The sequence below is a fragment of the Hyperoodon ampullatus genome, assembly GCF_949752795.1.
Source record: "Hyperoodon ampullatus genome assembly, chromosome: 5".
In the NCBI taxonomy this organism is placed as follows: domain Eukaryota; kingdom Metazoa; phylum Chordata; class Mammalia; order Artiodactyla; family Ziphiidae; genus Hyperoodon; species Hyperoodon ampullatus.
The window spans coordinates 1,135,381-1,196,328 of NC_136918.1; the positions used below are offsets into that span (position 1 = coordinate 1,135,381).

General features: G+C 43.5%; 1 protein-coding gene across 4 annotated transcripts; it reads left to right on the forward strand.

Annotated features, from left to right (window-relative positions):
• Positions 1–45,017: 45,017 nt before the first annotated feature.
• On the forward strand, positions 45,018–60,025 carry CDV3 (CDV3 homolog; the record flags this gene model as incomplete). Of its 4 annotated transcripts, none has more annotated exons than XM_079704620.1 (5): positions 45,018–45,605; positions 46,333–46,409; positions 56,666–56,811; positions 58,099–58,252; positions 59,416–59,784. In XM_079704620.1, the coding sequence occupies exons 1-5, from the start codon at positions 45,366–45,368 to the stop codon at positions 59,564–59,566; spliced, it is 768 nt and encodes a 255-aa protein (XP_079560746.1). In that variant the 5' UTR covers positions 45,018–45,365. The 4 variants fall into 4 exon arrangements, with proteins under 4 accessions (XP_079560746.1, XP_079560748.1, XP_079560745.1 ...); XM_079704619.1 differs by having other exon boundaries at positions 45,024–45,605; positions 58,093–58,252; XM_079704621.1 differs by lacking the exon at positions 59,416–59,784 and adding an exon at positions 59,874–60,025 and having other exon boundaries at positions 45,026–45,605; positions 58,093–58,252.
• Between the last annotated feature and the right edge of the window lie 923 nt (positions 60,026–60,948).

The window sequence follows — 60,948 nt, forward strand, 5'->3', positions numbered from 1 at the left end:
CTGGCTTTCCCTTGAAAAGTGGCTCAGCTAATCAGCCACTTCCCTGATTCAAACGTCCAAAGACTCCTGACCGCTCTCAGGATCAAGCCCAATCTCCCTAGCCCAGCATTCAAGGCCTCCATGATCTGGGATCACCCGTTTCTCCTGCCTCTCAGCACCCACTCCTACCTCCTGAAGACTCCCTTCCAGCACTTTCCTCAGGGTCCCTGACCACCCTGTGCTCCTGCTGCTTCCGCACCCTTCCCCACGCTGTTTCCTTTCCTCTGCCCCACTTCTTTGCCTGAAGAAATCTTCCTCAAGCCCCAAGACCCCACTCATATGCCTGTCACATCCCTGAAGCATCCCCCCCTCCATCTTTGTTTGCACCATTAGTGCCACGGCTTCCACTCCATCACCTGTTAACATTTTGTCTGGCTTCCCAGGTGGGCTGTGAGTGCCTCAAGGCAGACACTGTCAGAAGCCTACCCAACAGCCATGCCCCTCTTCCTCCTTGCAAACAGAAGACCAATCATATTTGGAGAAATCACCATTAGGCTAAACCAGTCATGGCAATCCCATAGTCCTCTGCCAGTGAGTGACATAAGCTTGGGCAAGTGGCTCATTTCTGGTCATTAGGGTGTAGAGATGCCAGAGCGTGTGCCTTCTCTCTCTCTCTCTCTCTCTCTCTCCCTCTCTTTCTCTCTCTCTCTCTCTCTCTCTCTCTCTCTCTCCCCCCCGTGTAGGACACAGCAGGAAGGCAGCCATCTGCCTGCCAGGAAGAGAACTCTCACCAGAAACTGAACCCTGCCAAACCTTGACCTTGGACATTCAGTCTTCAGAACTATGAGAAAATGAATTTCTGTTGGTTAAGCCAACAAGTCTATGACATTTTGTTATAGCAACCCCAGCTGCTAGTTGATAATGCTTAAATAGTTGAGATTTGCTAAGTGCTTGCCATATGCTAGACACCAGTCTAAGTATTTTTAAAGCACCAATTCATGTAATATTCACAACTTTCCAGTGAAGTAGGTACAGTTACGGTCTTATCCACCTTACAGATAAGAATCTGAGGCACAGAAAGGCTGAGTACTTGGCCCTAAATCATGAAGCTGACAAGTAGCAGACCTGGGATTTGAACAGAGGTCTTCTGGCTCCGCATTCACACTCTCAACCTCCATAGTGTTCTATCGCTTCTCAAGGGCTGGCCTTATCTGATTCCTCTTACAATTCTCCAAGACCAGCACAGCGCCTGACCCTTGGTAAGGCATTCATTGAGCACTGATGTTCTAGGCAATCTGCCAAGCTTTGTCAACAACCATCAATTTCAGCCTCACAACAAGCCTATCCGCATGGAGGCTGAGAGTCCTGTTTGCCCAGGGCTGAGGGGGTTCATGGGATGCAGGACTTTCTATTTAAAACTGGGACGGATTGGTCACCTTACCTATTAGGTCAGTTCAGGGCTGTGTTATGACTTTCTTTGGCCCAGGAACTTTTGCTTTCGAGGGACCCTCCCACCGTAGTAGATTTTAGTGGGCCCTAAAAACTTCATTTTTTTATGATATGAGAAAAAAATGTAAAATGTTTTCTTCAACCCTGAAGGGTCATTTTCTTCCTTCTGATTTTAAAAGAAACCAAACATTTTAGTAGGCTCCTAAAAATACCATGTGTCCCAGTCATCGTGCCCACATCCTCCCAGGACTAACAATGTGTCGGCCCTGAGTCATATTCTGCCCTAATTCCCATTTCACAGAGAGTTTAAGTAATTGCCCAATAATCGTACATCTAGAAAAGTGATGGAGCCAGGATTGGGATCATTCTGTCTAACTCCAGAGCCTGTGCTTTTCACTGCTCTATCAGTGTTTTCAAACATTTTCATTGGTGACTCCCAATAAGAAATGTTTTACAGCACAGTGCAGTACTCACACTCACACACACACACACACACATACACAAACACAGAGGAATCAAAAGGTGCATGTAACAATATTTACCCTTACTGCACATAATTCGTGCTGATGTATTCTATTCTATTTTATTTGGTTCTATTTCATTTTTTTAAAGGCCAATTGCGGCCCACCAGAGTTCATGACTCATCCATATGTTGTGACCCACAGCTTGAAAAACCCTGCACTCCACTCTAATACCATTAATAAATATTTTTAGAAAGAATGTCTTGGATGTAGAGACAGAATAGGGACATCACCCAACATAAATATTTTCAGCCAAATAACCATCAGTTTCATCTGTCTCTTTAACAACTGAAATAACATGAAAAGGAAACATGTGCTATTTTAGAAACACAATGCCAGTGGCTGAACATTTTAAAGTATCTGCTTCCTAGAAAGAATGTGGTGAGAGCTTTGATTTTACATGGCTTTGTCTTGAATAAGTCTTAACTCTCAGCATTCCATTCTTAAGACAGGGCATGAAAATGTGCTTCCCCAAACTCATGAATCCAGGGGCTAAAATGAGACAGCTCACTCTCTTGTGTCTGTGTATGCCTGTTTCCTCCTTGATTCATCAAACATGAGCCTTTCACCAGTTTCCTTAACTGTGTGCTAGGGGAAAATGTGAATTTCAAGCTGGCTAGCTGGATAAATAATGGTTACTAAACTAGATCAAAAATAAAGATGAGGCCATGTAAATAAGCTATTGGGCTAGTTTTCAATCATTCTGAAGCCTGTAGGACTTCTGAACCCCTAAACAAAGATGTTAATACTACTGGTATTAATTAGAAATCCTCAAGTGACACTGAGGGGCTGGTGCTCCTGTCCTTCTATATTTGGGGACTCTTCTCGATAATGAAGAACCTTCATTCACTCGGACCCTCTGATATCTAGCTGTACACTCAATGTCCAGACTGGCCCTGGGTACCAAATAGCGGCTGGTTGCTGATGGATGGACAAAGGCCTACATGAAGGAGTGCATGAGTGTTAGCACAACCTCAGATTAAGGAAGTTCAGAGCAAGGACCTATAAAACCCAATCTCTCAGAGTGGGGGTGGTGAGGCAAGAAGGATCCTCGTGGAAGGCAGGTAGGGGGCGTAGGTTCTGTCAGTCTTGGTGTCGAGCCTGCAGTATGATAGTAGCAATAGCCTTCGCTTTTCTGACCCTTAGTTTCCTCAACAGTAAATTGAGGTGTCTCCACGCAATGACATTAAATGTTCCTTTCAGCTTTCAAATTTCAGACTTTCCGGATCTGAACACTGAAGGTCCTAGCTTGGAAAATTTGACATTAGAAAGAGGTCCTCATGCCCAAAGAGATGGGGACCTATACTCACATCTTCATTGGATGGCACTGCTTTCCTGGGGCTGGGCTTCAGTGATTTGCCAGCTAACCAAGGAGAAGTTCCAGCATGCCCTGTACCCTTTAATGTTCCTAATTGTAGGTGCAATTGGGCCAGGCATTGGGCTACATTCTTCTTGTGCATGATCTTGTCCTCCCAGCAGCCTGTGAAGTAAGGACCTCTCTGCTATGGACTCCCACCTGGGGAGATTTCATTTTCTCTTTCTGCTGCTCTTTTCCTACTCCCAGCTTTCAAGATCCTGACCCCCTGAATTCACGTACACTTCCTCCCTCTTGGTTACAGTGACTATGGAAATCTCACGAGATTCTATTACTTAATCCTCTGGTATTTGTTATGCAAGCTTTACCATGTAGTTCTTTGTGTTCAGTTATTCTTGTTGGTTTGGGAATTTGACCTGTGGTATTTGCTCCTCTTCATAGCATATGCTGCCAGTTTTCTTGAAGGATTTTAAAATTAGAAGCCTGAATGGATTCCTCACCTTTGCACCTTGTCGGAGAGGCTTTCTGCAGCGTCAGTGTGGCTCAACTCACCCCTCCCTGAGAACCACCTGACCCATCTTCAGGAAGGGGACTTGGCAGCCATTTTGTCACCAGTGACCTGCCCATCCCTGACCATAGCTGACTGGGTCAAGGATGGACACCTGACTGAAGATCAGTCAGTCTTCTCCCAAAAATGTAAATTGGGCCTAAAACAAGTGAGTCCATTTCTGTTGGTTGCTTGACTGAAAGATGGGCCAGCTCAGGAGCTGTGAGTGGGCAGAGAAATCTAGAAGGCTGGTCTACTGAGGGGAAGACAGGAAGCAGACGTGCAGAGAGGAGGAGAGGCAGAGAACTCCCAGCTTTGGAGACTAAGATCTCTGCCTTGGCTCTCAGAGTGTACAGGGCTCCTGTTCAGGGCCTGGGCAGACTCTGTTTCCTGTGGGTCTCAGGAAAGACCTGTATGCTCTAGAAAACTTACACTTTTTGTTTTAAACTAGTTTCCATTTGAACAAGACAGACATTACTGTCCTGCCCACCAGTTATCCTTTAACACTAGTCACAAACATCCCCTGCTCTGAAATGCCTTCCCTGACCCTTCCTCAGAGTGACCATTCCTACTTAGGATTCCTGTACTATCATAGTCCCCCTAAACACTGCCACAGTCACCCTATATACCACCACAGTCCCTCTGTACACTACCACAGTCCCCCTGTGTACAACCACAGTCCCACTGTATACTACCACAGTCCCCTGAATATTACCCCAGTCCCCCTGTATACTACCACAGTCCCCCTGTACAGTACTGTGGTCCCCCTGTATACAACCACAGTCCCCCTGTACACTACCACAGACCCCTTGTATACAACAACAGTCCCACTGTATACTACCATCGTCCCCCGGTATACTACCACAGTCTCACTGTATACAACCACAGTCTCCCTGTGTACAACCACAGTCTCCCTGTACACTACCACAGGCTCCCTATATACTATCACAGTCCCCCATATCACAGTCCCCCCATATACTACCACAGTCCCCCTGTATACTACCACAGTCCCCCTGTGTGCAACCACAGTCTCCCTGTACACTATCACAGTCCCCCTGTATACTACCACAGTCCACCATATACTACCACAGTCCCCCTGTATACTACCACAGTCCCCCTGTATACTACCACAGGCCCCCTGTACACTACCACAGGCCCCCTGTACACTATCACAGTCCCCCTGTATACTACCACAGTCCCCCTGTATACTATCACAGGCCCCCTGTATACTATCACAGTCCCCCTGTATACTACCACAGTCCCCCTGTATACTACCACAGGTCCCCTGTGTACAACCACAGTCTCCACGTACACTATCACAGTCCCCCTGTATACTATCACAGTCCCCCTCTATACTATCACAGTCCCCCTGTATACTATTACAGTCCCCCTGTATACTACTACAGTCTCCATGTACACTATCACAGTCCCCCTGTATACTATCACAGTCCCCCTCTATACTATCACAGTCCCCCTGTATACTACCACAGTCCCCCTGTATACTACCACAGACCCCTTGTACACTACCACAGACCCCATGTATACAACCACAGTCCCCCTGTATATTACCACAGTCCCCCTGTGTACAATCACAGTCCCCCTGTATACTGTGACTTGCTCTGGCCAATGGGATGTTAGCAGATGTGAAATTAGTAGAGATTTGAAGTGTGCCAGTGGGGTGAGTCCCCTGTGTTTCTCTCATCATCCTGAGAACATGCTGGAACTAGCCTGCTGATCCCAGGGGCAGGATGGAGACATACGGACCAGAGTCACCCCAACTGACCTGAAAACACTTAAGTGAGAACTAATGTTAACTGTGTGTGTACTGAGAATTTGAGATTACTTGTTACCCAGCAGTAACTGACTAACAGGGGGTTGACTGAGATTATTACATGACATGAGGAAATGTTCCCAATAAATTACATAATGGCAAAAGAAGATTACTAAATAATTCATACAGTAAGATCTATTTTGTATTTTAAATAAATTTGTGTATGTGTTTGTGTCCCTGAAAAAATATAAACCAAAATGTTAGTCAGTGGTTATCACTGATAGGTGGTAATTTTAATTTTTTTTAAATTAAAAAAAATTTTTTTTTTTGCAGTACACGGGCCTCTCACTGTTGTGGCCTCTCCCGTTGCGGAGCACAGGCTCCGGACATGCAGGCTTAGCAGCCATGGCTCACGGGCCCAGCCGCTCCGCGGCATGTGGGATCTTCCCAGACCGGGGCACAAACCCGTGTCCCCTGCATCGACAGGCAGACTCTCAACCACTGCGCCATCAGGGAAGCCCGGTAATTTTTATTGTGTATGTGTTTTTTTCTATGCTTTAAGTAAACTAAATGACCACTTTTAGATTTTGTATTTAGAGTGTGAAACATTACTTGAGAAGATATCTAAGCGGATGGAGAGGTGAATGGTAGCTGGGTAGATGGAAGCAGTCCCTCCCTGGTGCCTGTTCTCTCATCCCAGACTTTGGTCTGGATTCTTCTGTGGTAACAAAACACACACTGCAGTGGGGCCACACAGAATGTCTGTGATTGTAGGAGTCTGAAAAATGATTTGTAAGATAGCCTTTCAAGACAACTTGTCAAGATTCTTCGAGGCCCTCTGAAAGAATCCTGCAGGGCTTGGAACATCGTGTTTAAATGCATTTGGACACATGCCAGGTCAGGGTGAAATTAGAGTTTAGCTTTTAGTTTAAGAATAAAACAAGAGAAGGCCTGAGGAACAAGTTGAAATATCTGCTCTGCTTGCAAAAATTACTTCATTTTAGGGCACGCTGTCCCACACCACTGCATTGGCCTTCCCAGGGTGATCAGCCCTGGTAGGTGGCACCGGGGTGTACAGGGCACGGACTCTCCAGCCAGAGCAGGACAAACTGTGCAGCCTTGGCTCCATCTCACTCTGGATTCAGAATCCACACTGGCTTCCAGGCCTTGGTAGGAAGCCACCACAGTGGCTTCCCGGCCTTGGTAGGAGAGACTGCTGGTATTTTCTTTTCTGATCTTTTTTTTAAATCAGCTTTGTTGAAATATAATTTAGAGCCAATAAAATCCATCCATTTAAAATGAACAGTTCAATGAGTTTTGACAAATGTACACACTCTTGCAACCAAGATATAGAACTTGTAATATATATATATATATATATCTTATAATCAAGATATAGAACTTCACCATCACCTTTTCAGGTTCCTGCAGGTCCCTTTGTAGTCAATCCCAACCCCCATTCCCAGCCTCAGGCAACCACTGATGCGCTTCCTGACTGTACATTAGGTTTGCCTCTTCTAAAATGTGACAGAAATGAGATCATACAGCATGCATCCTTTTGTGTCTGGCTTCTTTTGCTCAGTATAATGTTTATGAGATTCATCCAAGTTGTGTTTGCCAATAGTTCTTTTCTTTTTGTTGCTTAAGAGTATTCCATTGTAAAAAGGAATGAAATTGAGTCATTTGTAGAGACGTGGATGGATCTAGAGACTGTCATACAGGGTGAAGTAAGTCAGAAAGAGAAAAACAAATATCGTATATTAACACATATATGTGGAACCTAGAAAATGGTACAGATGAACTGGTTTGCAGGGCATTAATTGAGACACAGATGTAGAGAACAAACGTATGGATACCAAAAGGGGAAAGCAGTGGGGGGCGTGGGTGGTGGTGTGATGAATTGGGAGACTGGGATTGACATATATACACTAATATGTATAAAATGGCTGACTAATAAGAACCTGCTCTATAAAAAAATAAATAAAATAAAATTCAAGATAAAAGAGTATTCCAATGTATGGATGAACCACAATTTCTTTATTCATTCACCTTTTGATGGACATTTGGGTGGTTTCTAGTTTGGGGCTATCATAAGTAAAAGTTTTCTTTCCTTTTTTGAATTTTAACTGTACTTATTCAATAGCTGCTATGGGACTCACTAGCTACGGAATGAATAATTTTCCCTGAAGCTTGCTTTTGCACTAAGAAAAAATATCTGTGATCAAACAAGTTGATAGTTCATTATATCATTCAACCAAGCTCTCATTCAGTAAGCCATTTATCCAGTAAACATTCACCTGTCACCTACTATTACTACCAGTAATAATTTAGTAATATTCTTTATTGAGTGCTTAATGAATATTAAGGTCACCATGCCTTGAATGTTACTGGATTATCACATTCGTTTCTCACAACAGTTCTATAGGGTAGCTGTGACTGGTCTCGGATTGAGGTGCTTCTTAAACCATAAAGTGCCATGCAAATAAAGTTGCATTTTTTAAACAAAAGAATTTTCTATATAACTTAGGTTTTTCACTTATTTATTGGCCTGCCCTCCTCTCTCTCTCTCACTCCACTTGCTATGAACTGATGTGGTTTTATGACATCTCTTCTTTAATCAGGACCAAATGGTCTGTGACATTGCTCAGGCCTTTATGTTTATTGGTTGACACCGAGAGGACGACATTACGCTCCCTACATCCCTGGTGTCAGAGCTGGATTGGTATTCACTCTGGACGCACACGGAACACTTCATCTTCCAGACACACGATTGAGCCAAGGTGCCATATAAGTCAAATAAATAAGTAAAGAGCTGGAAAGCCAAGGGCAGTTCTGTCCTTATGTGGCACACGGAAATACAGTGAACTTTCTGAGTTCCTACTGAATGCTAACACGCACCAGCAACTTTGGAAAAAGAAAGAAAAATGAAGAGGAGACAGAGAAAGACTCTCTTAACTCTTGAAGAGTTTACTTAATGTGAGAGCCAAGAATAAGCTGAAAGAATAGTTATCAAGAAAGTATAAATGAGGGGAGAGAGCTAGCTTATCTTGAGCTTCTACCATCTGACAAAGAATGTGTTAATCCGGTGGTTCTGAACATGGCAGGTCCTCAGGATCCCCTAGGAGACTTGTGAAACCGTAGATTGCTGGGTCCCACCCCAGAATTTCTGATTCAGTAGGTCTGGAGTTGAGTTCAAGAATTCACATTTCTAACAAGTTTCCAAGTGCTATTGATGCTGCTGGTCCAGGGACCACACTTTGAGATCCACTCAGAGTTGATAATATGTGTTAGACCCATATATTATCTCATTTAAACACCCCAAGAGCACTATGAAGTAGGTCTCATTGTCCCCATTTTGTCCATGAGGAAAGTGGAGCTCAGAGAAATTCCACAATTTGCCCTGGGTCCATAGCTAGTGAGTGGCAAAGGAAAACTTTGAATTTAGGTCTGTCTTACTCTAAAACCCATGGTTTTCTCACTATTTCAAACTTCTCCCAGACTCTTCCTGGAAAAGCAGACCTAGAATATTATCTGAGCTGGTCAATGTTGTCAGAATCTCCAGTGTTTGAGAATAAACAGGCACAGTGACATCATTTAGGATCACATGCTACCAAAATAATAGGGTAGTAAACTGAATGGTTTGGAAAGGATCCAGAATGTAGGAGTCAATGACCTTGAACAAAACTACCTACATCTAAAAACAAAACAAAACAAACTACCTGCTTCTTTGAAGCAACTCAGAATGCAAAAAACCAAAGTGACCCATCACCCCTGCTTCCTCCTTTCATAAAGACAGAGTCTGGTTACAAATCAGATTTTCATCTGTCTCCCTTCTGCTTCCCATAAGCCTCCTGCTGCATTAATTCAGCATAAGGAATAAATCTATAAAACGTGTAAAAGCAAAAACCTGTAACATAAGTAGATTCTCTCATGTGAACAAAGAAATTCTGTCTTCCTGTTGAATTTTTGTCTTCTAAAAGACTTTAATTCAGGGACTTCCCTCGCAGTCCAGTGGTTAAGACTCCACGCTTCCAATGCAGGGGGCACGGGTTCGACCCCGGGTCGGGGAACTAAGGTTCCGCATGCTGCATGGTGCAGCCAAAAAAAAAAAAAAAAAAAGACTTTAATTCAGACACAAATTACCAATTTAGGAAATGAGAGAGAAGACATCACTATAGACTCTACAAAGATTAAAAGGGTAAGAGACATTTGGGACTTCCCTGGTGGTGCAGTGGTTAAGAATCCGCCTGCCAATGCAGGGAACACGAGTTTGAACCCTGGTCCTGGAAGACCCCACATGCCACAAAGCAACTAAGTCCATGTGTCACAACTACTGAGCCTGCGCTCTATACTGAAGCCTACATGCCTAGAGCCCATGCTCTGCAAGAGAAGCCACCGCAATGAGAAGCACCCGCACTGCAACGAGGAGTAGCCCCCGCTCACCACAACTAGAGAAAGCCTGCGTGCAGCAACGAAGGCCCAATGCAGCCATAAATAAATAAATAAATAAATAAATAAATAAATTTATTTTTAAAAAAAGGATTAGAGACATTTATGACCAACTTAACTTTATGTCAATAAATTTTACAACTTAGATGAAATGGACGAATCCCTTGAAAGACACAAACTACCAAAGCTCACTGAAGAACAGACAGATAACCTGCATATCATACCTATTAAAGAAATTGAATTTATAGTTTAAAACTTTTCCACAAAGAAAACTCCAGGTCCAGATGGCTTTACAGGTAAATTCTACCAGATAATGTAAGGAAGAAATAATATGAATTCTATACAAATTAGTTTCGAAAATTGAAGAGGAGGGATTATTTCCCAAATAACTATGAAGTTAAAATTACACTGAAATTCAAAGACTTTACTTCAAGACCAAATACGGCACTTAATATTAAGGGGAGAAAAAAATATCACAATTTTGGTAATAGCAGGCAAATGGAATCCTCAGTCTCATAAAAGCTCCAGGAAGTAAGCAGTTTCATTTGTGTCCCTGCTTTGCAGATAAAGAAATAGGTTGGGGAAACTTTGACCTACACATCTCCCCTCTGGTGGTAGGCAGAGATAGGAGAACACCCAAAATAAGGTGTTTCACAATTTCCTTGTGGATGAGGTCAGAAAAAGTTTGAAGTCACTAGAGAACAGAAAAGATGGTCCTTAGAGAAGGACTCCAGAGATGGCAGTTCACTTCATGGGAAGTTTTTTTGTTTTTTTTTTTCTGGCTGCGCCACGCAGCTTACAGGACCTTAGTTCCCTGATCAGGGATCAAACCCGGGCCCCCTGCTGTGGAAGAGCGCAGAGTCCTAACCACTGGGCCGCCAGGGAATTTCCTAAACTTTTTATTATAGAGAATTTCAAATTTCCTAAAGTTTTTATTATAGAGAATTTCAAACTTATCTAAAGGAGTTAGGATATAATGAAGTACCATACCACTTACCCAGCCCCAACCGACAACCATCAACCAGTCTGTGCGTCCAGACCTCCATCCATTTCCTCCGTCACATACAGTAGTCCCCCTTGTCTGGGGGGGAATACAAGACCCCCCGTGGATGCCTGAAACTGTGGACAGTACTGAACCCTATATATATGATGCTCTTTCCTATACATATATACCTAAGACACAGTTTACTTTATAAATTAGGCACTGCAAGAGATTAACAACAATAACCAACAATAAAATAAAACAATTATAACAGTATACTGGAATAAAAGTTATGTAAATGTGGTCCTTATAAAATGAGGGTTACTTGAATATGAGAACTGCACTACCATGGCAGTCGACCTGATAACCTAGAGGGTTACTAAGTGGCTAATGGGCAGATATGCTGGACAAAGGGATAATTTACATCCCAGGCAGGATGGAGTGAGATGGTGTGAGATTTCATCACGCTACTCAGAATGCTGTGCAATTTAAAATTTATGAATTATTTCTAGAATTTTCCATTTAATATTTTTGAACCAGAGCTGACCACAGGTAACGGAAACGGGGCAGAAAGCAAAACCGCGATGGGGGCGGGGGGGCAGCTACTGTATTATTTTGAAGCAAATCTCACCCATAGGATCCTTTTACCCATAAATATTTCAGTATGTATCTCTAAAACAGAGCCTCTTAACCTCAGCACTATTAACATTGTAAGCCAAATAATTCTTTGTTGCGAGGAGCTGTCCAGTGCATCGTAGGATGTTTAGCAGTATCCCAGGGTTCTACCCACTAGAGGCTATAACACCTTCACCCCAGTTTTAACAACCAAAAATGTCTTGAGATTGCCAAATGTCCTGAGCAGCAAAATCTCAAAACTGAGAACCACTGCTGTAAAAGATGAGGGCTCTTTTTAAAAACATAGATATGATAATACTATCATATATTTTTTAATTAATAATTATTTTTTAATGTAATCAAATATCCAGTGTTGGGGCTTCCCTGGTGGCGCAGTGGTTGAGAGTCCGCCTGCCGATGCAGGGGACACGGGTTCGTGCCCCGGTCCGGGAAGATCCCACATGCCGCAGAGCGGCTGGGCCTGTGAGCCATGGCCGCCGAGCCTGCGTGTCCGGAGCCTGTGCTCCACAACGGCAGAGGCCACAACAGTGAGAGGCCCACGTACCGCACCCCCCAAAAAAATACAGTGTTAAAATTTTTAATTGTCTCATAAAAGGTATCAGTGGACTGTTTCCGAAGGTTTTTTTTAAAAATAAGGATTCAGATAAGGTCCATACGTTCATTGTGATTGATGGATAAGTGTTTCAGGTATCTTTTACTCTATATGATTCCCCTCCATTCTTTTTTTTTTTTTTTTTTAAAGAAAAGAGGTCGTTTGAACTATAGAGTTTCCCACAGTCTGGATTTCACTGATTACATGTTCATAGTGTAGTTTAACATTTTCTCTGCACCTGAAGTAAACAGCCACTGATGATCAATGCCATTGTAATTCTACCATTCTTGCTCCATTTATTAACTGAATGAGCAAGTTCTTTACATTAGTAATGGCCACCAGCAAGGCTGGGATGAATAAGATTCTGAAGCCCTGTTGAAATTCAGTAGAAAGAACGGCAGGGTTGATTACTGATGTCTGACGTGGGCATGTGACGAGACAGTGGTAGTGATTTCTACTCCTAATCTAATTTACTCCCCTCTTTAAGAAGTGAAGTCTCAGTAGAAAGAAGTAAGATCATTAATGTTTAAGGACAGAATGCTGAATGTGATTATGGAGCCAGGGTAGGCTCAGAATCAAAATGGTTATTTTTCTTTTCGTTTTTAATGATCATTTCCAATGTTGACAATATGCAAGGAAATGGCACTTTCAGATACTATTTGTGAGATTGTAAATTGGTACAATTTTTCCAGAGGACAATTTGACAATATGTAAAAAAGCCTTAAAATTTGCATATCCTTTAACCTAGAAATTCTACTGCCAGAAATTTATCCTAGGGATGTGGAGAAAGACTCAATGAAGGTTGTTCATGACAAGTCTGTAGTAATAAAACATTGGACACAGGGACTTCCCTGGTGGCGCAGTGGAAAAAGCTCCGCACTCCCAATGCAGGGGGCCTGGGTTCGATCCCTGGTCAGGGAACTAGATCCCACATGCATGATGCAACTAAGAGTTCACATTCCACAACTAAGGAGCCCACGTGCTGAAACTAAGGAGCCCGCAAGCCGAAACTAAGACCTGGTGCAACCAAATAAATAAATAAATATTGAAAAAAGAAGTCTAGCCTTTAAAAAAACAATAAGTAACATTGGACGCAACTTAAATGTTCACGCCTATAGGGGATTCGCTGAAGGCTGTGTGCTATCCCATCAATGGCCTTGCAGTCATTTGAATGTTACAGAGTACATAAAGGCACAGAAAGATGTTCATGACATATTACTGAGTGAAAAAAGACAGGTCTAAAATAATGTATTCAGTAATTCTCATTTTCTATTTTAATAAAAGGAATTTTTGCATATAAACGTATGCATGGAAAAAGAGGTCTCAGTAAATATACAAAAGTATTAACAGTTAATATTAAAAGATTAATATTACCTGATGGTAAAATTAGGAGTAATTTATATTTTTTCCTTTTGCTTATCATTTTCCAAAAATTTCTACAAGTAATTCATATTATCTTTTAAAAGAAAAAAATTTAATGACAAGTACTTTAAATTACAGTTGCCAAATATCATGGGACATACTTATACCAAAAAATTATTCATTGTTTAATCTGAAATTTAAATTTAATGAGGTGTTTTGTATTTTTATTTACTAAATCTGGCAAGCCTACTTTTATTTATTTATTTATTTATTTATTTATTTATTTATTTATTTTCGGTACGCGGGCCTGTCACTGTTGTGGCCTCTCCCGTTGCGGAGCACAGGCTCCGGATGTGCAGGCTCAGCGGCCATGGCTCACAGGCCCAGCCGCTCCGCGGCATGTGGGATCTTCCCGGACCGGGGTACGAACCCGTGTCCCCTGCATCGGCAAGTGGACTCTCAACCACTGCGCCACCAGGGAAGCCCATGGCAAGCCTACTTTTAATGCAAAGCAATCAAAGGAGAGATCAGGGTGCTGCACCCTGATGTGCTGGCCCCTTTGAGGACAGGAGAGTCATTGATTATTTCAAGTCTTTTAAACCAGGAAATAGGATTTGATGGAATAAGAAAGGAAGATCAATTTGGAAGCCACGTCGTCCTTATCTGAAATTCACCCCACAATCTGGACGTCCCTGGGCAAGTCACTTGGCTCCCTGAGCCTCAGTAATAACTCCTGTCATGCCAGGATCAAATGAAAACATGTGTGTGAAGGCACTTAGTAAACTGCAAGTGCCAAGCAGAACATCATTACCATGTTAGTAAATTATACACACAAGGACATGTTGAACAGGAGCAAAACATCTGCCACAAGACAACTGCAGAATTGTTCCTTGCAGCAGACTTTTGATGGCCTCTGAGGTCAAAACAACTCAAGGTTTAGTCACTCCAGGACTGGACCCATACATTAACATCCATCCAGATTGTTCTTACGACCCTATTTATAGATGCACTGATCATTAAATAGTGTTGGAACACTTTGCCACAAGCCGGTTGTTAAACTGCTCGGCGAGTGGCTCAGAGGAAGCCCACGTGGTTTACGAGTTTGGCAGCTCATAACTACAGGTCCTCACCTTATCCTCACACACCAGGCTCAGTCACCTTGGAGACTGCACTATTCTAGATGCAGAGCACAGAACGCCCGGCTGACGTGGAATTAATCAGCAGCCGCCTTCTCTTCTGGTCTCTGTTACTGACAAACCGTCAGTGCTTCTCAAGCCACTTTAGGGACGAGCTCGCAGGGCAGTTTCAAGAATCTTCCAGGGGAAAATTAATACAGGAGGTTGAGGATTATCACAATGTGGAAAAACGAATTGAGGGAGAAAGAAATTAAGGGAGAAGGAAAGAGGAAAGGAGGGAAGTTAGAGGAAAAAGAGGAAACGTTCAAAAGGAAGAAAATGAGAGTATTATCCTATTTTACAGATGAGGAAACTGAGGCCCAGAGGCCCAAGGTCACATGACCAGTAACAGCCCCTCATGGGAACCAGACACTCTGGAAAGAGTGACACGAAAATGCACCTTGCTAGTGAAGTGGCACAGCACAGGGGAGCCATAGAGAGAGGCAGCCACCCACCAGCCCTCACCAAACACTGACCCTGTTCTGGGACTCTTCAGCCTCCAGAACTGTGAGAACTAAATGCCTGCTGTTTAAGCCACCTGGTCCATGGTATTTTGTTAGAGGAGCCCAAAAGCAGACTAAGACATTTGGCCATTCTCTTTAACTGATGGAGGAACGGCGGAACTATTTTCCACGTGGCTGCACTGTTTTCTATTCCCATAATTGATGTCTGAAGAGGGAGTACCAGTGTGGAGTCCCAGAGTCCCCAGCCTGAATCTTAGCTCTGCCACAGACTCAACTGGGTGACCTTCTTATGTAACCGCTTAGAGTCTCCATTTCTTCATTGTAAAATGGGGACAACAGACTTGAGGGAAGATTACATAGATGACATACAAAAAGCTCCTAGCATATGGTGCTCAGCAAATGTCAGTGGTTACCTGGTCAGTGTGGAGAGAATCACAACATCTCAGTGTGGGAGGGAGCCTGATAGGTACAACACACAATGCTACTTCCTGGGTTATCATAGCAGGGCCCCCTGTCCTGTGTCCTACCCAAATATCCCCATTGTTGCTCACCTTAGGGCATCAGGGGAACCAGCTCCACAGGACATAGGGAGGCATTCCCCAGCATTTCTTGGAAACCTGCCTTTCACAGGGCATAAAGAAGTGCTATAAGGTGGGGGTAGCGGGGAGGAATTCTGAGGTCAAATAACTGGGAAACGCTGGGTTAAATAACATCAAAGCAGGTTTCTCTTCTGCAGGACTCCTCAGAGCATTGAGCAGAGTCATGCACTTTGAAATCCACAATGAGGCATGGAGTCAACAGCGTTTCCTAAACCTCTCTGTCCTGGGAAAGGAAAATCTGCATCCAAACATAAGGCATCGTCCACACAGCAGGGAAACCACATACAACCACCAAGGTCAGCCTCAGCTGCGAGTTCTAAATATTCACTCCCAAACCTCTGCATTGTAGCAATTCTCGCCTTTCCTGCTTTATCCCAAATGGCGACTTAGAAACTGCAGCCACTGCTACTCTGCCACCTTCCATAATGGCACCATTCATCCCTGCTGCATGAAGCCAATATCCAGGTCCAAGTTCAAGGTGTTCGATGATCTTCCGCGGCTGAATGACGAGAGTCACCTTCTCAGGACCGAGGGAGTTCGCCCTCCCCAGTCCCACACCGAAGCAGGTCTTGAACACAAGTGGGCAGAATTAGGTATCCCTTCTCAACTCCGGTTCTCATCCGAGTTCAGTACATTTCCAGAGAGCCAGCTTTCTTGGGTCCTGCAATTGCCCTTTTGTATGTTTATGCAGTTTTTTTAAAAATCCATGATCTGTTTGGAGGTTGTAACTAAGAGATGTAAGAAAAGGCCAGGATCTGGGACAGAGCAAAAGCCTTAGCGGTTTTTTGAGACCCCGGGGAAGGGGCTGAAGGGATTGTTCCGGAAGACCTGACCTCTAAAGTGCACAGTAAAGCCAATGCAAATAAGTCATACCCTTCGGTTGCTGCCACCTCCCAGAATGGCAAATAATTCCATCTCAGATGGTGATCAGATACATGACTCTCACTTCACGTACAAGCTTACCCTGAGTCCTTTATTCTCAAGGGCACTGAGGAAACTGAGGCTTTTTCCTGAACTCTTTTAACTAGAATGAAGAAAACAGTCCCAGGATGACCACAAGACAGGAACAACTGGTGCCAATGAATCTTTATTAAGCACCTACTATGGGATAGATGCATATAGTCCAACAGCTGGAGAGAAGAGCCAACCGCACAAATGCATATGGCTGGGATAAATCCAACCCAGCCCTGGGTCCACCACCAGCTCCTCCAGACTGTCTGCTCAGCTGGAGTTTGGGAAACTCAGCAATGTCTGTGTAAGGAATCTGATGCACCCAGCCCTATCAAGCCTGTCTGAAGACTGCAGCTGCAGCGAGGCCCTTAGGACTACTTACTTAGGTATGAAGTTAGAAGTGGGTTCGTCTTTCATCAACACACTTGAAGGCAGTAGGCACTGGAGTCAGCAGAAGAAAGGCTGACCCAAATCTATGGGTGGGTAAGTTGGACTGCTGCCTGGGAAGCAGGGGGCCTGGCTGCAAAAACTATGGCGTGGCATGTAGCTCAGGACTTTGCATGTCCCTGGATCTTAGCTTTTTTGGTAGGGCCTGGATGTAGGGGACCAAGGATGTTGAGGAAGAGAGGCAGCCTGCTATGGCAGGCTGGGGGTCACCAGCCTTGGCTTTACCCCTGACAGGCTGGGTGACCTCACCAAGTCATTTCCTCTTTCTGACCTCAGCTTCCTTATCAGTAAAAAAAAATGAGATGGTTGTTCTAGATCTGTTGATTGGGATTTTTTTTTAATTGTTGTATTTTGTAAAATTCATATAACATAAGACTTGTCATTACTGACATTTAGTACATTCACAATGTTGCGTGACCGTCACCACTATCTAGTTCCAGGACATTTTCATCACCTCAAAAAGAAGTCCTGCACCCATTAAGCAGTCACTCCCCATTACCCCCTCCCCCTAACCCCTGGCAACCACTAATCTGCTATCTCTCTCTGTCTCTATGGATTTGCCTATTCTGAATATTTCATATAAATGGAATCATACAATTATATGGTCTTTTGTGACTGGCTTCTTTCACTTACCGTAATGTTTTCAAGGTTCATCCATGTATCAATACTTCATTCTTTTTTCTGGCTAGATAATTTCATTGTAGAGATACACCACTTTTATCCATTCATCAGTCATCAATTATGGACATTTGGGTTGTTTCCACCTTTGGGCTGTTGTAAAGAGCCAAACATTCAATGAACATATGTGTACAAGAATCTATTTCAGTATCTGTTTCCAATTCTTTGGGGGTATATAAACCAGGAGTAGAATTGCTGGGATATAGGGTGTTATGGACTGAATGTCTGCATCCTCCCAAATTCATGCGTTGAAGTCCTAACCTCCAATGTGATGATATGTGGACATGGGGCCTGTGAGAGGTAATTTAAGTTTAGATGAGGTCATGAGGGTGGGGCCCCCATGGTGGGATTAGTGTCCTTATAAGAAGAGAAAGAGACCAGCGGTCTCCCTCCCAACCCCCCACCCCTGCCCACCCGTGTGAGGACCCAGTGATCTGTAAGTCAGGAAGGGTGTCTTCACCAAGAACCTAACCCTGATCTTATACTCCCAGCCTCCAGAACTGTGAGAAATAAATGTCTGTTGTTTAAGCCACCTAATCTATGGTATTTTGTTACAGCAGCCTAAGCAGACTAAGACATATGGTAATCTATGCTTAACTTATTATAGAACCACCACACTATTTTCCACAGTGGCTGCATCATTTTTCATTCTCACCACCAAGGTTTGAGGATTCTATTTGCTCCTCATCCTCACCAAACTGATAATATCTTTAAGCAGGAAGGGAATTTAGTAATAAAACCTTTTCTTCTAATGAAATCTTTCTTGGAAACCTACTATAGTAAAACAGATCAAAGAGAAACTGCTGGGGTGGAGGTAATAGCACATCTGAGGAACCCCCTAGGGTTTGAAGAAACACAGTTTGAAAACCATTTGCTCCAGGTGGGTTTGTTATATCCTTCCTGGCTTAGTATCTGAATATCCCATCTTGATCCCCTTCAAGGTCCATCCTGGTCTCTGGAGGTTTGGCTTAGAGAGGACTCTCCCCATCTCTATTCTATACTTTTAGGAAAGGCCTGAGATTACAGCAATCTTCAATGTGTGGTAATTTCCCTGACCAGCGATTGAACCCACGCCCCCTGCATTGGCAGCTCGGAGTCGTAACCACTGGACTGCCAGGGAAGTCCCAGCTGGTTCTTGTTAAAATAAAAATTCTGGGATCCCACCCCACACTTAGAGAATGGGAATCTTTGGGGAAGAACCCGAGATTTTTGCACTTTTTAACATACTTCCTAGATGATTTTGATGCCCCCAGATCTGAGGACCACTGAACTGGAAGGGACTGAGAAGGGAGGGTTAGGAGAGTAAACACCTAAGATCGATAAGGCCACCGTCTTACTGAACTGTTGTGAGCTTCCTCCTCTGCTCTTTGAGTGGGAGAGAGAAGTTGGATTTTGCTTTGGGATCCAAGTGCCAACTGGGGCTACCCAAAGGTCATATTGGCACCACCTCTGGACCACAGGACGGGGAAGTTCCAAAAGATAAGGACACTCTTATGACCTCAGGAACTGCACAGAGTGTTCAAGCATTTCCAAGTACTATTTTTTTTAATGATGGTTATTATGGTTACCTTTTGAAATTTAAAAATATAGCAAATCAGTAATAAAGCAGTGACTGTTTATGTGAGTTTTTGCAGCATTAAGCCATGCCTTCTTTGTGCTGAGAATCAACATTATTTACTTTGGGAATCTTTCCCAGATTTCTGTCAACTCATTTACACACAGTTTCTCCTCCCAGACTTGTGACTCAATGAAGTTTTCCCCATCTGGGGCAGGGAGCAAGGAAAACTGTCATATATAGACCCAGCTTAGTGCACTGAGTTCATAAGGATCATCAAAGGCTCCCTACCCCAGTTACACCCCCAGAGGAGGAACCCCCTCTTCAGGCTCTGCTGGGATTCATCCAAGAATGAGTAGCTCCTCACCTGCTTTGGTTACCCATTGCTATGTAACAAATCTTGCCAAAACTCAGTGACTTGACACAAAAACTATTTTATTAGTAGTTCTCACCAGTCTTTGGATTGGCTGAGCTCAGCTTAACAGTTCTGCTACTTGTGATGTTGGTTGAGGCTGCAGCCAACTGGGGGCTCGACTGGGCTGAAGAGTTGGGCTGCAGGGTCCAAGCTGGCTCACTCACATGGCTGAGAGCTGATGCTGGCTGGCAGCTGGGAGCTCAGCTGGGGCTGTTGGCTGAAATGTCGACACATAGCCTCTTCATGTGGCTTGGGATTCCCACAGTATGGCAGCTGGGCTAGGAGAGGGAGTATCCTAAGAACAAGTGTTCCAAGCACTGATTTGGCTCTAAGGCCTTGGATAAATTACCTAATCTCTTGGAGGCTAAGCTTCTCCATCTTCCAAATGAAGATAATACCTTCCCCATCCGATTTCTGTGAAGACTAAATGAGACAATACATGTAAAGTCCTTCACACAGGGCTCCATAAACAAGAGTGGGTTATGATCATGGCCACACCAACACTTAATCCTAGAACATCCTTGATAGTACCTGCTGAATCTCTCCATTCTTTCTCCCTGGCTCATACAAATTGCTGAGCTGCCACCCCTGACTTGAAGAAAAGGAGGTTGCCTTCTTTAGTGGGTTCCTGTAGGACTAGATGCAGAAATCAGAAACTATGACATGACTCCTTGGAATGTACTTTTTTAAAATAAATTTATTCATTTATTTATTTATTTTGGCCATGTTTGGTCTTCGTTGCTGTGTGCAGGCTTCCTCTAGTTGCTGCAAGAGGGGGCTACTTCTTATTGTGGTGCGCGGGCTTCTCATTGCAATGGCTTCTCTTGTGGAGCACAGGCTCTAGGCACGCGGGCTTCAGTAGTTGTGGCACGAAGGCTCAGTAGTTGTGGCTCGTGGGCTCTAGAGTGCAGGCTCAGTAGTTGTGGCGCACGGGCTTAGTTGCTCTGTGGCATGTGGGATCTTCCCCGAAAAGGACTCTAACTGGCATCCCCTGCAATGGCAGGTGGAGTCTTAATCACTGTGCCACCAGGGAAGTCCTGGAATATATCTTAAAGGGAAAAAATATATCTTACAAGTATTCAAAGATATTTGAATGTTCTTTGCAGCAGGGTGTATAACATCTTATCAATAGAAACTTATCAACCTAAATATCTATCAATAAGGGATGGAATATGATACATCCATATTCTACTGGATATTTGTTGCTTTTAGAGTATCTAGCATCTGATCTTCCTTCCTTTTAAGGGAAAATTCTAAAACAAGAAAGAAGCACCCCTGCTTTCCACTACAGAAGCAGGAAGAAGGCAGATATGCCTACTCCCTGCTCCCTGGAAGGCAAGGTACAAGCATGTGAGCTGAGTGGCCAGTGTGATGCTCCTGCCTAAGGTTTTGCCCACAAAGACACAGGGACAGTTAGTGCTTTTCAAGATTGCCCCGTTGGCAGTGGAGCCTAGATTCCAGTGGCATAGAGGTAAGCGTCTGGGGGGGGGGCAGAGCTGCCTCAACGAGCTAGACTACTCACCTTGGAACTGTTATGTGCGAGAGAAATAAACTTCTATATTCATTAAGTCACTCTTAGTTGAACTTTCTTTGTTATGGTATCTTAGCTTATCCTAATTATGGTGATTTTAGAACATGGCCACAAATTCTCTGATACTCCTCCCATTGAGAAGTAGAGAGTATGTCCCCTCCTTTTGAATCTGAGCAGGCTTGTGACCACTTCAATCACTGGACCTTGGTGGAAGTGACTTCCAGGGCTAGGTCATGAAAGGCCATGCAGCTTCCTCCCTGCTTGCTGGGACACCAGCTCCTGGAGCACTGAGCCATCTTGTAAGAAGTCAGACTAGCCAGAGGCTGCCACACTGTGAGGAAGCCCAAGCCATGCAGAGAGACCTCATATAGGCACTCTGATCAAGAGTCCCCACTCAGCCCATAGTCCAACTCATGCCATCCCAATCTCCAACATGTGCATGAAGAAGCCTCCAGATGATTCCACCCCCACCCCACCCCAGCCTTTCATTTCACTCCTAGTTTGAGTTTTCCCAGCCGAGGTCCCAGACATTGTGGCATCATCCCTGCTGTTCCCTATTGGAATTCCTGACCCACAGAATTTATGAATATATTAAAATGGTGATTCTTTTATTCCACTAAGTCTTATGGGTTGTTACACAACAAGAGCTAATGGAACTCTAAACTGACATATCATAGATTCTATGGGCTATCCAATACCCTTCAAAAAATTTCCTTTTCTGCTAATTAAGTTAACCACGGTTTGTTTCTGTTGTTGCCATCCACAGTCTCAGTTGGTAGATATACAATGAAACACTATGCAACCCTTAAGCTGAGGTAGCTCTGTATTAACTGTCACAGAAAGAAGTTCGTAATGTAGTTTTAAGAGAAAATGGCAGATTCAAAAATAGTAGGTACAGAATGGTTACGGTTTTGTAAAATAAAATTGGGGTTTTTTTCATAAATTTTTTTATTTTATTTATTTATTTTTGGCTGCTTTGGGTCTTCGCTGCTGCGTGCGGGCTTTCTCTAGTTGCGGTGAGCGTGGTTACTCTTTGTTGTGGTGTGCGTGCTTCTCATTGTGGTGGCTTCTCTTGTTGCGGAGCACGGGCTCTAGGCGTGTGGGCTGCAGTAGTTGTGGTGCACGGGCTTAGCTGCTCCGCGGCATGTGGGATCTTCCCATTCCAGGGATCAAACCCGTGTCCCCTGCATTGGCAGGTGGATTCTTAACCACTGCACCACCAGGGAAGTCCCAAAATTGTTATTTTTGCATAGAATAAATTCTAAGATGCTATGTACCAAAATTATACAGTATTGTCTTTAGGTATAGGAATTATAAGTTTTTTTCTTATGCTTACCTGTATTTTCTATTTATAATGAAGCTCATTACAGTTACATGTGTAATTTTTTAACTAAGAATATTAAAAAAAAATAAAGCCAGGGTTATAGATGCATAAATTTAAGAATGCCTGGAGTACTTCTCCACCCCTGGGGATTTTGCACATTGGCCAATGAGAGGCCTTGCAGCACAATCTTTGGGGAGTGGTAGCCCCATTAGGCAATGTAGTAGCCCCTAATAATTTCTCCCCTTCCTATAAACATATGCTGTTCCTCACATCAAGAAGTATGGTTTATTTCCCCTTTCCTTGAATCTGGGCTGTCCCTGTGACAGCTTTGCCAGTGGAATGCAGTATAAGCTGTTCGAGGACTTCTGATCTCAAGTCTTAGGAGATTTGGCAGCTTCTGTTTCCTTGCTCTTACACACTTGTTCTTGGGATGTTCCCTCTCAGAACCTAGCCCAAGCCATGTGCAGAGGTCACATGAAGCAGAACCAAGATGTTTCCATTGGCAGAATTAGGTGAGCTCCTAGCCAACAGCCAGCACCAACTGCCAGCCATGGGAATAAGTCATTTGGGATTCCAGCCCAGTTGAGCCCCGAAGACTGCAGGTCCAACAGACATCATGTGGGACAGAAGAACCCCCCAGCTGATCCCTGTTAACCCACAGACTCATGAGAGATATTAACATGGTGGTTGCTTTAAACCAATGAGTTTGGGGGCCTCCAAGATGGCTCCACTGATCCCCACCTCTTGATATTTACACCTTGTATAGTCACTTTGCACACTGTACCAGGGCTCGTCTGTGTGACCGATAGAATAGACCGGAAGTGATGTACACGGTAGGTTACTTCCAAGATTAGATGATAAAAGACCTCGTGGCTCCTGTCTTGGCCACTCCCTCAGGTCACTCTTCATGTTCTGAGCAGCCCCTGGGAGAGAGGTTCACATAGGATGACCAACATATCCCCATGTTGCCCAGGACTGAAGTTTTAGACTGAAATTCTCACATCCTGAGAACACCCTTAATCCAGGGCAAACCAGGATGATTGGTCACCCTACGCCTATGTGGTGAGGAAGTGAGGCTTCTGGACAACAGGGAGCAAGAAACCAAGGCCTCCTACCAACAGCCACATGAGGGAGGCATCTCAGGAGCAAATCTACCAGCCCCAGTCAAGCCTTGGGCCAACTGCAGCCCCAGCCAACAGCTCAACTGCAACCTCATGAAAGACCCTGATCCAGAGCCACCCAGGTAAGGTGACCCCCAGAGACTGTGAGACAATAAATACTGATTATTTTAAGCTGCTCAATGTGGGGTAGTTTTTTAAACAGCAATAGGTAACTTATGCAGGTGGTCTGATACCCCCTAATAGATAACAGGAACGAGTGGTTAACAGATATTGATCTCCCCCTGTTTTAAACAGCTGTGATGGTCTTTCTCTTTGGGGATTTCTTTTCCTTTCCTGAAAATCAACCTGAGGGAATTCTGCTTCTAGAGTTCCTGAAGAACAGTGGCTGGCAGGGCCCCTGGTGGCTGCTGCTTGAGCTCATTCCAACTCTTGTTTTCCAAGCTTTAACAATGAATCTCTTGGGCTCACAAAGTCCTCCTGCCTCTCCACTTCTGAATGCTCTCTGAGGCTGTCCTGATTTCCCTGAAGGCCTGAGGTGCTTACCTGGGCTGCTTAAATCACCTTCTCTGCTAGAAAGTATCCCTTGATCTCTGGCAACATGGATATCTGTGTGCAGAGAGCAATGCACAGGGTGCATGTCCTGTCAGACATGCAGATATTCTGTGGGGGCCTGAGGGGTCTTAACCTAAAATCTCTTCTAACCAGGCACCAAGGTATCTGAGATTTCACCTTTCAAATGTGATTAATTCATTTGGGAGGCACAAATTATCCACTAGCACCTTCTTCAGAATGAGTTTATTAAAGACATTCTGCCCTGCCCAGGATAGCATAGGAGTACAGTAGTTGGAACTTAATCCAGGGAAGCACAAAAGGCAGGTGGGATCTCAAAAGCTGACCTTGGACCACCTCCTAATACATTAGACTGACTCTATGTACAGTTAGGCTGCAGGGCGGCACGTGTGCAGGGCACCCAGCATGCTCAGCGGCAGGCTACTGTGCACACCCAAAGAACCAGAGACGCACTGCAGAGTGAATGAAGGTGTAAGTACCATTCACTGACCTGTTAGATCCCCGGGGCTGCCCTAGCAAAGTGCCACAAGCTGGGTGGCTGAAAACAACAGAAAGGTATTCTCTCATAGTCCTGGAGGCTAGATGTCCAAATTAAGGTGTCAGCAGGGCTGGTTTCTTCTGAGAGCTGTGAGGGTAAATCTGTGCCAATCTTCTACCCTAGCTTCTGGTGGTTTGCTGGCAGGCGTTGGCATTGCTTGGCTTGTTGATGCATCACCCTGATCTCTGCCTTCAAGTTCAGATGGCACTCTCCCTTTGTGTCTGTCTCTGTGTCCAAATTTCTCACCCTAATGACCTCATCTTAACTTCATCATCTGCAAAAACCCTATTTCCAAATAAGGTCATATCCATAGGCACCAGGTACGAGGACTTCAACATCTTCTGGAGGGATACACTTCAACCCATAACACTGAGCAGTCAGTAAAAAGTTAATATCCACGGAATGCCAGGCACTTGCCATGATAGTCATTTTATCTACATTATTTCTAATCCTCCCAAAGAGTTCCCAATTTTATACATCAGAAACTGAGGAGCAGAAAGATTACAGGGCTTGTCCTAACTCACACAGCTGGAAAGAAAGTATAGGCTCTGGAATCAGCCTGGTTTCACCACTTAGCTGGGAGGTCTTGGGTAAATTACTTAATCCTTTGCCTCAGTTTCCTCATTTGTAAAATGAGGATAACAACAATCATACCTCCATCCATATAGAGTTGTTGTAAGGATTTTAAAAGATGCACAGAGCCTAGTACATAGTAATTACTGAACTCATGGTAGCCGTTATTTTAGTTGTAGAGTCAAGTGAAATAAGATAGAAGGTGAAAAACAAAAACCATATGGTATCACTCATATGTGGAATCTAAACAAACAAACAAAACAAAACAAAAACAGACTCACAGACTCAGAAAACAAATTAGTGGTTACCAGAGGGGAAGATGTTTGGGGGGGTGGGTGATAGGTGAGGGAGGGTCAATCGTATGGTGATGGATGGTAACCAGACTTTTGGTGATGACTGCTTTGTAGTGAACACAGATGTCTTATCATGAGAAAAGTAGTGGAGTCAATATTTAAATCCACATCTCCTTAGCTTGATACCTTCATTTATTCCTCTGACTCAGCATAGCTGGGTGTCAGGTACTTCTGCATGCATGGTCTCACTGAATCCTCACAATACACGAGGAGGTGAACACTTGTGGTTTTAACATTATAGATGAGGGAACTGAGACGCAGAGAGGGGAGGTGACTGGACCAAGGTCACCCAGCAAATAAAACATTCTCATCTAGCTCTGCTGCTTCTAATATTTCTTCCAGTATGTTATCTGTCATCCCAACGTATAGACATAATAGAGTAGAACATTTTCCTCTACGAAGGTTTGCTGATAACCTCTGGATGTAAGGTAATCAGCCAAGATTATGAGTTCAGTCAGTGGCCTCCCTCAAGTCTACGGCAGGTAAAGGATTCTGTTTCCATAAAGGTCAGCTCCTGCCAGGTTCAGAAAGCCCAGCGCAGAAGATCTGCTGTTAATTCTGAATTCTTCAGAAGGAAGAACTCTTACACACACACACACACACACACACAAATGCTTATATGAGGCCTCACCCCGGGACATAGAAACAAACCACTGAAAGAGGGTGGAATATATAAGATTTTTTAGTGAGAAACCCTGAAAAGTGAGAACCAGCTGCCAAGCCCAATCCAAAATTCCCTGGCAAACCAGCCCTAGGGTAGAGAGGATTCCAATAGACAAAACCAAAAACACACGCAAAAACTCTGGAGATGAATTCCCTCGGATTTCTTCGGCAGGACAGAAAGAGAACAAAAGTAGCTAAGTCCTCTGGCCGAGCCGTACCCTGGTCTTCCCTCCAGCCCCTCTGCCCCAGCCACCCTTCCAAACACAGTTCAGCCCTACAAATATCCAAGGAGAGCTAACACCCACAGGCCTCATCTGGCCCATAGTTTTTACGTATTGTAGTGGTAAACATTTTAAAAGTGAGAAGTTTGGGGACTTCCCTGGTGGTCCAGTGGGCAAGACTCCATGATCCCAATGCAGGGGACCTGGGTTCGATCCCTGGTGGGGGAACTAGATCCCACATGCATGCCGCAACTAAAGAGTTTGCATGACGCAACTAAGTCTGCATGCAGCAACTAAGAAGCCCATACGCCACAACTAAAAGATCCTGCATGCTGCAACTAAAGATCCTGTATGCCTCAAATAAAGATTCTGCATGCTGCAATGAAGATCCCACATGCTGCAACAAAGACCCGGCACAGCCTAAATATATATATATATATATATATATATATATATATATATATATATATATATATATATATATATGTATATTTTTTTTAAGTGAGAAGTTTTCTCTAATAATCTGGATTTTTTTTTTAACTTCTTTTGGAAAATCAAAGGTTCTGGCCAAGTGGCTTCATATCCCTGAATGGTAACTATGACAAAGTTGAGTAGTGGCTACCTCCAAGTTGATTATTTTTATACCCAGACCATTTGACTCACTTATCATCCCTGCCTGACCCCTGTGGGAATCTTTTTCACTCAGGCCAGGTGAGACTTCCCCTCTGCCTATCAAGTGAAACAGATCTAATCTCACCCTGGCATTCAAACATCCTTCACAGCACAGCTTACTGAGACTTACCCCTGTGACTACACCTCATTCCGAATCTATCTCCTCCTTCATGCCCAAACAGGTCCCTTACCTTCTCACATTCACACATTTGCTGGTGCTTTTTTATTTCCTCTAAGACACCTTCCATCCCAACTGGACCTGGGAACTCTCCCACACCCTCAAAAGTCCATGTGAGGGCCTTTGCAGAATCTCTCACACAGATATAAGCTTTCTTTCATCTGAGGCTCCAAAGTACCATGTTATTTTGAAGTATGGGCATACCTCATTTATTGTGCTTTACAAGTATTGTGATTTTTACAAATCAAAGGTTTGTGGCAACCATGCATTGTCAGATGATGGTTAGCACTTTTTAATAGTAAAGACATAAAGCCATTGCACACTTAATAGATTACAGTATAGTGTAAACATACATTTTATATGCACTGGAAAACCAAAAAAATTCATGTGACTCACTCGGTTGCAGTATTTGCTTTACTGCAGTGGTCTGGACTGAACCCACAATATCTCCCAGGTCTGCCTGTACTTGCTCTGGACTTTCACAACTTCACACATTTGCATATTATAAGTTCTCCTCCTGTGATTCACTTCTGTCCTGGCCAATAGTCCGGCTGAGCCCAGCCTGCCAGTCATCTTCACCAAGGTGTTAACCTGTGAATGAGGAAGCTGTCTTAACCCTCCTGACCAGCCCAGTCACCAGATAAATACCATGGAGTGGCCTCAGTTAATGCCATGTGAAGCAGAACTGCCTGGGTGAGATTTGCAGAAATTCCTGACTTTTGTGACAATTGTGTGATATGATAATAGTGAAACGGGAGGGAAGGAAGGGGGCAGGGCACAGCCTTTGAAAGAAGGACGCAGCCCGAGGACATGACATACACTGATTAGAACCAAGTGGGTCCAAGATGGTGGACAAGTCGACTTCCACTAGACCTTGAGCTTCAGTATATGTTCACTGTAACACATCAGCAAGCTAAATGACACACCCACAGGCGCCATGACAGTTCCAAGACCGACCATAAGGATCAAAAAGTGGGTGGTGGCCCAATTCCTGGAAATCCCCGCCCCTTCCTGAAATAGCTGGAATACTCCTCCCAGTCTTTAGCCTATGAAATTACCCAGCCCTATAAAAACTGACAACCCCATACCCTGGTGCCTTTCTCACTTCTGAGATGGCCCACACTCTGTGGAGTGTTTCTCTCTAAATAAATCCACTTCTTACCTATTACTTTGTCTCTCACTGAATTACTTCTGTGAAGAGACATCAAGAACCTGAGCTTCACTGAGTCCTGAAACCCGGTGTGTGATCTCAGTTGGAAGACTGTGGGTTTTGGCTGGGTTCGAGTCCGGCACGTGGGTTCAAGTCCCAATCTGAGGTGCACGGTTTCAATAAGGTGGTTGTTTTAAGCCACTAGGTTGTAGGCTGCTTTGTCACACAGCAACAGATAACTGAAATGGTTCAGAAAATAAAGTCTTTAATTTTGTTAATTATTTTCAAGTCTTTTTACAAAATTAAAAATATACACACACACAACTTAGAGAAGGGGAAGGGAACTAATACTTACTGAGCTCCTGTTTTGATTTCTGCCTGGCAATTTTATATGCATTACCTTATCTAACACTCAAGAGAATCTAGCTTGTGTTACTATCTACATTTCTAAAAAAGAAGAAATCAAAGCCCAGAGAAGTTAACTTGCAGATGATCACACAGCTTGTGAGTGGGGAGAGTAGGGGCGATTGAATGGCCAGTCTATATATGCAGCTAAAAAAATCCATGTTTTTTTCACCATCTCACATCCCTACGCCACCTCTCTTGTCTCAGACTGTGATCTACATTCCACTTAATGTGACATAATATGTGCTTTTTCATGTTGCAAAGCCTTCAAAACCTTCCTTTTATTTTTTAAAATTTTATTTATTTATTTATTTTTGGCTGCATTGGGTCTTCGTTGCTGCACGCGGGCTTTCTCTAGTTGCGGCGAGCTGGGGCTACTCTATATTGCGGTGCGTGGGCTTCTCATTGCAGTGGCTTCTCTAGTTGCAGAGCACGGGCTCTAGGCAAGAGGGCTTCAGTAGTTGTGGCACGTGGGCTCTAGAGCGCAGGCTCAGTAGTTGTGGCGCACGGGCTTAGTTGCTCCGCAGCATGTGAGATCTTCCCGGACCAGGGCTTGAACCCATGTCCCCTGCACTGGCAGGTGGATTCTTAACCACTGTGCCACCAGGGAAATGGCCCAGAACCTTCCTTTTAAATGACAGCATATTAATCCAACCGTAGTTTACATACCATTCCCCTATTGTTGAGTATTTACATTCCTTCCAAATCTTTTTGCCATTAAAAGGAATTCTGACAGTTGCATAGTGTTGATACAGAGTAGGAATTTTAAAGGGAGGGGTGGGCCATTCTTTGGTATTACTAGGAATCTCATTTACAAGACTCCACCTCCAGCCCCCTCCACAGTCCTCTCCACCCTGACTGCCTTAATGAACCTTGTCACCAGCAGTCACCTAAGGAGAGTGTCACAGGCAGAGCAGAGAAGGGGGCAGGAAAAGCAATTCCCTCGGAATTCACACCCATTCAAGCCAGATGAGTTAATCACCTTTTAACAATTTAATGCAGACCTCATAGATCTTAAATAGTTTTGACAGCTGGAAAATTAAGGTTGTGTCAGGATTCTTGCTGGTTTTGAAAAGATTATAAATCCCCTTATTTCAAAAGGGCCAGGTGAAAGGTTTTTAAATCCTGTTAAGAATTGTAGCTGGTACCCTGAGAGCAATGAGTAACCACTGAATGGTTTTAAACAGGGGAGTGATAACCTGATCTGATTTTTTGATCCAGAAAAAAACACCCTGGTTTGGAGGGCAGGGTTTAGTGATTAATGGGATGGAGCATGAGGAACAAGGAGTACTCTAGCATGACCCTAGGGCTCTGCCCAGGGCAGCTGGGTGGGTAGGATGAGAAGCAGAAAAGGAAGGGAATGATAAGTAGTTCTTTCTTGGACCAGTGAGCTAGGTGTGCCTGAGGGCAGGGCCTGGGGCAGGCTGTGATGAAGGCAGACAATCAGGCTGACTTCAGATGCTTATGCCCCAGGGCTCTGGCTGGCTGGCTACTTGGTCACAGGGACTGAAGACCAGAAGGAGGGACCCATAGGCCAGGCCAGCTCATGGAATCAGAGGGCTCTAGGAAGGCACAGCTGGCCTAGCAGAAGAACTGAGGACACTGGGGAAGGCCCTGAGTCCATGAGGCCTTCGTAACCCAGAGACTGTTAATCCCCTGCTTTCTACCAAGGGACCAGGACTACCCCATCTTCAGGGACCGTTTGTGCTAGAGGTCATCAAGTCCCTGGAGCTTTTCAGTTTGAAGATTCTGACTGATTCTATACCTAAGGGAAAGCACCAGCTCAGATGTAGGCCCAGGAAGAAAATCCCCTGGGTCCCTGCCCTCCCAAAGATCTATAGCCAGCCAGTGACAAATACCAAAGCGACTAGCACAGGCTGGGATCAGTGCTTTAAGAGAGATGCAAACCTGGAAAAGGCAGAGTTTAATTCCATCTGGATGCCTGGGAAAGTGAAGAAGTGATGGCGGCCCTAAAAAACAGGTTGACTTCCACAAGGAGACAGGAGAATGCAGAACATTCTAAGAGGCAGTGGTCAATGAAAAAGTCCAAAGAGGGGAAATACAGGATGTGCGGGAGACAGAGAAGCTTTGCAGTGGCATGATTCTTTCCAGATGCAAGGAGGCACAGCTGTTCATACAGCTCAGACTCACAAGACTGTGAGGGTCTGGGACAACAATCCAAACTTGGCCCCCAAATCATCTTCATCGTCAGTGGCTAAAATCAAAATTTCCTGTGACATCATCTGGGAAAAATGCTAGGCAGCTCATTCTGAGCTTGCCCTGTCCCCACCTCCAAAAGCAACTTTCCAGAGCATTTGGATGTGTATTTTTTGCACTAGCTTCATCTCTCCCTGCCTTACTTTCCTACCTGTAGTTTTCCTTTTGCCTTCTTTCTATTTAAGTCTTTAGATGAGGAAATAAGGTATGTAAAAATAAACCTATAAAACACTAAATCATATCTTTCAAGACCATTCCAATGTCCACCAAATCTCAAAAGGGCCATGAGTCTCATGGGTGGATCCAGACAGAGCAAGGGTCCAGGAGAGGACCCTAAATGAAGTGCAGGAAGGAGCAGGCTTGGGAAGGGGACTCTGGGGACAGTGCTTTGAGTGAACTGGAACTGAACACAGGAAGTCCTCGGGAACCTCGGAAGGTTATCAAAGTCGACATGCACCTGGAGTTAGCTTCCACCGAGGCTGGTCAGGCAAGACCAAATGCCAGGTCGTTTTCATCCAAATGTCACACTCAAGGGTAAAGGGAGGAGATTTTCAGGCTGCACATTTTCCACAACCAGGAAACGAGGTTCCCTTTTGTGTAGGCCATCCTGGGGAATGTGAGGACCCAGGGACCTGGGAATTGAGTTGGAATATGGTGATAAGCATTCTTGGAGCCATTGCAGATTTGCTGCAGTTTGGCGGAGCTGGACAGGGTAAGCTGGTATCGGAGCTTCTTTTTCATGGATGTGGGGCTAGGGGAGACGGAAGGGCACAGCATCACTAAGAACCTTTAATTAACTTTGCCATTTTACTAGAACTTACAAGCAGAGGTATTCTTCATTGAGCTGCGTTTGGCAGCAGCTTTAATACATAACCTTTGATTGTATCTTATTGATTTATATTATTTTACAATTGGTTACGTGACATGCTTTTTGTTCCTCCAGGGCCAAGACCCCCAGAGGCCCATAAGGAGGAGGTTTGCCAACAACAAGGGTGAAAGCTCCCAGCAGCCTCACAAAAAGTTTCCAGTTTCTGCCCTCTGGCACTTCTCAGGCTGGGCATCGCACTGCATGGAGATGTCTGCCTGAGGATGGGCCCGGGGGGTGGACAGGGGCAGGGTGCAGACCCCAGAATCATACCATCTTGGAGGAACCCTACACAGGAGGTTGGTCCAACTCATCAAAATACTTTCTTCCTCTGTGTAACCATTTGACTAGGGGCTAAGCAATGATTCCTTGAGGCTATGCCAGGCACCTCCCTCAAACCCCAGACTGGGGAGTGGGCCAGCAAGCCAAATTCTATTGGGCTGAGAGGGAGGGTGCCTCCTCAGCTCAGAAGACTGAGCGGATGTCAGGTAGCACTGAGGTCCTCAGGGGAGGCCACAGGAGCTCTAGGCAGTTGGGTACTTTGTGGTCGCTATTTGGGTCTAGCCATTTTGAGGTCATAGGTAATTTTGAGATTTGAGAGAAGAGGCCAATATACCAAGTGATTTCATATTTAGTAGTTACAATTATGCAGCATGAAACTTTAATTTTTTAATTGTCTTTTTTTAAATTTTATTTATTTTATTATACAGCAGGTTCTTATTAGTTATCCATTTTATACACATCAGTGTATACATGTCAAACCCAATCGACCAATTCATCGCACCACCACCACCACCACCCTGCCACTTTCCCTCCTTGGTGTCCATACGTCTGTTCTCTACATCTGTGTCTCAATTAATGCCCTGCAAACCGGTTCATCTGCACCATTTTTCTAGGTTCCACATATATGCATTAATATATGATATTTGTTTTTCTCTTTCTGACTTACTTCACTCTGTATGACAGTCTCTAGATCCAACCACGTCTCTACAAATGACCCAATTTCATTCCTTTTTATGGCTGAGTAATATTCCATTGTATATATGTACCACTTCTTCTTTATCCATTCGTCTGTCAATGGGCATTTAGGTGGTTTCCATGACCTGGTTATTGTAAATAGTGCTACAACGAACATAGGGGTGCATGTGTCTTTTTGAATTATGGTTTTCTCTGGGTATATGCCCAGTAGTGGGATTGCTGGATCATATGGTAATTCTATTTTTAGTTTTTAAAGGAATCTCTATACTGTTCTTCACAGTGACTGTATCAATTTACATTCCCACCAACAGTGCAAGAGGGTTCCCTTTTCTCCACACCCTCTCCAGCATTTGTTGTTTGTAGATTTTCCGATGATGCCCATTCTAACTGGTGTGAGGTGATAGCTCATTGTAGTTTTGATTTGTATTTCTCTAATAATTAGTGATGTTGAGCAACTTTTCATGTGCTTCTTGGCCATCTGTATGTCTTCTTTGGAGAAATGTCTATTTAGGTCTTCTGCCCATTTATTGATTGGGTTGTTTGTTTTTTTAATATTGAGCTGCATGAGCTGTTTATATATTTTGGAGATTAATCCTTTGTCCGTTGATTCATTTGCAAATATTTTCTCCCATTTTGAGGGTTGTCTTTTTGTCGTTTGTAGTTTCCTTTGCTTTGCAAAAGATTTTGTTTCATTAGGTCCCACTTTTTTATTTGTGTTTTTATTTCCATTACTCCAGGAGGCGGATCAAAAAACATCTTGCTGTGATTTATGTCAAAGTGTGTTCTTCCTATGTTTTCCTCTAAGAGTTTTATAGTGTCTGGTCTTACATTTAGGTCTCTAATCCATTTGGAGTTTATTTTTGTGTATGGTGTTAGGGAGTGTTCTAATTTAATTCTTTTACATGTAGCTGTCCAGTTTTCCCAGCACCACTTATTGAAGAGACTGTCTTTTCTCCATTTTATATCCTTGCCTCCTTTGTCATAGATTACTTGACCATAGATGCATGGGTTTATCTCTGGGCTTTCTATCCTGTTCCATTGATCTATATTTCTGTTTCTGTGCCAGTACTATATTGTCTTGATTACTGTAGCTTTGTAATATAGTCTGAAGTCAGGGAGTCTGATTCCCCCAGCTCCGTTTTTTTCCTTCAAGACTGCTTTGGCTATTCGGGGTCTTTTATGTCTTCATACAAATTTTAGGAATTTTTTCCTCTAGTTCTGAAAAAAAATTCCACTAGTAATTTGACAGGGATTGCATTGAATCTGTAGATTGCTTTGGGTAGTATAGTCATTTTCACAATATTGATTCTTCCAATCCAAGAACATGGTATATCTCTCCATCTGTTTGTGTCATCTTTGATTTCTTTCATCAGTGTCTTATAGTTTTCTGAGTACAGGTCTTTTACCTCCTTAGGTAGGTTTATTCCTAAGTATTTTATTCTTTTTGTTACAATGGTAAATGGGATTGTTTCCTTAATTTCTGTTTCTGATCTTTCATTGTTAGTGTATGGGAATGCAAGAGATTTCTGTGCATTAATTTTGTAACCTGCAACTTTACCAAATTGATTGATTAGCTCTAGTAGTTCTGGTGGCATCTTTAGGATTCTCTATGTATAGTATCATGTCATCTGCACGCAGTGACAGTTTTACTTCTTCTTTTCCAATTTGTATTCATTTTATTTCTTTTTCTTCTCTGATTGCCTTGGCTGGACTTCCAAAATTATGTTGAATAATAGTGGTGAGAGTGGACATCCTTGTCTTGTTCCTGATCTTAGAGGAAATGCTTTCAGTTTTTCACCATTGAGAATGATGTCTTCTGTGCCTTTGTCCTATATGGCCTTTATTATGTTGAGGTAGGTTCCCTCTATGCCCACTTTCTGGAGAGTTGTTATCATAAATGGGTGTTGTATTTTGTCAAAAGCTTTTTCTGCATCTATTGAGATGATCATATAGTTTTTATTCTTCAATTTGTTAATATGGTGTATCACATTGATTGTTTTATGTATATTGAAGAATCCTTGCATCCCTGGGATAAATCGCACTTGATATGGTGTATGATCCTTTTAATGTGTTGTTGGATTCTGTTTCCTAGTATTTTGTTGAGGATTTTTGCATCAATATTCTTCAGTGATATTGGTCTGTAATTTTCTTTTTTCGTAGTATCTTTATCTGGTTTTGGTATCAGGGTGATGGTGGTCTCATAGAATGAGTTTGGGAGTGTTCCTTCCTCTGCAATTTTTTGGAAGAGTTTGAGAAGGATGGGTGTTAGCTCTTCTCTAAACGTTTGATAGAATTAACCTGTGAAGCCATCTGGTCCTGGACTTTTGTTTGTTGGAAGATTTTAAATCACAGTTTTAATTTCATGACTTGTGATTGGTCTGTTCACATTTTCTATTTCTTCCTGGTTCAGTCTTGGAAGTTTATACCTTTCTAAGAATTTGTCCATTTCTTCCAGGTTGTCCATTTGATTGTCATAGAGTTGCTTGTAGTAGTCTCTTAGGGTGCTTTATATTACTGTGGTGTCCATTGTAACTTCTCCTTTCTCATTTCTAATTTTATTGATTTGAGTCCCCTCCCTCTTTTTCTTGATGAGTCTGGGTAAAGGTTTATCAATTTTGTTTATCTTCTCAAAGAACCAGTTTTTAGTTTTGTTGATCTTTGCTATTGTTTTCTTTGTTTCTATTTCATTTATTTCTCTTTTTTAAAGTTTTTTTATAAATTTATTTATTTTATTTTTGGCTGTGTTGCATCTTCATTACTGTATGTGGGCTTTTATCTGTTGCGGCAAGTGGGGGTTACTCTTTGTTGCAGTGCGCAGGCTTCTCATTGTGGTGGCTCCTCTTGTTGTGTAGCATGGGCTCTAGGCACGCAGGCTTCAGTTGTTGTGGCATGTAGGCCAGTAGTTGTGACTTGCAGGCCCTAGAGTGCAGCATCAGTAGTTGTGGCACACGGGCTTAGTTGCTCTGCGACATGTGGGATCTTCACAGACCAGGGCTTGAACCCATGTCCCCTGCATTAGCAGGCAGATTCTTAACCACTGTGCCACCAGGGAAGCCCCTATTTCATGTATTTCTGCTCTGATCTTTATGATTTCTTTCCTTCTACTAATTTTGGGTTTTGTTTGTTCTTCTTTCTCTAGTTCCTTTAGGTGTAAGATTAGATTGCTTATCTGAGATGTTTCTTATTCCTTGAGCTAGGCTTGTATTGCTATAAACTTCCTTCTTAGAACTGCTTTTGCTGCATCCCATAGGTTTTGGATTGTCCTGTTTTCATTGTAATTTGTCTCTAGGTATTTTTTTATTTCTTCTTTGATTTCTTTAGTGATCTCTTGGTTATTTAGTAACGTATTGTTTAGCCTCCATGTGTTTGTGTTTTTTTTTCCCCGTAATTGATTTCTAATCTCATAATGTTGTGGTTGGAAAAGATGCTTGCTATGATTTCAATTTTCTTAAATTTACTGAGACGTGATTTGTGACCCAAGATATGATCAGTACTGGAGAATATTCCATGTGCACTTAAGAAGAAAGTGTAATATGCTGTTTTTGGATGGAATGTCCTTTAAATATCAATTAAATCTATCTGGTCTATTGTGTCATTTAAAGCTTCTGTTTTCTTATTAATTTTCTGTTTGGATGATCTGTCCATTGGTGTAAGTGAGGTGTTAAAGTCCCCCACTATTATTGTGTTACTGTCAATTTCCTCTTTTATAGCTGTTAGCAGTTGCCTTATGTATTGAGGTGCTCTCATGTTGGGTGCATATATATTTATAATTGTTATATCTTCTTCTCAGATTGATCCTTTGGTCATTATGTAGTGTCCTTCCTTGTCTCTGTAACATTCTTTATTTTAAAGTCTATTTTATCTGATATGAGTATTGCTACTCCAGCTTTCTTTTGATTTCCACTTGCATAGAGTACATTTTTCCATCCCCTCACTTTCAGTCTGTATGTGTCCCTAGGTCTGAAGTGGGTCTCTTGTAGACAGCATACATATGGGTCTTGTTTTTGTATCCATTCAGCAAGCCTGTGTCTTTTGGTTGGAGCATTTAATCCATTCACGTTTAAGGTAATTATCAATATGTATGCTCCTATTCCATTTTCTTAATTGTTATGGGTTTGTTTTTGTAGGTCCTTCTCTTGTGTCTCCTACTTAGAGAAGTTCCTTTAGCATTTGTTGTAGAGCTGGTTTGGTGGTGCTGAATTCTCTTAGCTTTTGCTTGTCTGTAAAGCTTTTGATTTCTCCATCGAATCTGAATGAGATCCTTGCTGGGTAGAGTAATCTTGGTTGTAGATTTTTCCCTTTCATCACTTTAAGTATATCATTCCACTCCCTTCTGGCTTGTAGAGTTTCTGCTGAGAAATCAGCTTTTAACCTTATGGGAGCTCCCTTGTATGTTATTTGTCATTTTTCCCTTGTTGCTTTCAGTAATTTTTCTTTGTCTTTAATTTTTGTCAATTTGATTACTATGTGTGTTGGCATGTTTCTCCTTGAGTTTATCCTGCCCTGGACTCTCTGCGCTTCCTGGACTTGGGTGGCTATTTCCTTTTCCATGTTAAGAAAATTTTCAACTATAATCTCTTCAAATATTTTCTCGGTCCTTCCTCTCTCTCTTCTCCTTCTGGGACCCCTATAATGAGAATGTTGTTGCATTTAATGTTGTCCCAGAGGTCTCCTAGGCTGTTTTCATTTCTTTTCTTTCTTTTTTCTTTACTCTGTTCCCGGGCAGTGGATTTCACCATTCTGTCTTCTGTGTCACTTATCTGTTCTTCTGCCTCAGTTATTCTGCTCTTGGTTCATTCTAGTGTATTTTTCATTTCAGTTATTGTATTGTTCATCTCTGTTTGTTTGTTCTTTAATTCTTCTAAGTGTTTGTTCTTTAATTCTTTTAGGTCTTTGTTAAACATTTCTTGCATCTTCTCAATCTTTGCCCCCATTCTTTTTCCGAGGTCCTGGATCATCTTCACTATCATTATTCTGAATTCTTTTTCTGCAAGGTTGCCTACCTCCACTTCATTTAGTTTTTTGTGGGGGTTTATCTCATTCATTCATCTGGTACAACGTTCTCTGCCTTTTCATTTTGTCTTTCTTTCTGTGAATGTGGGTTTCCTTCCACAGGCTGCAGAATTGTAGTTCTTCTTGCTTCTGCTGTCTGCCCTCTGGTGGATGAGGGTATCTAAGAGGCTTCTGCAAGCTTCCTGATGGGAGGGACTGGTGGTGGGTAGACTCGGTGTTGCTCTGGTGGGCAGAGCTCAGTAAAACTTTAATCTGCTTGTTTGCTGATGGTTGGGGCTGGTTTCTCTCCCTGTTTGTTGTTTGGCCTGAGGTGACCCAGCACTGGAGACTACCTGGCTCTTTGGTGGGGCTAATGGTGGACTCTGGGAGAACTCACATCAAGGAGCACTTCCCAGAACCTCTGCTGCCAGTGTCCTTGTCCTCATGGTGAGCCACAGCCACCCCCCACCTCTGCAGGAGACCCTCCAACACCAGCAGGTAGGTCTGGTTCAGTCTCCCATGGGGTCCTGCTCCTTCCCCTGGGTCCCAATGTGCACAGTACTCTGTGTGTGCCCTCCAAGAGTAGAGTCTCTGTTTCTCCCAGTGCTGTCGAAGTCCTGAAATCAGATCCTGCTAGCCTTCAAAGTCTTTTCCTCTAGGAATTCCTCCTCCCATTGCCGGACCCCCAGGTTGGGAAGCCTGACATGGGGCTCAGAACCTTCACTCCAGTGGGTGGACTTCTGTGGTGTAAGTGTTCTCCAGTTTGTGCATCACCCACCCAGCCATTATGGGATTTGATTTTATTGTGATTGCGCCCCTCCTACCATCTCATTATGGCTTCTCCTTTGTCTTTGGAAGTGGGGTATCTTTTCTGGTGAGTTCCAGTGTCTTCCTGTCAGTGATTGTTCAGCAGTTAGTTGTGATTCCATTGTTCTCGCAAGAGGGAGTGAGCGCTCGTCCCTCTACTCTGCCATCCTCTTAAATTGTTTTTTAAATTGTTTTTTTAATTGTCAGCAAATGTTTGGTGATTGTTTACTATGGGGCTGGCACTCACTCAGCAGGAAATGAAGACCCAAAAGTGAGCCGCAGGGTCAGAGAGGACAGATAAAGGAACAGTCACCAAAAACCCCTATGCAACTATAAATCATGTTACATGCCTTAGTAATAACATGAATACTATTAATAATAATAACTAACATTAACTGGGATGACTATTTGTCAGACACTGAGCTGGGTGGGCTTCAATTCCATCCTCTCATTGAGTCCTCACAGCTCCACAAGGCAGGTGTGTTTATCATCCTTACTTTACAGGTGAAAAAACCTGAGATGCAGAGAAGCTAAGTGACTCGCAAGGAAGAGGCAGGGTTGTGATTTGAGTCCAGGTCTGACTCTAGAAAACAGGGGCTTGATCATGAAGTAAAGAGCAAGTTGCTTGAGAGAATGTAAAGGACTTGCCTTCAGTATGGGAAGCTCTCTCTAGGCTCCCTACACCCTCACCCTTTTCCTGCTTTTTTAGTCCAAGGAGGATGACAATACTATTGACCTACTGACTTGGTAACCAAGACTGGGCTGGCTCTGATTCAGAAGCAGAAAATGTCAGACAATTTCACATCTATTTGTTGGGTCATGAAATAGGACTGGAGTTAAGGTCAGGGATAGGATAATGGTACCTTGCCAACATAATTATATCCTTGCACTCTATGATCAAAACGATTGAGTCAGAAGGTTTTGCATTGTGCCAGAGTCATCTGACTGGCTCCCAAAGAGGCCACCCAGGGTACTTTTACCTTGATCAATTTACCACAGAGCTGAAACTGTTTCACAGCCAAGTCAGTGTTCTGAGGTTTGTCTGCCTAGAGAAGACTGACTCCCAGCAATCCAACTCATAGGAGGCTGAAGTATATAACCAGATGCCCATGTATTCATTAACAGTTGGTGTTAGTCCTCCAGTAACTGGCTGTCTCCTCCCTCAACCAGAGCACCCTTTTCCCAATATAAGCAATACCTGGGAGCCAAATCAGTCATCAGCAGGCTGGTTGGTGAGTTAAGGGAGGCAGATGTAATCCAAGTCAGGGTGGGGTTTGGAGAGTCATCTCCACCTCACAGCAGGGTATGGTGTGAGCTCCAATTTCATGTTGCTCTTTCCTGGACAGTGGTAGGTAATAAGTGCCAAATTCTAGCTTCTTGGCTTTACCCTACTTCTTTTTCCTTCCTCTTTCTGTATGCCAGCCTCATTCTTTCTCTTTGTTTCATGCATTCTCCATAGAATACAATGGATTAGATTGCTGATTATTCAACTGTCATCACATTCCAGCCCTTCCCCCCTAAGATTACATCAAGGACATCACCTTAATGGGTGGGTTGGTTGTTCCCAAGCTCTTCATTCATTTACAGAATTTTTTTGTTTATTCTCAGATATATTTGGTTGAACCATATGGAACTGCTATTTTGGTAGGTTAAAAAACAGATAGCTGCAACTTCCTGTGGTTCAACAAACAGCAGACCTGATCCACTAAGGGTGGGCTTAATGAGTCCAACTCCCTTTTGCAAGTCTTGGTGGTAGGTTTATATATTGGGGGGGGGTGCAGGGTCATGCATGGCAGCCCTTTACCTCTTTCTGGAAACAGGCTCTTCTGGGTAGCCACTGGTGTCTGGGACCTCATTCCTCTTGTTAACCATTTATCCTCCAACTAGAACCTTAATGTCAGGGGCGAGCTAACGAGGGACTTGAGGTTGAGGAGGAAGGTCAAATTTTTGGCTATACATGGCTGACTATGTATTCTAAAGCCAACAAGGAACGATGTTAAGGAACACTTAGATAGTCCATGGTTTGTGCAATCCCCTGTTAATGTGGAAAACTGGGGACTAGTGGAGACATTTTACACACTTCGGTCAAATGCTTCTGTGACGTAGGCTGTACGCCCAACACCATTCTTACCTTCAAGTGTTTTTGTTACCGAACAGAAGGCCATGTGTCCAATGCACATTGAGGTGAAACAATACCAAAACATCAGAGTTTGGAGCAGAGAAAAGTTTATCGCGGGGCCATGCAAGGAGAGGGGTGGCTCATGCCTTAAAAACCCCAAACTCCCCAAAAGCTTTCAGCAAAGCCCTTTTATAGGAAAGGTAAGAGAGAGGCATGGTTAGTTGCTGCAAACTTCTTGGTGTCAGATCCTTTGTTCTTGAGGTCAGGTCACCATGTTCCTGTAAACCTCCACCAAAACAAGTGCTATCCTCTGTTCTACCTAGAAAGGGCAAGGTTCCAAGGCTCAACTTTCGTCCTCCAAGGTCCAGGCCCTGGCTAAGGGGAGGGGGTCCCTGCATAGGCCGGTTACCCTGCCCAGGAGCATTTGTCCGGCACCCAGTCTGGGTCCTCCCTCCAGTGCCCAGGCCGGGCTGAAGAGGCAGATCTCAGCTGGTGGCGCCCTCAGGGCCGGGTCCCCAGGCCTTGCCCAGCCGTCATCACTGAGGGGGCAAGGCGCACAGGACCCCACCGGCGCTCAGGCTCCTCAAGCTGCCCAAATGGGGGCCATGTCCTGCAGAAGACAGCCGCTGCCATTAGGTCACAGAAGTGGGGATGAGGGAGAGGTTCTCGGCTGCTTCAAGGCCTGGGCCTGGCCAATGGGTGCCTGTGGCGAGGGCTCTGGAGCCCTGCAGGACACAGCCCTGTCCCCGGGCCCCCCAGATCACCTGCTGGCCCCGAGGCCGGAGGGCCTGGAGGGTCCCAGGGAGAAAGCCGTGATCCCCCTCTCACCGCACTCTCTGCTGCAAGGACCACTGCAAGGCTGACTGTTGGTGGAGTGGACCTCTAACCCAGGCTCTAAGGGCTGCGCACCCGCCCGGTCCCTATTACATTTTCAATGTGCTATAATTGTATGTATATGTGTGTGCTTCTGGCTACCAGTTTACCACACAGTAAGCTCTGTGAGGGAAGGGCCGATATCTGACTTATACTTAACTCCTAACATCAGGCCTGGCATACAGTAGGTGCTCATTAAATAAATGCTTTACATAAATGAATGAGTTAATGAGTGGATGAATAGTTAAACAACAAATCATGCAAATACCAGGAAAGCATCAAACACACATACCAAACAAAAGGTCTCTGGGCCTTTAAAGGTCAGGAACTAGGCTGCCTGTAGAAGTCAGTAGAGGTTTCACCAGAGGAAGTGACCTGAAAGTACCTTCTCCCCAATTGGAAAAGGTCGTCAGTGCAACAGGCCAGGCAGTAGCTCACAGATCTGAGAGAGGAAGCCACAAATGAAAAGTTACTCCCCATTTCCTGGCAAGTCTTTGGGCAGCATGAGCTGCATTCCTTTGAGCTGAGCGTGTGTGGAATTTCCAGCCTAGGTGGCAGAATGGAACTTGGAATGAATAGCTCAGCAAAAAAGAACCCAGGGATAATGGGGCTGGGCCCAGCTGCCCTCTGCCAGCTCTTGAGCTCATGGAATATTGGAGCTCAGTGGGCCTTGTTGAGGGAGATAAATGATGTCCTTTGGATTATACCACTTCTGAGGACTCAGAGAGAAATTTCCACATTCAGACAGCATTAGGATCCTTAGACGATGTGCTGAAATACCTGGTAATGTTCCGAGGGCTCGCCACTATTCAACTTTCCATCTACCGAGTACAAATGAAGGTCTGTTTTGCTTTAAAGATGGGGAAGGTCCGAACAACGAGAGAGCTGGATGCTTCTTCATGATGAGGACGGGGTGAAGATGAGGATTCAGGGCTCTGTGTAACCCATCTGGAGGAGGGCAGCAAGGGAGATTTCAGAGGAAAACCTGGTAGGAATATATGCTGTCAGTTTCAGGTCAGGGGATTCAAAGTGGAGGAGACTAGCTTCATGGAGGAGAGTATTAACTACAGATAATGACACAACCACAAAGACCCTGGTCTCTCTACTGGCCTGACCTGAGCTTTTTACATATGATCAAGTTTGGGGAGCATGCCATCAATCACACTGAAAGATGTCGTAGGGAATTTCACTGCATTAACCCTCAACTGCTGTACCTCCTCTGCTTTTTCCCATCATTAATTCTTTCAAGACACGGATACATTGATGGGGACCTAAGAAAGGGAGCACTGAATTTCAGTGATTCACATCTAGATGTTTTCTTCTAGATGATAATGGAGTTGAAGGCAGGAATGACAAATTACTCTGCCTGGAACAAAGCGCGTTGCCTTAAGTATAGCTAAAGAGGTCCTTCACAGACGAGGAAAGAAAGAACAAAAGGAAGGAAGGGAAGGAGGAAGGAGGAAAGCAAGGGAGGGAGAGAAAGGAAGAAAAAGAAATTTGATCAGAGATGTTAAGGGAGGTGGGGGATGGGCAATTCTGAACTTGGCCTGCATCACAAGAAGATACCTGGTGTCACAGAGGGAAGCTACCTAGAGACCCATCCCAGGTGGTTGAGGGCAGTTTGTTTGCGGAATTATATGGAAGCTTGCTGTTGGCCAAGGCCAGGCCCTTGATTTGCTTCTTTGACATATTCTAGGCTTAGTACGTTAATAGTAGAGTAGGTGGAGGGGGCATAGGGGAGACAAACTTTAACGGAAAAACTGTAAAGGAAGAGACCAAGAAGTAGCTCCATTTACTGGCTGTGCTCTATCTACCCCACAAGGCTACTAACATAAGTCTGAGTCATTTCCTCAGTGGTTGTGACAGTTCTGTCTTTAGAAGGAGGAAGTGGAAAGTTTAGTACTTTACATTAGAGGCCCTTTTTCATATGCAAGGATTCATTTCATTCTCAAGGCCCAGAAGGTACTTAAATGGGACAACCACATATAGCATGGGCACATTTGGTACCCATTACTATGGTATGCCATTCCCCTCCTCTTATCAGGGATAAAAAAAGATAGATTACAGTCATCATCTTGTCAGGGCAGGGGATACTATTTAAATGTAAAATCATTTATCGCATCCAATGTCTATTAAGCACTGCAACTAAGAGGTACTCTTTCCCCAAGTATCTTGCAAGAGCTAACATCTCCATTTTACAGATCAGGAGCTTGAGGGTCAGATTTATTTAGCTTGACCTTGGTAGATATATCAATATCTAGAGGGTGGAGTATAGGTAAAACCAATCTCCTTTTAACTACCTACTGGCTTACTAACATCTTTTAGTAAATGAGAACTAAACTTCAAGGCTACTGCTCCTCACTTTCATAACAATCATCCCCTACGATGAAAATGAATAGCTGCCAGACCAGAGAGGGTGAAAGTACAGAGGCCAGCAGAGCGGATGGTACCATCTTTAACATAGCTAGCTTAACACAGGGCCTTTCCGTCTCGCTAAAGTTCAAACGACTACAAAGCCCCAGCTGGCCCCGGACGAGCAGACTCACGTGTATCCTACGCATGCGCCCAGACGGGACCTACCCGCCCCTTCGACCGGACCTCTTTAGCCAAGTCACCAACCAGCCCTCTAAATGCCCGCCCCCAAGGCTAAACCTTCGACCAATCGGGAGGCAAGAGTTTTCAGGCACGTCACTTATTTAGCATATACCCTCTCCCCGCCCCCAAGCTATGGCCCCGCCCCGTCCGAGACAGGGATTGTCGCCAAAGCACTTCGTTCTGGCATCTGATTGGCTCCTTTGCCAGCCCCGCCTCCGTCTCCTCCCGCCGCCCTCCCCTCCACGCTCCCACACTGGCGGGCGGAGCTAAGTACGCAGGCGCGGGTGCTGCCTCTCTCTTCTGGTGGCCCGCCCGCCCCCCTCCCTCTCCCTCCCCTCCCCAACCCCCTTCCCCTCCTCTCTGGGCCTGCGTGCGCGCGTCTTCCTCCTTCACGCGCCGCCGCTAGCCTAGCACTCTCGCTGGAACCTCTGGCCCGCACGTTCCCTTTGCCCTCCGGCAGCGGAGCGGGCGGGATCTTGCACCGCTGTCGCTGCAGCCCGGGCGGGCGGGGCGGCGGCAGCGGCACGCGAGCCCAGAGGAGGGCCGTACCACCGTTCGCCAGCACGCGGGGGGAGCCGCTCGCCCCGCCGCAAACGCCTCGGCGACCCCGCGGGGCTGAGGCGTCGCCGCGCCCGGGAGCTTGAGCGCCGAGCCGGCCTCGACCCCGAGCTCGAAGCCCCGCGGGCAGCGCCCGCCGCCGGCCCCACCCATCCGGGCCGAGGAGGCCGCGACCATGGCTGAGATGGAGGAGCGGAGCCTGGACAACTTCTTCGCCAAGAGAGACAAGAAGAAGAAGAAGGAGCGGAGCAACCGGGCGGCGAGCGCCGCGGGTTCGGCGGGCGTCGCCGGCGGGAGCAGCGGAGCCGCGGGCGCGGCGGGCGGTGGGGCGGGCGCGGGGACCCGGCCGGGCGACGGCGGGACCGCGGGCGTGGGGGCCACGGGCCCCGGGGCCGCCACCAAGGTTGTGACAAAGGTGAGGGGCCAGGGAGACTGGGAGTCGGGGCCCGGGCCGCGCGCTTGCGCCCATGTGCCCGCCCCCGCCCGCCTGCCTGCTTGCCTGCCCGGGGAAACGGCCGGGAGGGGCGGCCCGGGCCCGGCTGGCGGGCTGATGGGCGCGGAGGCTGCCACGTGACGCGGGCTTCCCACGGCGGGCCGCCTCGCGCTCCCCGCTGGACCCCCGACACCCCGCTCCCGACCCGCGTCGCTTGGCTCGGGCGAGGACGCAGGCTGGCGGCGGCACCCTCCCGGGGAATCGGCCCGGGTCGGAAGTGCATCTATCGAATGACGTCTACTCTGAGTAATTTAGCGTTCTGATTTCAGACCAGTAGTCTGAGCTGAATTTTCTAACAATCACATTTGTGGCAGCTCTAACTGGCACGACTTGGTCTCGAAGCCCGTAAAAGAAAAGTCTCATGGCAGGATTGAGCTAGACGTTTCGTTGTGGGCTTCCTGTTGATTTCATCTGGCGTTTCCTGGTTGCTTTTAAAGTAACAGGTCTCATGAAGGAACGCGGTGGAAGTAAAGTTTACTCACGTTTGTCCTCCAGCCTAGTTGGCCTTGGGATTGAGCAAGGGCTTTGGCCAGAAAACGAGTCCACACTTTAGGTTCCAGCCGCTTGATCCCTTTTTCATAGTCTGATAGTTGTCTTAGTTGTGTTTTTACAAATAGCTTTAATTGACTAAGTGGTACCTGTTTTACAGGATGAAGATGAGTGGAAAGAATTTGAGCAAAAAGAGGTTGATTACAGCGGCCTGAGAGTTCAAGCAATGCAAATAAGGTATGGTCTGGTTACAGATGTGCTTAGATAACCCAAGGGATAGATACTGTATGTTTGGGGTTTTTTAGCCCCAAAACAGCATCACAGTACTCTTGTGTTTTAGATATGCTTATTACGACTCTAATGGATTGTGCCTATTCCTCTGATGGCAGCCCTTCTATATGCTGATCAAATTAGCTGCCAGCTCTAAAATCCTGTGAGAGCTTGCCTGCTTCAAATCTTGGTTAGGCCTTTTTGAGACCGCTACAATGGATTTTGTGGTTTCAAAATTGTTACTTTTAATATTGGTGGGTCGAACTTAGTTTTTCTTTTTGTTTCCAAAAATAACAGGGGTGGTTTTCAGATCCTCTGTGACAGACAAGTTATATATGTATTCGTAATTGAAGCATAGTTAGAGGGAAATAACAGATTTTACAAACAAGCTATATATGTATTCGTAATTGAAGCATAGTTAGAGGGAAATAAAGATTTTACGTATTCACACAGTGAAACCAACTTGTGTAATTAGCACTGAGGTCAAGAAACTGAACATTACTGGTAGAGAAGAAAGCCCCCTCGTAGTCACTGTTTTCACCCCTCAAATAACCACTAACCTAACACTAGATTAATTTTCCTAGAAATTTGTAGAAATGGAATCATAGTCTAAGTACATTTTTAAAGTTCAAGAAAACAGTAATTTCTGAAAATTGGATTGGTTGGCTTAGAAGATTTGAAATTAACGTATTTTATCAAGTCCAGTCTATGGTAGTCACATGAACTTCAGATTCATGTAAATAAATGTCATGTTTTTAAGGGTCTCGTGAAGTAGAAAATCCATTGGTTTAGATTAAAAAACTCTTTATTCTGAGTTTCAAGAAATAAGTGATCCCTGGGAATTCCCTGGCAGTCCAGTGGTTAGGACTTAGCACTCTCATTACCAGAGGCCTGGGGTCCATCCCTGGTCAGGGAGCTAAAGTCCCGCACGCCACACAGCACAGCCAAAAAAAGAAGTGAACCAGATGCACTGCCTCCCAGTTTGAAGTCTGTGATTTATATATGCCCGTGACTGCCTGGCACAGTGGAGGAAATACTTTTCCTTAACAAAATACTGTCTTTTGACCTCTCTAGATGGTAACATTTATGGTGTTAAATAACTTATTAAAAAACCAGGGCTAGGGCTTCCCTGGTGGCGCAGTGGTTGAGAGTCTGCCTGCCGATGCAGGGGAAACGGGTTCGTGCCCCGGTCTGGGAGGATCCCACATACCGCGGAGCGGCTGGGCCCGTGAGCCATGGCCGCTGAGTCTGCGCGTCCGGAGCCTGCGCTCCGCAACGGGAGAGGCCACAACAGTGAGAGGCCCGCGTACCGCAAGAAAAAAAAAAAAAAAAAAAAACCAGGGCTAACTTTTATGACATTTGTTGGATACTTACCGCAACTAGGTATTCATGTCCTAGGTTCTTTCACGTCGCTGTGTGAGCTTAAGCAAAGTGAAACCTGATTGACAGTGGGAAACTTTTAGGAAATGCAGCTTCCCCACATGTGAAATACCTTCCGTGTTGGTGTGAAGTAGAGGTGATTAGACTGGAGGTTTATTCCCAGCCACTTCTTGGCTTCCTTTGTGTGTTAGATGGTTTTTGTTTTTGTTTTTTCTTTCTTTTTTTGGTTGTGTTGGGTCTTTGTTGCTGCGCATGGGCTTTCTCTAGTTGCCGCAAGGGCTACTCTTCATTGCGGTGCGCAGGCTTCTCATTACCGTGGCTTCTCTTGTTGCGGAGCATGGGCTCTAGGCACATGGGCTTCAGTAGTTGCAGCACACAGGCTCAGTAGTTGTGGCACACGGGCCCTAGAGTGCACGGGCTTCAGTAGTTGCGGTGCACGGGCTTGGTTGCTCCGCGGCATGTGGGATCTTCCCGGACCAGGAGGATTCTTAACCACTGCGCCACGAGGGAAGTCCCAATGTTAGGTGTTTTTGAAGAGACATAGTTTAGAAAATATCCGTTTTCTTTCTCCTGGGGCTTGACTTTTAAAAATGGGGAGGTAGGGATGTGGAATTATTAACAGCCATTTGTGATAGTGGAACTGCCTGTGTGTTTGGTTCCTGTGTTCTGTTGTAGAATAAGGCTCTTGCTCTGCCTTTCCTGACTGCAGGCCCTAGACTGCATGTTCTCGAAGACTCAGACTTACTGAGCAATAGCAGCCCTTTCTGAGGGAAAGGTTTCAAGTTCATTGAATGCTAGAAGTTCATGAGGATGTTTAAACTGCACCTATTTTTGTCATTGAATATATATCCCATATCCATTCAAGGTTATTTTTTCTTCATTTTTGGCTACTCCCGAGGTGGTGAAACATTTCTAAAATCACTTATATCCTTCACCTTTGCCAGGGGCATAAGTAAATCTCAGCTACTATGAGCATTAAGGTCTGCTTGACCTGAAGTAGACCAGCTTTTTTTGTACTGCATTTTTCATTATTTAGCATCTAGTCATTGCCCCTAAGTGGCCATCCAGAGATCTTTCTCTTACCTGCTAACATTGAGAAACATACCTTCTTCAGGAAGCTGTTTTTGTGGATTCTCAGTCACTGTGGAGTCTGGGGTCTATCTCCGTTGCCTTCATAAATCAACAGAGGGGAATCTAATGGCTTCCAGGGAAGGCTTGAGAGTGAGAAGCCATCAGAGGGTTAATAATAATGACAAAAACTTTCACTTTATACAGCTGACCCTTGAACAACATGGGTTTGAACTGCATGGGTCCACTTATGCAGATATTTTTCAATAGTAAATGCTGTATTACACGACCTGCAGTTGGTTGAATCTACCCATACCGCAGATGAGGCATGTTAACACCCCTGTTGTTCAAGGGTCAACCATGTACTGAATATCTTTATAAACTTTGTATTAAATGTTCTTGACATTGAAACTCAGTAGGAGTGGGAGTCTACAAGGAAAGACGCATTGGTTCAATAGAATGGGAAGTAGGTTACTCACACAAATAGGATATAGTTGATAATGTAGCAAAAACATGGACTTTAGGGAAAGACAAACCTGGGCTTGCATTTTAGCCCTGCTGCTTATGTGTGACCTTGGGCGAGTTACTTTACTTGTGAATGTTATCTGCAAAATTGAGATGACTACTCAGGATTTTTGTGAGGATTTTGAACAGGATGTTCATAATATATCCACTTGGTTAATGTTAATCAACCTCTATTTAGTGGGTAAATTAGAATGTCTTACTCTTGAGAATTTCTCTGCTATTTAACCATGAGGCGCACCCGCTTTATGATACCAATATTTGAGGAGAAGGGGTAGTGGAGGCACATAATATTATCATGACTAAAGTCCTACTCTGGTGAGTCAGTTCACTATGGACTTAATAGAAGAACATGACATGTTCAGGTTGGCATTAGTATAACCATACAAAGAAAAATCCTTCTCAGAGTTGCTGGAGATCTTGAATGATTGTCTTTTATGACTTGGTCTTACCTTTTGGGCAGAAGCCCTTAAAGGGGGAGAGAAATGAGATCTCTCCTCTAGAATTGGAGGGGGGTGGTTATGCCTTTAGTTTGTTACCTTTTCTATCCATGAGAGAGACAGCCTTGCTATTTCAATATGAAACAAGGGAAAATGAAACTTTGAAGTTGACTTAAAAATATCTTGAAATTCTCCATCTATAGTCTTCATTTTTTTTTCTTCCAACTTATTGTGTTGAAAAATTACAAACCTCAGAAAAGTTGCAAGAATAGTAGAATAAGTACCCTTATGCTCTTGCCGGAGATCTACAAATCATTTTTGCCCACACTTACTTTCTCTTTAGTTAGCTGCATACAGTCTTAAAAGTTCTTGGCACTAGTCCTCGTAGTAAGTTAGCATGCTGGATGTTTGTTGAAGGTGAGTGTGCAATTAAATTGAAAGGGGGTAAGTTTTCAGCAGCAGCAAGCATACTGTATTAATGTCCTAGCTCACATTTACCCATTAGCTCAAGATTTAAGTACCAAGAGTATTATGAGGTCATGTGTCAAGTTTTGTGTCTAAGTTAATAAATCTTATTCAAGATCACATCATTGTATACAGACAAGTTCTGAGAGGGAAGCCATTGAGATGGTGATAAAAGAAGGGGCCTACTGCTTGAGCTTAGATTATTGGTTGATAGTAGGACCTATAGGCCTTTCCCATCTTTAAAATGGATTTGAGGAAGAAAGATTTCATTTACTACTTATTACTAAATGGTGAGCATTTGTCATGTTTCAGTAAAAAATTGAGTCCTTGGAGCCCAATGGTTTTCTAAGAATCTTAAGAAATCTAGACTTTTAAACCCATTAGGTAGAGCTGGTTAAGTTGTCCTTTGAAGAGAAGGAATTATTCCAGCATCCAAGCTGGATTCGTTGTAGCAAATAGTTGTGGGACTGCGGAGTCCTGGATATTGGGCGTCGACTGCTGGGTCTTGGAGTTGTAAAAAAAAAAATAACTCATGCTCTACTGAACACTAGTAGATCATTTCAGTGATGTGTAGGGGCCGTGGAGTCCAGGAGAGACGCTTAGGTCTGCCGTGAACGGGTCAAGAAAGAGTCCTTGGATGAAATACAGTGACATTTTAAGCTGCCAGCCATGGCACATCAGGCCATTTCTATCCACCCCCACCCCGCCCCCCGGTTTACTGTTGTAACAGTGGTTGGATAATAGGGTTAAATCAGTGGAGCTGCCCAGCATTCCGGCAAAAGTGCAGTCAAGTCCGGATTTTGTTTTAGCTGCTTTTGGGGAAGGGGGAGTTAGGATACATAAATTCTCCTGTAATGTCCCTTGAGATAAGGAGGTAAGAATGTTCTGTTCTTTATAAATACACACCGTAGAATGTATGATCCTGATCAATCTTACTAAAAAAAAGTGAATTTCTCAAATCTCAAAATAGGGAAAATTTTTGTTTCATATTTTAGAGCTATAAAGAGAGTGAAATGAAGTAATAGGCAACCTGAAAGAGTATGGGCTCTGGAGTCCCACTGACTTGGCTCTGCTACATCGTAGCCCTGGTGAAGGTACTTAAGTATCTGAGCATCAGTCTCCTCATATGTACAAATGGATCTTCTCCCCGCCTTAGTGTTCTTTCGATTTTTAACTTTGTAAAGAGGGTACCACACTGCCTGGCATAGTAGATGCTCAGTAAATATTCCTTTTTGTAGCATTATCATTCCCCCTACCCCAAAATAGTGCCTTACAGACTAATGCATATTTAAGACAGTATACTTTGGATTGTGATAATGAATTTACAGTAACATTGTAGTTTTTATTTTTATTTTATTTACTTATTTATTTTTTAAGCATTGTAGTTTTTTTTTTTTTTTTTTTTTTTTGCGTTACATGGGCCTCTCACTGTTGTGGCCTCTCCCGTTGCGGAGCACAGGCTCCGGACGCGCAGGCTCAATGGCCATGGCCCACGGGCCCAGCCGCTCCGCGGCATGTGGGATCCTCCCAGACCGGGGCATGAACCCGTGTCCCCTGCATCGGCAGGCGGACTCTCAACCACTGCGCCACCAGGGAAGCCCAGCATTGTAGTTTTTAAAACATCAAATTTAGCTGATGAGACGTTGTATATTATATTTGGGTCAAACGCCAAATTTTAGCCTAGTTGTCTTCTGTGGAAATAATTCTTTGCAACATGTTTTTTGTTCTTTGGCATCTGGAGGTTTGACATTTTCTGGAATATGTAAATATGAAAGAGTAGTAGGCTATTATTTCTATCCTGCCATTGTTACTATAGCACTTTGACAAGGCTCTTAGCATCTCTGGGTCTTATTTCCCCTCTGTTGGATGAAGTGTCTTGACTAGACAATTTCCAATGTTTAGTTTAGCTGATATTTCAGAATCTTATGAAGCAAAATACTAAGTTGTCTTGTGCCTATTATCAATCTACAATCCCTCTAATTAAAACAGATCACTCTTATTTTCTAGTAATAGTTTGTGATCTAGAGGTATTTTAGGTTTGTGATTTTTTAAATTCATTTCTTCACTTGTCTCTGAGGGTGAAAAGGTGATGAACACTAGACAGTAAAGGAAGCTTCTTTTCTTTGAGACTCGCAGCATTCTATCAGACCAAATTGGAGCTTTTCTTCAAAATTTATTTTTTTGCAGATTAGGAAAACGATGTTTTTGTTCTTTAGAACATTTGAAGAGTATAACAGCATAAAGAAATATGCAAGAATTATTCATAATCCCTTCTGCTTAGGGATAATCAGTGTTAAAATTTTTTTGGTTTTCAGTTTATTGCAAGCTGATAATTCTGGAGTTTAAATATTAAAATAATTTCAGGGAAAAGCTATTTTAATGCAGTGCATTGTTGAAATTAACCATTTCTAAATGTAACTGACCAAATGAAAGCTATCACAGTTTGGGGATATAAGAGTGTAAAAGTGCCATGAAGTCACTTAAATCTTTGTGGGGATCTTATCACCCTGTCTGGCATGGATTGGGTTGCTGTGACATTGCTAACTACATAGTCAATTATAGCTAGGTGAGTAACACCTGTGCTTTTACTAATGCACCAAGCAAATTACATTTTAGTGTAATTACATAGTTGTGGCTTCAGAGGTGGGTAACTTTTTAAAAAAAACTTCTTTTGGGACAATTTTGATATTTGGATACCACTGTTAGACTCCTGGATAAATTATGACTTTCATACTCTTACCTGATCATTCTACTTAAAAGCTTTAGGAAGCAAGGTCATACTGCTTAGTATCCATTTTAAAAGAACATGTTTTCATGTTGCTTTTTTTTTTTTTTAATGAAAACTATGCTTTTTCTTATTGTAAAGGTGGTATATGTGGTGCTTATATGAAAACTCAAATACTAAAATGCTGGAGAGGGTGTGGAGAAAAGGGAACCCTCTTTCACTGTTGGTGGGAATTAATACAGCCACTATGGAGAACAGTATGGAGGTTCCTTAAAAAACTAAAAATAGAACTACTGTATGACCCAGCAATCCCACTACTGGGCATATACCCTGAGAAAACCATAATTCAAAAAGAGTCATGTACCACAATGTTCATTGCAGCTCTATTTACAGTAGCCAGGACATGGGAGCAACCTAAGTGTGCATCAACAGGTGAATGGATAAAGAAGATGTGGCACACATATACAATGGAATATTACTCAGCCATAAAAAGAAACGAAATTGAGTTATTTGTAGTGAGGTGGATGGACCTAGAGACTGTCAAACAGAGTGAAGTAAGTCAGAAAGAGAGAAATAAATACTGTATGCTAACACATATATCTGGAATCTAAAAAAAAAAAAAAAAAAAAGTTCTGAAGACCCTAGGGGCAGGACAAGAATAAAGACACAGACGTAGAGAATGGACTTGAGAACACGGGGAGGGGGAAGGGTAAGCTGGGACGAAGTGAGAGAGTGGCATGGACATATATACACTACCAAATGTAAAATAGATAGCTAGTGGGAAGCAGCCGCATAGCACAGGGAGATCAGCTCGGTGCTTTGAGACCACCTAGAGGGGTGGGATAGGGAGGGTGGGAGGGAGACACAAGAGGGAGGGGATATGGGAATATATGTATATGTATAGCTGATTCACTTTGTTATAAAGCAGAAACTAACACACCATTGTAAAGCAATTATACTCCAATAAAGATGTTTTAAAAATAATTAATAAATAAATAAAAAGCATGTAATACCAAATGCTTACGGCACTTACCATGTGTCAGGCACTGTTCTCAGTGCTTTATGTCTGTTAATCAACCTTCATAATGGGGCTATTACCCCCTTTTTACACGAGGAGACTGAGGCATACAGAAGTTAGATGCCGTACTTAGTCTTCCTGGCTAGTAAATGGCAGAGCCTGGATGTATTGAACCAGGCAGTTTGGCTTTAAAATCTGCTCATAACTGCTTGCTCCATGAAGAGAATAAAGTCATGCATTCTAGCACCCACTTTTTAACATTTACCCAAGAAATCATTCTAGTTGTCTTTCTACCTATATTAGGTGCATAGATTTTTAGTATTGATACATTGTTGGTTTATGTGACATTATTACTTCCATGTTAGTGTAGGCCTAACATCATTTTAAATGGCTCCATGGGATTCTATTATGTATTAGCAAAAAGGAAGACTGAAGGCTGGCTTAGCCATACTCCCCACGCTTTTTTCCTCTCAAACTATAGTCTTTAGTAAAATCATGCTCTAAATGCAGATTGACATAAGTTTGTTCCCTTGTCCGCTTTCTGTTGCCACCCTAGGCCTCTAAATTCTGGAATCATCTCTGGTTGGTGGGCAATATGTGATGGTACTATTATATGAGTGTCTTTAAAGAAGACCATTAGCTATTTGTTATATAGCCAGGACTTATTTTAATAGACATGGAAAGAAAGCACCCTTAGATGTCATTTTGCAGAAACCAGGATATGCCCTGATGTTCCCAAGGTCACAGTCAGGGTGGGAGTCATATATACATTGTTATGGCCATTGTCATGGATCAGATATCAAAAGGAGAAAATGTCTGAAAGAGTGGAAGGCCAGGGACAGAGCTTTAGGCAGCAGCATGTAGCTTTTTGTTTTTTTTCTTTTTGTTGCGTTGGGTCTTCACAGCTGTGCACGGGTTTTCTCTTTGTTGCGGTGCACAGGCATCTCATTGCATTGGCTTCTTGTTAAAGGGCATGGACTCTAGGCACACGGGCTTCAGTAGTTGCAGCATGCAGGTTCAGTAGTTGCAGCACGTGAGCCCTAGAGCATGGGGGCTTCAGTAGTTGAGGCACATGGGCTCAGTAGTTGCAGTGCGTGGGCTTCAGTAGTTATGGCACACGGGCTTAGTTCCTCCGCGGCATGTGGGATCTTCCTGGACCAGGGATCGAACCCGTGTCCCCTGCATTGGCAGACAGATTCTTAACCACTGCTCCACCAGGGAAGTCCTGCAGCCTGTTTTTTTAATAGAGGAAAGGACAGATTGATGACAGAGATTGATAAGCTGAAGACCTAGGAAACACCACCACTGTCATGGAAAGTAATCCAGGGAGAAGGTTGGTGGTCTGTGCCAGGTGCATCATCTTCAAGGGCAAAGAGTTGCAAAAAGGAAGTTTGATTTGGCAGTTATCTTTGTGCTGTCAAGCCAGCGGTATAGAGAGGCAAGATATATGTACTTGATAATTTAGCACATTCAGGCTTACATAAAATAGTAATAAGTAATCCAACACAAGGAGAAATAATCAAAGATACCTTGCAGAGATCACAGACTTCTGACTCAAGTCAATTCAAGAATAAAGAAATAGGGACTTGCCTGGCAGCCCAGTGGTTAAGAATTTGCCTTCCAATGCAGGAGCTGTGGGTTCAGTCCCTGGTCGTGGAGCTAAGATACCACATGCCTTGTGGCCAAAAAACCAAGAAAACATAAAACAGAAGCAATATTGTAACAAATTCAGTAAAGACATTAAAAATGGTCCACATCAAATCTTAAAAAATTAAAAATAGGAATTAAATAGATCAGTCAGTCTTAGAATGGTATGTTACCACTGAGGATATATTTTGCATTTATAATCACTAGTGAGCCAAAGACTGAGTTCTTGTATTCTCTTCTTTAAATGGGTGACACGTCTCTGATGTTAGGGACCAGTTCTATATATTTCCTATGTCTAGACAGTAGAGACCGACACTACTAAAGTATGAAGCACTGATGTAAATACTGAATGCTAACTTGTTTTCCTCTGTTGGAATGTGAGTTAATTTTGAGAGTATTTTTTTACATGTACTAAAGGATTAGCAAATGAAATTATACAACTTTTAAAACCCATTCATTTGATCACTAAAAATATGCTTACCATAAGTGCCTGTTTGTACACTTTGGTCCTAGAAAAAAATCAAGTAATTGTACTTTTAATCTTTCAAGTTGCCCTTTTCTCTACATTTCAGGCTAGATTGACCTCTCTTCCCTCCCTTAGTAGGGGCTGCTATAAATAATCAACACAGATTGTTAAAAGCCTGACATGTCAGTATAAATATTTCTAGATGTTCTTGAGTGTATGGAGTTTGCAAAAAGGGAAACGGAGACTGTCAGACAGAGAGGTTTTCTGAACCTTTTTCCAGCAGTGAATCCTTTTACATGAAGTCCTAATGCATAAAATAGATAAATTCCCTAATTCTTCCTCTCTTTTTTTTAAAACAAGTGAGGCGTTTGGGCTTGAAGAGGTTAAGTACCTTCTCCAGAATCACAGATCGTTATTGATAGAATTAAGGATGTGGACTGACAGTTTTCCTGGTGTTTCTGTAATTGAATTCACTTGTTTATTTTCCAATAGTGAAAAGGAAGAAGATGAAAATGAAAAAAGAGAAGATCCAGGTGATAACTGGGAAGAAGGCGGAGGAGGTGGTGGTGGTGTAGAAAAATCTTCAGGTCCCTGGAATAAAACAGCTCCGGTACAAGCACCTCCTGCTCCAGTAGTTGGTAATCTTCATATTTCATTTTCATAAAGATGTCTCTTTGTGTATAATTTTATATGCAGTCAGCTTTCAACTAAATGCATGCTTGCACTGGGTGAGTAGGGTCTTCTTTCCATTCCTAGGAGAGAGATTTGTGCCTGATCTAAAGACTTTCATATCCTCAATAAAGAAATTTGGAAGTTAAGGCTGTAGGCTGCTTAAATCTTACTGCAGTCCTATAGCTTGCCAGATTTACATGTTTAAGCATTTTTTTTTTCAATGTTTGACGGCTGACTAAGGAATATTGGGTACCTGTGTCTTTTTTTTTCCATTCCCCATTTTACTCTGTCTGAAGAATGAATTCTCAGAAAGGTGGATTTTATGACTCCCGAGAGGATGAAAAGTGCTTCTTGGCTCGGGGGAGAGTGGGAATGGTAAAGAAATCTTAGATCTTACAGTGGTTTGTGGCCCATCAGAGGGCCAGGGTATGTAAACATATGTACAGTGTATCTGTGGTATTAACATTTTTTGCTTGGGGCATGGGGATGGTACTATTTAGGAGAAAGTTGTCTAAAAGTCTCTTTTAGGAAAGCAATAAAGAAAAAATGTTGAGAAATAATGCTCTAATGTATACCCATTTTATACAGAATAATATAAAGAATAACAAATCACCCCAAATATTACTGTCCAAAGATCACAGATTACTACCATGCATAGTTTTTGCATGTTTCTTTCTAGCTGCATTACACTTGAGCTAATAAATCATGTAGAGATGTTCATTTGAAAGGAAGCTTTTGATAACTAGAAAACATGTGTAAAACACTGAATTCATGTTTAGGATCTGGGGGCGAATGGTATGTAAGAAAAGCTGGAAGGCTGTGTCCCCAAGATCTTGGTCATGGTACAAGACTTTGGGCTGCTTAATTTTTTCTCCTGTTTTATTAGAAAATAAAAAATTCATTGATGATGTAAAAGTGGTCATACTTTGAAAGGTAGTCCCTGATGAGGCCTGTCTCCCAGGACCAGCAGATTCCTTTCCCACTTCCAATAAGTTGACTTAATAGAACTCATTTACATAGATAATTAAAATTGTACATGGAAGAGAAATTGGAAGACTACTTTTACCCTAGAAAAATAGGCCTTTGCTTTTGGACATTTCCTCAGATAACTTTTCTTCTGTTGTTCAGAGACCCTTAATGTAAGTACTGTTTTTTTCCATAACTGTTAAAATTATCAGGAATTCAGGAGTAGCTTATTAAAACACCAAGCACTTGAGTAGTTTCTCTAAACTGTTTTGAAATGTTAGTTACAGAACCCCCAGAACCGACAATGACTAGTGGTGTGTATAGGCCTCCTGGGGCCAGGTTGACCACAACAAGGAAGGCACCCCAAGGACCACCAGAAATCTACAGTGATACACAGTTCCCATCCCTGCAGTCCACTGCCAAGCATGTAGAAAGCCGGAAGTAAGTATTCTCCATATTGTGGTTTGGAGCCCTATCCTTTGGCCAGGGAGTGGGGTATTTGGGATTTGAAAACCCAAGCTGCAGCTGAGAGGCAACTGAGAATTAAGGTGGGATTTGTATGCCCAGGACTGGGGGGAGGAGGGGGGAAGGACCGGGATGGGGGGGCGAGAGGAAAGAGCACCAAAGATAAACTTCGTCTGCAAGTGTCCCTTATCCCTAGTCTATGTCGTTCTGTAGCCATGACAAGTCTCATCTAGTGAGAATTCTTAATAAATATGAAGTACATTATTGCTGCTTCTATGTTCCTTGTAATATAGAAACTAGAAAAGTCAGCAATATTTCATTATATTCCCAGTTAATGTGAGTCGATGAAAGATGTTGGCATTTATAAATCTAATATTACAAATAATCTTATTTCAGCAGGTACTTAAAATGAATGCTACCTGGAGTTAAATGACCACATATGGCACATCCACATCTTATTTAGGGACATGAATGTTTTACAGAGTAAAATGGGAAGAAATGTAAATGCCATCAGATGGAAATTTTTCGGGGTGGCTGTTAACTTAAATCCCAGCGCTTTTGCCTCTCTGAGAGCACAGCTGGCTTGAACTGACACCTGCACTTGGCTGGTTCCTCTGCTCTGTCCTCCACGGGAGGCAGGGATTCACCACACTCCCCTTCATCTGACCCACTCCCGTAAAGTAGATGTGGGGAGAGTCCTTTGAACAACGAGTAGAACTTTACTTGAATGAGGACATTGTTGTTCTTACTTCATGCATAAAGGAAGAGATGTGTATTGTCTGTTATTTGCTAAGAGTAACCGTGAACCTTAGAAGGAATCACCATGTCATTAGACAGCTTTTTAACTTTCCAGTTGTCTTGAAGTTGGTCCCCAAATAGGTTTTCAGTTAATAGTATTCAGTAGATTTGCTACCACAGAAAATAGGACCCTGGAGCTTCAGTACAGTATTCTATACTTCCTGTTCAAGTGAAGCCTGAAAAATGGTTTTGGTAAAAAGGATTTATATACCAGTTTCCCCCTCCTGTCCCGTCCTCAAGATTTCTCTAAGGGGTGGCTTTTTTTTAAATTCAAGGAAGGATATTTTCAAAACAACCTAGTGAAGAAGAAATATTTACTGATTACATTTCTTTTCCCTTAGGGATAAAGAAATGGAGAAGAGCTTTGAAGTAGTAAGACACAAAACTAGAGGTAGGGATGAGGTTTCAAAAAACCAGGCCCTTAAACTTCAGCTAGACAACCAGTATGCTGTGCTTGAGAATCAGAAAAGCAGCCACACACAGTACAATTAAGGAATGGTGTTTGCTAACCCTTCTAAGGTAACTAGACCACAGCTAACCACCACGGACAGCCATCATCATCTGATCTCTGCTGGATCTACAACTGATGCAGACTACTCAGTATACGGGACCGGCCCTATTGCACTATGGAAGTTTAAAGTATCACAACTGCTCTTTATGTGTATTGGATTTAGGGGGATTTTCATTGTTAAATAAATGTGTGAACTAGATTCAGCAGTGTTCTTTCAGAGTTACTCTGCAAATACAAAAAAATCAAAAACTGCAGCCAGTGGTCATTTCAAAATCTTTTTATGTTCAGATACTGAGCCTTCGTAAGGGTTGACTACCTCAGATTTGCTGCACTCATTGTGGACTTCATGTGGATCACAACTTCTGGATAAGAAGGTTACAGCTTTTAAGTGTCGATGTGAAACTTGAAACCAGCTCTACTGGATTCCTATCAGAAATCCTGCAGAAAGTCAGCCATCTGGGTTCTGATCTGCTGTAAAAGATGAAGATTTAAGTGACCTTAATTAACCTGTCCTGTGCCCCATTCATAAGGAACACTCTGTAGTGGGTATTAGACTTCCTGGAACATGCCGCTCTCAAAAGAACTGATGTGTTCAGATAGTCTGTGTAGGGCTGTGATTTATAATTTAAACTTTGAGTTGTATTCTGAGGTAACCACAAATTAAATTCAACCAAACTCGGGTCACCAAGTGGGAAAAGGGGTGTGTGGGGGGGAATAATCTTATTTTTTTTAGTAATTTTTTATTTGGGTAGTGCTTTTTCTGTGTTCCATATTAAGGCTTTTTTTTTTTTTTTTTCTTCTTTGACTTGGAATAATTCTTTGACAGAGCATATTGCTTGGCTAAGTAACCTGAAATATGCATTGGAATTGTGAAACGTCTCATGCATTTGCCAATCCCTAGAGCAGGACCAGATGGCCTTTGATACAAAGGGCAGTAGATGCAGGGGCTCTACTTCAGGTGCTGTTAAAGCTTCCTCTCATCAGGTCTAAGTTGTATAGTAAACTGGTGGAAAGAGTATATTTTCTGCTCAGGCCAAGGGAGTCACAGATGTGTCCTTATAAATTCAAAGCAGTGAGAGCAGAACCTCAACCTAAAACCCACTGAAGTTTCATGGATCTTGCGTGATCTCTGACAAGAATTCCAGATGCACTTGTACCCAAACGTTTAGGGTATTAGACGCAGTGATTGTCCCAGCCTAGCTCTGTCATCAACCTCTTGGTGTGTCTTTTTACGTTGTTCATTTGGAGAGTCAGGGGCGAAAGACAGGTGATGTAGCACTTCTGTTTTTAATGATTACAGCTTAAACTATCCAGTAATTTTTAGTCCTGGAAAAGGCCATCAGGACGCTACCCAGGATTACTG